Source organism: Pleurodeles waltl, chromosome 2_1, assembly GCF_031143425.1.
Source record: "Pleurodeles waltl isolate 20211129_DDA chromosome 2_1, aPleWal1.hap1.20221129, whole genome shotgun sequence".
NCBI classification, from domain to species: domain Eukaryota; kingdom Metazoa; phylum Chordata; class Amphibia; order Caudata; family Salamandridae; genus Pleurodeles; species Pleurodeles waltl.
In genome coordinates this window covers 796,812,967-796,885,055 of record NC_090438.1, presented here as the reverse complement: position 1 = coordinate 796,885,055, position 72,089 = coordinate 796,812,967, and positions in this window count along the sequence as shown.

The window sequence follows — 72,089 nt, the reverse complement described above, 5'->3', positions numbered from 1 at the left end:
AAGACGTCATCCGTGGCCTCATGTGGCTGTCACAGGAGCCATTAGTAAAGGTTCACTAGGCATGCATTCTGTAATGTTCAGAAAGGAGGAGGCAGTTACTTGACAGGTGGTAAAACTTGGTCAAACTGATTCCATTCTGTGGCATATGAATATGAATGTCCCTTTCATGGTGGCAGTATGTTAATGTGAGTGCACTGATCAGTTGGTATGTTGATGTGAGCATGATAAGTTTGTGAGAAAACAGGGCTGATTGCAGAGGCCCCATAACTTTTTGCCCCCATTTTCCACTTTTTGCTGGTGTTTTCCTGACTTTAAAGGTGCCCTGGGTACTGCTAACCAGTCCCAGGGCCTGTGCTCTGTGTAAAATGGATATGCAAATTAGGCTAATTATAAGTGACTAAGTTAACCTACCTATAAGTCCCTAGTATATGGTAGGGCATGTAGGTTTAGGGACCACAGCATAGGTGGTGCACACCTAGGTGCATTGCTGAGGTGCCCAGTGTCATTTTAAAAGCAAGCCTGCCTTGCTGGCTGCTTTTAAATTAAAGTTATATGCAAATTCCACTTTGGAATTAAAGGTACTTCCAAAGTCTTAAACTACCTTATTTTTACATATAAGTCACCCCTAAGGTGTGCCCTATGTGCCCCTAGGGCTGGGTGCCATGTAACTATAAGCAAGGACTTTATAAAAATAGATTTATAAGCCCTGGTGAGGTAAAAACAGCCAAATTCGTTTTTCCCTCATTGAAGTAAATGGCCTTCATAGGCTAGAATCCGCAGACTTTATTTTAAATTTTAAAGTCTCCTTAAATGTTACATACCAAGAATTTGGTATCAAATTGATTGTTATAATAAATCCCACAACTTCCAGTTGTTGGATTTAATATAACTAGTTCAGGTAAAAAGTTTAGACTTTACCTAAAAGGTTGCCAATTTCAGCTCTGCATTGTTTTTGCTGCTGTGCTCTGATTGGCCAGCCTGCAGCAGCTTCTGCCAGGCTACCTTGATGAGGTGTGAAGTGGCCTGACTTCACACAAAGGAATGTGCTTGGGGGAGAGAATCTCCCCTCAGCAGATGGTGAGGCAGGAAGGGGGAGGGCTGCCAAACTGGTCTTCAAAGGCAGAGAAGGACATTTGCAGCACCCAACAACACCCCCACATCCTGCAACCCCAGACAATTAGGTGCCCCCTTGATTAGATTAGGAGAGGGCAGGAGAGGGGTGTGTTTATGATTTTTAGCCACACCAGTGGGTGGGCTCAGCCAGATGTAACCTCCAAAAATCAGATTCATCCATGTTGGATTTTTGGAGACTGTTGCCTTCTGGGATGGATTTTTGCCACACTTCCCAGGAAGTGGTCATCACAGGGGGACGACCCTGTACCTGATTGGAGGATCAGGACCCCCCTGCTTTTCACCCAGGAGCAAGGATAAAACTGGCAGACCTGACCCCACACCGCAGATCCCCTCCAGAATTCAACAAGAAAGGAACTAAAGAAGAAGAAGGACTGCCCTGCTGGACCCCTGGCCTGCACCTGGAACCTGCACTCAGAAGGACTGCACCAGCTGCACACTTGGGCTTCACCACAAGAAGGACTTTGCCTGGCTTCAACTGGTTCAAGGAGGGACTCCCTGTTTGCTACAGGTGAAAAATTGCTAACCAGAGTCCCCTGCACCAACTCCTGAAGAAAGCGACCAGCTGACCACTGTCCAGTGGCCAAAAAGGAGTTTGCGCCAGGTGCATTCTGGGAGTTGAAGTCCGCACCCCCCCCAAGGACCATCACAGAACTTCTGGACCCTTGGGGTGAGCTGTGGACCCCAAAAGAACCTTAAAAGAACATCTGGGTGAAGCCCCAGAAGTTTGGAAAAGATTTGAGAATTTTTGGAAAAAAGCTCCAGAGAGGGACCGACCCGCCGCGGAAATTCTAGCCGGCTTGCCTCAACCGCGACCCGGCCTGACTTCGTGGTTCGTCCCGGTAAAGAAAAACATCCAAAAAAGAGACTAAGTCCGAACGTAAAAAGTTGACCGGGACCTCCCAGCCATCGTATCCGAGAAGGGCTCCATGGACGTCGGATCAAGATCCAGGTTTACCCCGGTCGAAGGATTTTCATCTCGAAAAAACGACTAAGTCCGAAGGTAAAAGTCTCCACCGAGGAAACCCACATCGCGTATCCGGATAAGGGCTCCAGGAGGTCGGATTCAACTGGCAGGTTCGTCCCGGTGAAGAAAAACTTCAAAATAAAGACTAAGTCAGAAGGTAACTTTTTAACCGAGGCCTCCCGCGACCTGTAGCCGAGCAGGGCTCCATCGCGGTCGGCCTGAAAGTTTGACTTTGCCCCGGTCGAGGTGCAACCAGATGACCCGATTGGCGCTTTTTGTTTCTAAGCGCTAGAAAAGTAATAATTCTTTAAAAATTCATATCTCCGGTTCCCCTGAACCGATTTTAATCGTTTTTGTGTCATTTTAAAGATAAAAATATAAACTATTTTTATAAATTGGTTTTGGATTTTTAAACTGTTTCCTGTGTTTTATTTAATTACTGTTTTGTGATATTTGAATGCTTTACACTTTGTCTCCTAAATTAAGCCTTGACGCTCGTTGCCAAGCTACCAAGGGTTGAGCTGGGATTAATTTACTGAGACCTAACTGTACCTATGTGGAGGTTAATGGCTTGTTGCTAGGTGTAGGTACCTACCTGCCCTACCAATAACCCATTTTCCAACAAAGTTGATGTGAGTGCACTGATCCGTTGGATTGGGCCCTTGGCCGGTGGTATAAAAATCTTGTATGTGGTGTGAATGGCGTGAGAATGGACTACAAGGTGGTTGGTGCCTTGATGTGACTTCATGGTTCAGCTTCAGAAGTCTGCGTTTTAGTATTCTGATACTTTGATAAGTATTTGTGATTTAAAGACAGTATTTCTGGCAGCACTAAAACCAACCAGTGTAAGTGGTGGATTAACTTAAAAAAAAGACCTCCACCTTTATATCTGTCGTAATAAGATGGCTCTTACCAAGAACTCCTTGTGTTTTTTCTCATTATAGGTAGCTGTGGATTTTGGACCCTTGCTCAGAAGGCACCTAGGCAAACCTGCATATTTTTTAAAATTAGACAACCAGGGGCATTAGGGGTGCATGACTTGCACGACTCTCACCAGGTATTAGAACCGAGAAGCCCTTCCAAACATCAAACTTTGCTAAGACACATTCATTTTCGGCACATTTCTGTAACAGAAAGATATGGGATCTGCGTGAAGCCACAGGTTTCCTACCATCCTGAGTTCCTACACATCTCCTGATAAGAACAATACTGCACTTGTGGGGATGGCCCAAGAGGAAATGACACAAAAAGCCCTAAATCACTATTTTGAGAGATAAGCAATAGGGAGTAGGTGAGGTGTTTGGGGAGGTGCTGTGGTACCACCTATGCAAACTTATGAACCATAGACTTTTTTTAAAACTAGACAGCCAAGGGAGTCTCACGAAGGACACCGCCAAGACTAACCTCCATGAAGGAATGAAGGCCATCGCCGAATAGATGAAGAACAGCTGCCTTGAACTGAATTCCGACGAGACTGAGGTCCTCATCTTCGGCTCCACCCCCTCCGCATGGAACATCTCCTGGTGGCCTGCCACACTGGGAACCGCACTGACACCCAACGACCACGCACGCAACCTGGGATATACTGGACTCTTCACTATCTATGACCCAGCAAGTCAACACCATCTCCTCCTCCTGCTTCAACACCGTCGGCATGCTTCGGAAGATCAACAAATGGACCCTCACTGAAACCAGAAGAACAGTTACCCAAGCCTTCTTAACCAGCAAACTGGACTACAGCAATGCCCTCTCTCCAGGAACCACAGGCAAACTCCAGAAAACTCTGTAACATATCCAGAACGCCTCTGCATGCCTCATCCTGGACATCCCCCACCACTGCCACATCACAGCCCACCCCATCAACAAGAGAATCACCTTCAAACTCTTCAGTCACGCTCACAAGGCACTGCACAATATCGGACTAGAATACCTCAACAGATGGCTCTCCTTCTACACCCGACCCGACAGCTTCGCTCCACCGACCTTGCCCTTGCCACCGTCCCATGCATCCTCAGAACAACCACCGGCGGCAGATCATTCTCGCACCTCGCCACTAAGATGTGGAACACTCTTCCCACCCACCTGCATCAGACCAAGGACCTCCTTACCTTCAGGAGACATCTCAAGACCAGGCTGTTCGAGCAGTAGCAGCCCCCGCCTCAGCGCCTTGAAATCACACATTTGCCATCCATTTCTGTGATGGAAAGTTCCACTCTACATTACCCCACTTGTGCTGATAAATATGCTGCCCCACTAATGTGGTTGGGCTTAGTGCCCACTACAGGAACGTCTCAAACCAATGTAAATGGGAGACTTACCAGGGGACTCACATTGACCTTGGTTTGATACGTTTCTGTCAAGGGCAATAGGCCTACCACACAAGTGAGGTACTATTTTTATCAGGGGAGGGGGAATGCCAGGCGAATGGAAGTTTGTGTCTCCCCACAGATTCCAGAACTTTCCTTTACAGAAATGTGAGGAAAATGTGTTTTTTAAGTCAAAGTTTGAGGTTTTTAAGGGAACCTGAGTAGAAAACAACTTGGTGAGACCCACACAATTCAGCCACCCTGGATTCCCCTAGGAGTCTAGTTTTCAAAAATGTGCCAGTTGGCTAAGTTTCTCTAGGTGTTGGCTGAGCTAAGGTCCAAAATCGAGAGCTACCCACGTTGGACCAAAGTGTCAATTTTTGGTGACAAAATGTAATGCATCCTTGTTGAATTTTGGGATGTTTTCTGTCGCAGGCACTAAGCCTACCCACAAAAGTGAGGTACCATTTTTATCTGAGAGTTGTAGAAATGCCAAGTGGCTGGAAGTATGTGGCTCTCCACAGATTCCAGAACTTTCCATCACAGAAATATGAGCAAAATGTGCTTTTAATCAAGGTTTGAGGTTTGCAAGGAGTTCTGGGTCAAAAAACCTGGTGAGACCCATGTCAGACAGCACATCCTGGATACCCCTAGGTGTCTAGTTTTTAAAAAAGTACAGGTTGGATATGTTTCTCTACATGCTGGCTGAGCTAGGTTCCAAAACCTACAGCTACCCACATTGGAAAAAAGAGTCAGTTTTCGGTGAAAACAATTGATGCATCCATGTTGCGTTTAAGTCGTTTCCTGTCACGGGCCCTAGACCTGCACACACAAGAGTGATACTTTTTTATCAGGATACTTGTGGGATTGTTGGGTGGGCAGAGGTTTGTGCCTCTCCGCAGATTCCAGAACTTTCCATCACAGAAATGTGAGGAAAATGTGCTTTTTGTAGTCAATGTTTCAGTTTTACAAGGGATTCTGGGTAAAAGAAACCTAGTGAGGCTCACACAGGTGAGGGTCCATAATCTAGAGCTACCCATATTGGAAAATAGGCTCTGATTTCAGTGGAAAAATGACATGCTCCAAATCACACACCAGTATGGTTACCCACAAAGTTTGAGATGTACAAATAACCACTGCTCCTAAACTCCATTTCAGAAATACATAGGTTTCCTTGATACCCAATTTCCACTCTGCCTATTTCACTATATGAATTTGTCTTTACTCATTACTCATTGAAAAACCATTGTACAGTGCAGCTGAGCAGTTGGCTTTGGGTACCTTGAGTTCTTGGAGAACCTACAAACCCTATTTATCACCGCAACCAGAAGGGACTAGTGGATATATTGGTATATTGTTTTTTTAAGTCGGCCATCATGACAAAATTTTACAGATGGAAATGTTGTCAGAAATGGCCATTTTTCCCACTCATTCCTACTCATTTTCAATATTTCTTTATTTCAACAGCTATTTTTCTTGGGAAAACCTTGCGAGATTTTGGAATTTTGTCTAGTTTGTAGAAATGTATAGTTTTTCTGAATCATCCATGGGTTTCATACTGGTTTCCACCACAAACTGGAACTAGGTTTGTAGACTGGGCAACCTTAGCAAGGTGTCCTCTGTCTTTTTGCCCCTGCTTTCTGTGTTTTTAACTGTTTGCTGGACTCTGATTTTTGCTAGTTTTGGTACTGCTGACCAGTGCTAAAGTGCAAGTGCTCTCTGTGTAAACTGTATGTGCAATTAGCTTTCCCGTGGTTGGTACATTTCATTTACTAGTAAGTCCCAAAAAAGTGCACTAGAGGTGAACAGGGCCTGTAAATCAAATGGTACTAGTGGATCTGCAGCACTGATTGTGCCACCCATCTCCCACTGAAGTGTCTGTGTGTGCAGTTTTAAACTGCCAATTCGACCTGGCACCCACTTGTCAGGCCAAAACCTTCCCTTTTGTATATGTAAGGCACGCCTAAGGTAGGCCCTAGGTAGCACCATGGGCAGGGTGCAGTGTATGTTATACGTAGGACATGTCCTGATGTGTTTTGCATGTCCTGACAGTGAAATCCTGCCAAATTTGGTTTTTCACTGTTGCAAGGCCTATCTCATTCATAGGTTAACATGGGGACTTCCTTAAAATATCTTATAAGTTTAGTTTCCCATTGGGAGCAGGTTGAGATTTTGAGTTTGGGGTCTCTGAAATCGCAATTTAAAAATACATCTTTTGGAGAAAAAAAAATTATATTGTCACTTTTAGAAAGTGGACATTTTCTGGCTTAACCATTCTATGCCTCTGTCTGCCTGTGGAATCCATGTCTGGGTCAGTCTTTCAGTTGGGGTGTTTGTGAATTCCCTCTACTGTAGACAGTGGCAGAAAGAGAGCTGGGTTGTAGCCTACATATCCTGATGAGTCTGCTGGACTAGAGTGGGGAGGGAGGAGCTGACACTTAGCCCTGAAAGGGCTGTGCCTGTCCTCACACAATGCAGTCTCCAATCCCCTGGTGTGTGTCTGAGGCTAGGCCTGGGCAAGGGAGATTCTTGTGACCAACAGAGACTTTCCTTTGAAGTTTTCCTACTACAAAGGCAAAAAGGAGTCTAAGTAGTTGACTCACTTCTAGATCAAGAGGAACCACTGCCAAGGAGAAGGGCTGCAGAGCGAGTGGAGTACTGTCCCTTTGCCTGAGAGTGTGCTTTCCTGGGTTGGCCCGCAGTTGCTGCTTCTCCCTTAAAGCAGACAAAGACTGGACTTTGCCATGTGTTCCTGCTTGTGAAGTGTCTCCAAGGGCTTGGACTGAGCTTACCCTCTGTTCTGAAGTCTCAGGGCCATCAAATACTTCCCCTGCCAGCACAGGAGCCATGTGGGAGAAAAATCTATGCAGCACCGGCTTTGCGGCTGAAAAATCGATGCACCACCTGCATCGTAACTGGGAAATTGAGGCAACACCGTGTGCAGCTGCTGAAATCAACACATCATCCATGCAGTGTGACTCTTCACCACTGTGCACCGGAATTTCGCACGCATCATCGCTGGGTGTAGAAATCATTGTGAATCTGCATGGACCCGAGGTTGCCCATCCGGAAATTGACACGTTGCTTCTCTGCAGGAGAGAAACATGATGCATTGCCTACCTGACCAGAGAAGAAACAACGCACAGCCTCAATTGTAAGTAAGGAATCGAATCATCATTGACTTTTCTAATGGTCTTGCCCCTGCAGCTTTATTTTTGATGCAAACCAGGTACTTTGTGTAAAAACAACGCATCCATTGGTTTCTATGGATTAAGACCTTTTTAACTATAAAAAATCATAACTTAGCTTGTGTATGTTATCATTATGGTCCTGTTTGATTTAGATAAATATTGGCTATTTTTCTAACCTGGTGTTGTGTCCATTTTGTGGTGTTTTCACTGTGTTACTGTGTGTGTTGGTACAAATACTTTACACATTGTCTCTGAGATAAGCCTAACTGCATTTGCCAAGCTACCCAGGGGGTGAGCAGGGGTTATCATAGGTGTGTATCTTCCTTGCCCTGATCAGAGTGATGGTCTGTGCTTGGACAGAGTGCAAACTGATTTCCAATCAGAGACCCCATTTCTATCAAGGTTGAAAGCACAAAAAATAGGGAACATAGGCTACCTCTTAGGAAAATGCTGAGTCTGTGGTACAAAATGCATGCATTGCGCCACTTTGTAAATCTAGCACAGTGATTTTGGCCTCGCTGGGCCACATTAGTGTCAGAAAATAATATTTTAATGTGGCGAAAGGTGGCGTTAGGCACTCATAAATCTTGGCCTTAGGATTTTGCTATATTTTGCCAACTTTCTTAGTCCCCTCCAAGAGAATCCGCAAACCCTGGAAACATTTACAATCGATGTTGGAAAAATAGGATGCAAGTTTGGCTTGGATACCTCATGTGAAAAAAAAGGTTATGGAGCCCTAAGCGCAAACTACCCCAAATATCCATAAAAGGGCTCAGCACAGGGAAGGGGCTAGGAGCTAAGGGGTTAGGTGTAGGAGTATACAAATACGTTTCATTATTAGAAGCTGTGCAGAAAATAGATTTGTTGCAGCAGAAAATAAGTCAAATAAATACAAAGGTAATTCATTTGCTTCTATGCTTTAGAGACTGTGCATGGGTGACCCAATTCTGTATTCTCTCTTATCAGAGGTGACTTGCAATGTGAATGTTTTCAGGTCCGTGATGCAACTGGATTAAAGATGCCTGGTTATTATGGTTTCCGATTAAGATTTCATTTCAATTCCCTTTAATTAGGCAACCACTATCTGGTATGACTTCAGTCTGCAAATTACCAAAACAGTCCATAAATTAAATTTGACTTCTAATCATAATTTTTTGTCCACTGCTGAGATCCGCCAAAGTGAAACGCACATGGTGAAAACTACAACAATTTAATATTTCAGGAGGTCTTCATGACTAATTCCACACAGTGAGGAATTTAGGCCCATATTTGAGAGATTGTGGTGAAGGGCAGTGCAGTAAGTCATCTTGCTGCAATGCCCTGCATCAAAGGGAACAGGCAGGAATGTGCTGTATGTAAGCAATACGATACATTTTTGCCCTTTTCCCTTGTGCTGGTGCCCTTTTGGCTGCTTAGCGCCAATGAAAGCACCCTTGCATCATGGTGCAAGGGTGTCTGCGCTGCAGGCAGTGTTGTTTTTGTGCAGGAAGGGACACCTTCCTGCTCAAAAACGAGGGAGACTTTGTCCTCTTTGTGTGTCTGTGGCAAACAAAGAAAGAGGAAAAAAGGAGAAATAAAGATATTTCTCCTTATTACGGGCTCCCTTCCCATGGGTACGTGTAAGGTTTTGGTGCATCCCCAAGTTTACAGGTTCTTGTAAATCTGGAGATGTGTCAAAACCCATGGGTGTTGCAAGGAAACACCCATCAAAATGCCCATGGAATGCCTATCTAGGGTAGAGTAGAGCAACGCAGTGAGTTGAGCTATGTTGTGCTACTCCAGATTTATGAGGCCACTCAAAACCACACATAGTGGCTTTTGTGACTTCATAAATCTTAGAGCCTCGCATCAGGCATGTACCACTTTGTGTGGTGCAAATGTGACAGAATGCTCTCATAAATATGCCCCTTAGGCCTTCATTCATAAGGAACTGGACCAGATCTGATGGACCAGTTTTGTTGCATCGGCCTGCGCCCCCCTTAACAAAATCATGGTTGTGCTGTATTTATAATACAGCAATCCATGACGCTTTTTAGCACAGCTCTGTCAACATTTTTGACACATTTGTGGCGCTTTAGTGGACTAGCATCAAAAATGTTTATGCTAGTCAAGGAAAGCTCGAGGTGGCCCATTGAAAAGAGCCTAGCATCAGTTTATCGCCTGCCCCGGGCAGTTATTAACAAATAGAGCTAGAAGGTGCAGTGAAATCTTGCAGATTTCACTGCACCCATTTTTTTGAGCTCCCTGCGGGGGAACGACTCCCTTGCATACATTATGCCTGGGGCAGGGTTCACCAACTGGCACAGTTGTGACATTGCTCCAGTCTGTAAATGAGGTGTGGGTGGGGGAAATGTTTTGCCCCACCGTAGTGTAAACAAATGGCGCTAGGGTGGCGCAAGGGGCTTGTAAATGAGCCCCTTAGTTTTTTTTATGTGGATGTGAGTTTCTTTTTGCCCTGAATAGTGCAGCAGACAAAATATTCATAAAATCCCATAGCCTAATTGACACAGATTTTCTCTTGAACAAATTAAGAAATGTTTGCACTATTACTCCTTTACCATATTCAAAGGAATGACACTGGAGCATAGCTGCAGATGCCTTTCAGCTCTTTAAGATGCACTTGAGTGAATCTGCTTTATCCAACCTCTGTGGGCTCCTTCGTGAACCCTGAGTTTCAGACTAAATCTGTCTACAGATCTTTTTTGCTTTTAATCTTTGCTAACTCTAACAGCTGTGTGGTTTTACATGTTATCTTTTACTGTTTTATACGATGCTGTAAGCTGGAGCATTCATTAAGGGTTGTTTGAAAAGAACTCTCAAAGGGAAGTAAATGGTGATCATTGGTCCAGTGATGAAGTTATGTAACTATTTGGAAATTTTTCTTCCACCAAGCACGTGAAATCTTTGAAACAAATTTAAGGACACTGCAAACAAAAAACACGATGAAGTGGGTTTGCGAGGGAAAAAACTGGTAAAAAGGTATCCCTTCTCTCACAAAGTTTGCAAATTTGTAGTAGAGGGAACGGTCACATCAAGCGAATTTTGCAACATGGACAATCATCATAGTGTTCGCAAGGCGCAAAATTGTCAACATCGCAAAACGTCTGTAGCAAGAGTTAAATTACGCACCACCTAATAATGTCATAGAGGTTTCAAGACTTGTGAAGTAATTTACGCTTCCCTTATATATATTTGTAAAATGCCATTACCTCTCTCATAAGCATAAGCAGTATTTTAAGTAACGGCCCAGCTCCTTAAATAGCGTATTTCCATTGCTTCCTTTTTAGTACACTAAGTCATAAACTGCCATTTCTTGCAGTTTTTGAATTAATCAAATGTAGCGGAGCTGACGGAATTGCATTTCTATAAGAAAAAAAAAACGGGGCTGTTGTCGCGCCAAATCCTGTGGTAATTCAATTTCTTGTGCTGACTGCAAGAGCCTGCTTTGCTAACAAATACGCATAGTACCATATGCTGCTCCACAGGATTTACAGAAAAATAATCGTCTGACTGTGCAATAGCGGTAAGAATTAATAAAAAGCTGGCAAATGCGTGGACCGGAGAAGCGTCGCTCTCAGAATGCATTAGAGAGTCCGGAAGAGCCCTGGCTTACCCGGCTCTACATTAGGTAAAGCGTATTAATTTCCAGAGCTGCACCGAATGTAATATAATTGCAAATATGACTTTGCGCAGCTAAGCCTCCATGTTTCGTGTGGTCCGGTAATTTCCCAGTATCACACCTCTAACACGAAACAGGTACATGTGATAATCCCAGTGGGATGCAAAATGTAATTATCTCAACTGAACAACAAAAAACAGAAGAAAACAGCAAGTGCTAGTCAAACTCTAACTTGGCATCTTGCCCTTCATTTCAAGAAAGCTGTCATTTTCAATGCTCAAAAATTACTCATTTAAAAGTCTCTCACTGCATACAAAACGTGTGTTTACTGTATCTACAATCCGCTTTTTACAGCCAATCATATTGCCTTGCTCGCCGACTCGCATTTGCATGCAATTATTGGTACATCGGCTGCAGTTTCTTTTGAGACCAGGGGCTCCATCATGGGACCAAAAAGGCACCTCTGTAGGTGGCAAATTACACTTTTAGGTCTTGCTGCAAGCAGCTGTATGTGTTTGCCAGATCTCATATTAACAGAAGAAACAACACAACCAGACCAAACAAATGTCAGCGCCTCTTCAATGATGGTGCAGAGGAGAATCAAATTATGTGGGAGGGTTGACTAAATTATGCTGGAGGACAATGCAAATTATGTGGCATTGTGTGGCGCATTTTTGATAGCATTAATTCATACGTTTACCTTTTTTACATAAAGTAACACTATTTGGGAAAGGATTTGAGCAGTTGCCATCAGTTTAATACCCAAATATAGCAATAAACAACCGAAAGATTACCAGTCATCCTTTGCAAAAAGCCTTCTGCTGCACAGGGGCACGTCGCCACGTTCTTAGTAACTTTTGATCTGTTTGAGCTAGAATTTTTTTTTTTGTTAAAACCTGCAGAATATGCAGCACATTGTGGCAACTGCACAATAGCCATATTTATGCTGAAAATGACAAAGAATCACATAAATCTTGTGGCTATGCCTAAGGTACAGAAAGGAGCTCTGAGTTTTCTTTTATTGTTCATCTGCTTGCATGACAGCCTCAGTTGGTGGCTTCCTGGCTCGTCTCTAACATTTTGGTAGGGGCCTGATGCATTTAACAAATATGTAGATATTCTTTTTTTGCTTTTCTGCAGGACCCATGAGATGAGACCCAGGGCCTTCCTGGGAATCAAAATCAGCCCTGGCAAAAGTGTTCAAACCAGTCCCTCTTTCATCCTCCTCACTCATTTCTCTCCTCTCTTTTTTCTCGCTTACCTTTCTCCACTCTCTCGGGAGATGAGGAAAGTGATAGAGGTGTTCTGACCTTTTAAAACAGTACTCCAATGGCTCCAGACTACAAGGGAAATGCTCAATGGAATACACCGGCAGTGGAGTCCTAATGGGATCTAGCTTAGAGCAGTGAGCCTTAGAGATGTGCACTCCTCACTTGTGACCAGAGCTCCTCTGTCTCCCACCTCCAGCTCAGCTAGTAGTACATGCTCTAAAACATCTCTGCAGGTCAATGTGTAGCACAGCATAGAGGCCACTCAAACTATACATATAAACAAAGAATTACCATTACTGGGCTGAAGATAGTGCAACTCTATCTTCTCTTTCAGCTCCTAGCCCTCAACACAGCTTCCCCTCTGCAATGGTTGCTCATGGAGCTCCTTCCTGGCTATAACACTGCGGACACACATCGCATGCATGTGGTGAGCAATAATGAGTGATGCTGTAAATCTCAACATGTACCAATCAATGCTTATAGAGTGAAGGGACTAAAGTAAACATGAACTAACGATTATTGAGTGATGGTGTAGATCTGAATATGTATCCATCCATTCAGCCATTCATACATCCCCCAACCCACCTGTCTGTGCATCCGTCCGTCAGTCAGTCTATCCATCCATCCATCCCACCATCCATCCACTAACCCAACCATCCATCCATCCATCCAACCACCGATCCATCTATGCACTCACCCACTCACTCAGCCATTCATTGACACAAACTTCCAGTCATGGAATCATACATACAGTCATCCGTCTATACACTCACCATTCATTTATCCTTTCAACTATTGATTGATTCTCACTCATTTAATAGCACTGTTGGTGATTAGAACTTTTATAAAAAAGTTTGTTGTACGTTTGTAACCAGTAATATTATTGTTGCATTTTTTGCATAGTAAAGACATTTGACACATTTTTCAAATGTTATTTGTTTCCAAAGTGTATTTATTTTTACATTTTTATTAATATATTCTTCAAACAAAAATATACATTTATATAAAATTCAGTAAATAAAAAGATTGTGATTAGTTTTTACAATAACAAACATGTAAATTATATTCCAGTACTTTTAAATGATTTTTCTGAGTTTTGAGGGTTTGGGGGTGTTTATTGGGAAGGTCGACAAGTTAGTTAAAGGGCTGTTTGTGGGTTTTTGTATATTTTATGTATTAGAGTTACTGTTTGTCACTAGTTTGTAATTTTGGATTTTCATACAGTATTTTAGTAATGCTTTATTATGCATGGTAAATTTTGTTAGATATATTTTGATGACTAACTGTTATGTATCTGTATTTTAGGAAATATAAAGTGTTTGTGGGTGGGTTTTTTAAATTGCGAGTAAACATTTCTTTAAAGGAAATCATTTTTGGTTTGTTATAAACTAATGTGGTTTACTTTGATTTTCTTCTTTTGTTGGGTTTACTTAAGTGGTTCATTTTTTTCATACACGTTTTCAGTTTTCTTTTTGGTTTCTAGATACTTTGAATGGCTTTGAGTGATTTCTATTCGATCTGTTTTCTTTTTGCATTTTATTTGGCTTGTTGGACAATATTTTTCAAATTTTTGGTGAATTTCTTTTTTTATTACGTGGATAAAGAAAAAGAACTACAACTACAAAACAGTAAGTTTTATTTATTTGTTTTTTTGGGTGAGAAATGTGATATCTTGTTTGTGTAAATGTTATCAGATTGTTATGTGGAATTGTTTGTTTTTTGTTAGTAATTTTATTATGTGATGGATTTAGATTGTCTTTAGCTTCCTTGGGTTGGTGATGGTTACATTATTTAAAAAATAACGTACATATCATTTTATTAGATCAGTCTTCATTGACATTGGAATTGCAATTAATCTTTTTGCTAATATAATGAAATAATATGTTTATTATTTTAAATAAAAAAGATTTAGGGCCTCATTACAAGTTTGGCCTTCGAACCGCCAGACCTTCAAGTTGGCAGTCCTGAAAAGGCCACCATGCTGGTGGTCTTTCAGACTTCCCTATTATAAGTTACACAGGCAGGACTGCAGACAGCCAAGCAGAAATGACTGACCACCAGCAGTGTGACAACGTGGAAATAGGCGGTCTGACCACAAGCGCCGCGGCCAACCATTGAAAATATTACCAGCACATAGCCGCCGTGCAGACCATTCATGGTGGTCAGTTAATTGCGGTTCGAACCATGATCATGGTCAGCAAAGTAATGGACAACTGCATATTGGATGAATTTGAAAAACCACAGCTGACACACATTGCCACAGTGGACACACCTGCAAAGGACACTATAAAACAAATCCCTTCACAGACCACAATCTTTGCATTTTCAACACAAAACACAGAAGCCAGAGCACCTTAATTCCCAATCACTTCATAGATTAGGTACCCTTTTTTCACCGTCCTATGAACACACTTTTGTCCATTCACTACTTTTTGCACTTCCCCTGTTTAGTAAGTCACTGTCACCCTATTTTTTCCCACCATGTCATGTTCACAAAATCCTCGTTTTTCAGAAGAAGAGTTAAGAGTCATAGTGGTTGAACTCATAAGAGTAGAGCCACAATCGTTTGTACCAGAAGTCCAGCACACTTCTCTCAGTAGGAAAATGGAAATGTGGGACAGGATAGTGAACAGAGTGAATGTTGTAGGCAGCACTGTGCGCGCAAAGGAGGACATCAGGAAGAGGTGAAAAGACCTCAGGGATAAGGTCCGTTCCCTGGTGTCCAGGCACCAGCTGCAGTCTAAGAAGACTGGCGGCAGCCCTACCAGTGCCCCATTACAACTCTTTCCCTGGGAGGGGAAGGTTTTAGCCATCCTGCATGCAGAAGCCTTGGCAGGATTACCTGGGGGAGTGGAGTCTGCTAAGTCACAACTATGACACCAAAATCCATGTCATGGATGCTCACAGCTCATCCTTACCCACTGTCCTGTTCACGTACCCCACCAACATTCAAAACCCAGAGTATCTTAGATTTAACACTGTCAATCTGTATTGTTGGACCTTGTGTCTCTAACTCCAAACATCAGACCAGCATTCACTTGTCCAAAGACTGCTGTTTGGCAACTCCCAGTTGACGTTCACTCACCTGGGAGGATACTATTTGTCAAGTGTGTGAAATTGAGGGAGTAACCTGATTTCAACTCCCAGGGAGCATTGTTTCTCTGACACCAAACACCAGGCCAGCGTTCACTTGTCAAAAGACCCTTGTTTGGCAACACTCAATTGAAGTGTACTCACCTGGGAGGATACCATTTGCTAAGTGGGAAGTAGAGGGAGTGACATGACTGCAAAGTCTAATAGGCCCTGTAACTCTCACTCCAACCATCAGCACAGTGACCCTTATTTGTCAACTCTCAAATGAAGTATACTCACCTGGGACTGATCAAGCACACATCATGCCCACATCACAGATGTATCTGTCAACATAGCTCCATCTTGACTTTTTAGCTCAAGATGAAATATTGGAGGACAGGAATGATACATTACCCAGTGTGTATAAGAAGTATTCACAAGGCCTCAAGATGCATCACCAGATTGGTATTGGCAGCAGACACATTCACACTGCACGAGACACATGATGACTCCAGTCACATATACAACAAAGAACTGGGTCTGCCTGCATCACATTCAACTAGGCCTCCTAATGGGTAAATTTGTATCTTGCCTAGCCACTGCTTTGCGTGGACTAGTGGTAAAATGTCCTTTTCAGACAATCCTCTCAAGTGCTAATGATCTGCACATTTTAGCAGCAGCTTGAGTCCAAAAGAATTGTCATGTTAATGCACCCAATACCATGGTTATGTGCCTCAATAGAATTAACTGCAGCTTAACTTAGTACTAGGCCTCTGCTTACTGTAACACCTAACTGTGGAGGTAGATGTCACAATACAACCAGTAACATTGTACGTTTTACATCAACATGTTGAGCTGTCATTGGGCACACAGAGACCACAAAAGAGACTGCCACTATCCCCCTAGATGAAGCTCTTAGTGAAGAAGATACTACTGGATGTCTGGACGTGGAGGACATTCCTGGCCCATCTGGGCAAACTGTAGGCACAACATCACCTTCCAGGCCCAAGGCTTTAACATCACAGGCAACTTTTTCACCCCCAACCTGTGTTCTCAGCACAATGTCTACAATCTCAGTCCTGGATCCTGAGTTGCAGTGCACTTATGAAAATGAGGGTCCAGGAACAATTTGGAGAGGGCACTTTGTGGCAAATACACAGGCCCGTGGGGGTAGGGTGCATGAGAGGAATGCTGTGGGCCAGCGGGATGATGCCACTGGGGCTGCTGTCAGTCAGGACACATCAGCAGCTTCTTGAGGGGTCTATTGTGTGTCCCAAGGCGTGATGGGCCAAGTGTTGACTGAACACTGGGAAATAAAGCAGCTACAGAGGGACATGCACAGAGACATGCACAAACAGATGGGGCCCACAATAGCAACATGGCCTCCAAAACAGTGGTGCTGAGGGACATACATACTACCCTGGCAGGGATTTTCAAGAACAGTCTACCCCTTCCTTAGGCTCATCAATACCAGACACATCAACATCGGTGTGAGCCACTAGAAGGGAGGCCCTGCCAGAGGAAGTAGCAGCCCCAGGCACCCCTTTGTCTGAAGAAGCAGATCCCCCGCAAGAGGGGATGTCCACCAAATAATCTAGGAGGTGCAGATGGCAAGACACCCACCACTGCCAGAAAACACCCTCTTCCTAAAGGACCTCCTTTGTGTGCCACACAGTCACTCTGTTGACTGATCCTCAACCACTTACCAGTTCTAATGGGAGGAGTACTCTGGACTTTGGACTCCCAATGTGTGGCATCTACTCCAATGATTTCATTCTTCAGGACTGACCACTTCACGTTACATGTTTTATTTCTTTCTCTCTAAAGTGTATTTTCTGCATTAGCATAGTAATAAATTCACACATCACAAACTCATTGTCTTCTTGCTTAATTTTCACATTTCGCTATGTAGAGATGTAAGACTATATGAACCACATGATGAAGACACAAGCTACTTGTGCAAGCAGGGATATGTTACCGGTACACAGTGTCCATCTGCTGGATTACTACTGTTACACACAAACACATTAGTACAAGTATCCGGTCACACCAAAAATGTTATTCCAGTGTACGGCACAAAGGCTGTCAATAAGTCTGGAGTTTTAGAAGCAAAAATGTGTGACTCATGCTGAAACAAGGAACATATTTCAAGGTACAGAACATGAGACCACGGAATGAAGGGATTTGTCAGATATTGTCCTGTAGAATAGACAAACATTAAAGTGGTTTATGTCAGCAGCTGGAGCCTTATCACATACCATAACAAAGAAATCCAACATCACATGATCCAAGATACAGACAGATGACAGTACAGTTGTCCCTGATCACACGCTCCTCAAAATCCAACGCTCACTGTGAGAAAACTGGGATGATTGCAGAAGCCCCCTAACTTTTTGCCCAATTTTATTTTACTTTTTGCTGGTGTTTTCCCGACTCTGATCTTGCCCAGGGGACTGCTAAGCAGTCCCAGGGCCTGTGCTCTGAGTAAAATGATTATGCAAATTAGGCTAATTATAATTGGCTGTGTCAACCTACCTATAATTCTCTTGTATATGGTAGGGCATGTAGGTTTAGGGACCCCAGCATAGGTGGGGCACCCAGTGGTGCACTGCTGAGGTGCCCAGTATCATTTAAACGTCAGGCCTGCCTTGCTGGCTGCTTTAAAAGTAAAGTTACATGCAAATTTGAGTTTGGAATCAAAAGTACTTCCAAAGTTTTAAACTACCTTATTTTTGCATGTAAGTCACCCATACGGTGTGCCCTAGGTGCCCCCAGGGTTGGGTGCAGTGTAACTATAAGCAGGGATCTTATAAAATATGTTTTATATGCCCTGGTGAGGACAAATAGCCAACTTCATGTTTCCCTCATTGTAGTGATTTGGATCCATAGGCAAAATGCAGAGAGTTTATTTTAAATTAATAAGGTCCGAAAAAGAGCTAAATATGTCAAGTGTGGTATCAAACGTCTTGGTATAATACATCCAACAACGTGCCATTGTTGAATTTAATATAACTAGCTCAAGGAAAGAGTTTTAGAACTCTACCTGAAAGTTGCCAACTTCAGCTCTATAGTGCCTTTCTCTGATTGTCCAGCCTCTGGCAGCCTGGACAGGCTGCCTTGATGAGGTGTGAAGTGGCCTGGGCTGAGGACAAAGGAAGTGCCTGGGGGAGGAGATCTGCCTCAGCAGATGGTGAAACAGGATTGGGGGAGAGCAGTCAAACTGGTCTTCAAAGGAGGGAAAGACATTTGGAGCAGCTCTGGACCTCCCCTATTTCCTGCAAACTCAGACAACCAGGTGCCCCCTTGAATAGATTAGGAGAAGGCAGAAAAGGGGTGTGTTAAGGAACATTAGCCACACCAGTGGTCACACCTAAATTCAGATTCTGCCATTTTGGATTTTTAAGGAATGTTGCTCCCTTTAAGGAATGTTGCCACACTAACCAGGAAGTGGTCATCCAAGAAGGTGGAGGCCTGCCTGTGATTGAATAGTTGCTCCCCCCTGTTTTCAATCCCGCAGAACTGCACCTACACCTCAGATCATGTCAGAAGAAAAAGGACTGCCCTGCTGGACCCCTGATCTGTACCTGGCCACTGCTCTCAAAAGGACTGCACCAGCTGCACACTTGGGATTCACCACAAAAAGGACTTTGCCAGCCTTCAATTATTTCAAGAAAGGACTCCCTGCTTGCTACAAGTGAAAAACAGCTAATCAGAGTCCCCTGCATCAAAACCTGAAGAAACTGACCAACTGACTACCGTCTAGTGGTAATTTTTTATTTGAACCAGGTGCATTCTGGGAGTCCTAACCCTCAAGGAGCGACTCAGAGCTTCTGGAACCTTGGGGTGAATTGTGGACTCCTAAAATACCTTCAAAGATGTTCTGGAAGAAGATCAAGAAGGTTGGAGAACTTTTGGAAAAATGCTCCATGAAGCCGAAAAGCCGCAGAGACACAGGCTTCCAGGATTTCATCAGGGGCTTCTGGAAAGGCAATCCAATGACGTCAACTCGAAATCGGTTTGCTGTGGAGGGTCCTCCAATGTCAGAGAGAAAAAGCTCCAAAAAGGTGACAAAGTCCGAACGTAACAAGTTGACCAGGACTATCTACGCAGCGTATCCGATGAGGGCTCCAGGGATGTCAGATCCAAATTCAACTTTGGCCTGGATGATTTCCGTCCTCAAAAATCGTCTAAGTATGAAGGTAGAATTCTTCACCAAAGTCTCCTGTCATGCCTTTTTGAAGAGGGCTCCAGGGACGTTGGGTCGGATTGGTGTCCCAGTGAGAAAAATCTTCATGAAAAAGGTTAAGGTGCAGATTTAAGAATAGTGGCACTGCACCTTTTCTTGCTCCTCTTAGCACCCTACTACCACCATGTGTGTGCCATATTTAAAATAAGGCGCACCATGGTGCAGGGTAAGGGGCAATAGTATATTTTTTTACGCTGTTGATGTACTCTGCAGGCATAGCCCCTACATTTTGGCACTACTCCAGCAAAATACATAGGGGTCCATTATAAATAATGGTAGGCCCCCTTTGAATGCCTGCTGTGAGCGGTGTTAAAAGTGCTGAAAAAAATGGCACAAGGAAATCTCTTAGATTTCTTTGCACCATTTTTTTGTCCCTCACTAACAAGGGAAAGCCCCAATGGATACATTGTGCCTGGCACAGGCATAAAGTCGCGCAAGGGTTTAAAAAGTGGTACAATGCTCGCATTGCACCACTTTATAAATATGGTGTGGGGAAAATGCCACTATCGCGCCACATTAGTATAAACAAAAATGACGCTGTTATGACGCTAAACTGGAGCCAGGGGCTCTTAAATATGTTTCTAAGTCCAAAGGTAAATTTTTGACTGAAGTCTCCTTACTATAGCCAACCAGGGCTCCATCGCGATGGGTCTCAAATGTTTACTTTGCTCCAGTTGAGTGCGACCGGATGTCCAGACTGGAGCTTTTAGTTTCTATAGGCTAGAAAACATTAATTCTTTAAAAACTCATATCTACAGTTACCCTTATTCGATTTTAATCATTTTGGTGTCATTTTAAAGGTAAAAATAACATCTATATTTATAAATTGGTGTTGTATTCTTATTGTGTCTTATGTGTTACTTAGTTGCTGTTTGGTGATTTGTAAAAGCTTTACACACCTGTCTCCCAAGTTAAGCCTTGTTGCTCATTGCCAAGCTACCAAGGGTTGAGCTAGGATTAATTTATTGAGACCTAACTGGATCTTGTGGGGGGTTAGTGACCTATTGCCAAGTGTAGGTACTTACCTGCCCTTACCAATACTCCACTTTCCAACACTCATGCATCTTATGGTATGACACACCATATGTCAGTGTTGTGGCACAGGCACTGTGGCCTGCAATGACAAAACACATCTACAGCTATGTCTAGGTCAGATAAAAAGAGTTTTAGCCAAAGTGAAGGAAAAATGATGTGGTCAAAAGCTAGGACCAGATAGTTTCTGACTACATGATGGCGCAAATGTTGTATCAGGTCCACCACAAGAAACAAAAAAATGCAATGTGCACTTCAATGCCTCCACCCATTATTGTTAGAGGTTACATGTCTCATTTATACAAACTCTGCGACCTACATTACCTGTAACAATCCATGCCAACTTTGTATGTCAGAACAACATCAGATACCTGCCAACGTCACAACTCTGAAAAGCCCACATGAAGATGTCATGGTGAAGGTACCTGTGCAAAGAACAAAACAAGGAGTATAGGCTCAAAATAACTCATACCTATGGCAGCCGTCATATAGCAAGCAACTGGAAAACAAGGCACATTTCTTGGAAACTGACACAAACAAAGCAACATCATCAAGGTGGGGATGTGTCAAAAGCTATCTTATCAAGGAGCCTTTGGCTGAATATTGCAGAGTATCAGCATCCTACCTGGTTCTAATGATGTCAACTCCACACATTCTCACAACTACAGTTCATTGTACAGTCACAGTCATGACATCACATGCCTAAAAAGTAGTTGTTGTTGAGATCTTCAAGCAAGTCATCTCCTTCCTCTTCACCACTGTCATCCTCACGTGGCATTTCAGGAGTTTTACCAGGTGTCACTGCAGGCTCCATCCCCTCTGAGGTGTCCGGGATATTCCTTCACTTGGCGATGCTGTGGAGCATGCAGCATGCCACAGTGATCTGGTACATTTTCCCGGGTGCATAGAGGAGGACTCCACCAGTCAAGACAGAAAAATCTGCCCTTCAGTAGCCCAAAAGTCCACTCCACTGGCCACTGTGTTCTTCCATGAGGCTCATTAAAGCAGACTTCTACTGGTGTAGTTAGATTCTTCAGCTGCATCAACAACCAAGGATGGTTTGGATATTCAGAGTCTCCTGTCAAGGAATGGGACATAAGTGCAATAATGAGTCACTCACTTCACGATTGTAGCACCTGACATTGCACACAGACAGTCAGGACAGACGTGACTTACCAACCAGCTGGATCCTCTCTGGGTGCAGTAGTGACATCAGCTGGGGTATAGTGCTGTTAGAATTATGAGGAAGTATGGACTGAACCCAGATAACGGGGCACAGACATATGAAATTAGAGATCCGCCAAACAGACATCTTGCACGTTGATGGAATAGAAGTTATTTCTGTTGCAATAGACTTGTTTAGGCAAAACGCGTGCCATCAATGGCCTTCACCACATGTGGGAGGTGGCCAAAATATCAGACGTCAGCCTTCACACTGGCTAAATCTTTACATCAGGAAACCTGATATAGCTATCAATGTGTTTCCCCATTGCTGAGAGGAAATTCTTCAACATCAGACTGAACATGGGTTGATCATAACAGCAGATAGGGCCATTGTATGTTGGAAGGACCCAGTGGCTAGGAGGGACAATACTGACATGACTTGTACAATGGGTGTTATGCTGGCTGGATAACTAATATCCAGCATCAGATCTGGCTACAACTGATGACATAAGTTCTAGTATTGTTTGCCTATTCAGATGGTACAGCTAGTGGCCATGCCATTCTTCTATGGTCTGAAGGTCTCGCATTGGACAGTAGACAGGAGGTTGTCGCATCCTCTCTCTTCCAGGGTACAGATGTGTGACAAGACATTATTTGTAACATTAGTCAGTATGTCTACAGCGTCATACATGATGCCTGCCAACAATATCATGTGACAAACCATTTCTGACTTGATAGACATGACACACAGTACACATCACAGCTGTCAACTATACAAGGGTCACATGTGACCCCCATGGTTTTCAACACATATCCACAACATAGATTTGGACGAAACTCAAAGATGTGCTACACAATTGCCTCTCAAAATCTGACTATATATTCCGACCACCAAAAAGATCGTCGGTGGCCCGTGCACTGTTGTTAAATCTCATCTGTACCCAGTACCAAACTACAATAGTGGTTGAGTAGAAGGACCTACATGAGAAGACAGAATAAGAATGTTTGTGATGCAACAAAAAATGTATTGTAGGTGTGATGCAGTTCATAAAGTCTAATACAGAATTTCAGGCTACAAAAATGGTGGATGCCTGACCTACTGATTAGGACATTAGGAACCGCCCGCGACCGTCGGCAGAAGTCATCAGGACGGAAGGTGTTTGCAACCATATATGGAGGACACAGCAGTAGGCTAACGTTGTTGCCTGTGGTGGTCACGGTCCAATGGCTGTGCCAGCCGGTGGTGACGACTGCAGACATTGCAGACTTGACTGTCATGTTGTACACATTCACTCACTTGACTCCTAACACTGCTGCCAATAACACCCCCATTACCTAAGCTGCTGTGTGCTGCCTCTGAGAGCAATTATGCCATGTCCAGCAGGTGAAAGGGCCCTGCCATCTCTCCAGAGGAGCTGGAGAGGCTTTTTGACGAATTCCTATCTCTGTATGGACAGCTCTATGGCTCACCAGTGAAGCAGGTAACAATCTCATAGGCACAATTGATGCTGTTCGATACCATCATTTCCCTCTTCACAGGTTACAATGTGCACCTGTGAATGAGTTAGAGTTCCTGTGTGCCTGTTGTTGCAATCTGTGTGGCACAAATGGGATGTACATGGTGCAGACATTGGTGGCCAGTACTATATGTTAAGTTCAGTCACATTGTGTTGTGCGAGTTTTTTTGGGTCCTAGATCCTCCTTGTGCTGGATGCACATAACAAGGTAAGAAGACTTTACTGCCATCCTCTGACATCTTTTTTTTTTTTTTTTACAATGTTTGTAAATGTTGGATAACATATATGTGCATGACAGCATGAACTGTGTGTGTATCTTGTATGAGTCATTTGAGGATCTTGTACCCAATATGTATAGTACCACAGATCTTTCAATCCACATCTTGCCTTGCCAAACTGTAGTCTGGAAAGCATATTCTGACACACTCTGCTTTTCAGGTTGCCACACACACCACATTCCAAATTGCTGATGGCCACATGATGGACTATCATGGAAGGGAGTGATGTAAATGGAGTGTCAAGTAGGTTCTATATGCTCAGCCTGCCGAAACCAGGGCCTGTCAAATGTATCTCCCAGTGTGGGACACAGTCCAGGCTGTGATAGAGTCACTATGGCTATGCAACTGTGGCACTGTAGCCACTCCCTGTACATCATATGGCCAATATGAGGCTCTTATGGCAAAACTTGCTCTGAATGCTTCAGTCCATTGATTAGATTAGGAATAGGTACTGAGGTAAATCCATGAACCAGTCCATATGTGTATTTAGCATCATTGTCAATGTTTGTTTTTGACTAAACACAGGTCCCCAACTCCCACACTCTGATGTCACCTGCACAGGAATAATTTTTGTCCTGTACAGGCTTATTGCACTGATGCAAGTGTGCTGATTCCTTGGAGGCCACGACAGGTGACTCAGTAGCTTGTCACATAGCGGAAATTGTACAATGCATACCTTTGTATGTTGGATGCTATCTCTGTGGGATAGACACCTATATCCAAAGGAGTGTTCTGTGGTACATGTACATACCACATTACCCACCCCATAAAGTGGCATGAGTCGGCATTTGGTAGACCACATGTCCCCACATGGACAAGGCATACACTTTCTGTACCCACCATGCTAGCCCCTTCATTATCACTGACTGTAAGGGTGCACTATGGCAGTTGTCTGTAGGGACTGTATAGCATGAGTCCATCTTACAGAGTGTGAATGTGTTGGTCCAGTCAGGCTCCAGGAGTTTACCCTTTAGAAGCCACATATGTGTGTGTAGTCTTTCATTGTGGCTCTCAACACAGAACATGCTGCTGTAGCATGGGCAACCTGATGCCAGTAGGCCTGCTTAATCATTGCAGACCTTGAGGAGGGTGGTTGGTTAGTCTGTCGATGGATATATATGTCTGTAGTCATGTCCCTATTCTTATGGGCTTGTGTGTTTTACACTTGTGGTGTGTTAAAACATTTAAAGTTTATAGCTTGGAGTTTCTGACGTGTGTGACTCAACCATTTGTGCTAAAATTTGGGATTGTAATCTCTTGATTTCTCTTTTGCATCCATGCAAAGAAGAAGGAGATAGGGAGAGCCATCGCCTGGAAGGACCCTGGGGGACCACAACTAGTGGAGCACCCACTGTCACAAGAGGTGGGAGGATGCTCACGGAGGTCCAGCTGGGGCTGTCCACCCAATATAGGTGCGGCATATGTCAGACCATGATCCCCCTAATGTCACACATCATGGCGGTGGCATACCCAGACCTTGATGGGTGTTTGAGGGGAGCAGAGCAGCCACAAGCTACAGGGCATAATCTTGCCTGTCACATTGCCATGTTAATGTGTTAGGTTCTGACATCTCCCCCTGACGATTAGGTATGTGCCATGTGTGACACAATAGATGAGTGACTGTTTATCTAGAAATGTGATGTGATGCATACTGATATGCCTTTCCTATTGGTACAGGAACCTAGGACACCACTTTGTACAATACACAAACAATTTGCTCTCCAGGGACAACATATGGCTGCGTACATTCATCAATCAGGTACTGTCTGGTGTTGTTGTGAGTGTAAATGCTATGTAACTGGCCACTACTCCTCAGTGTTACAGGCCAAATGAAAGAAAGTGATGGATCACTGTCCTCAGCCATGTGTCTGGTTAAGTAAGTATATTGGCATCTGCCACCCAGAGGCTGCTTGTCTTCAGTGTGTGATGGGTGCTGGTGCCTCACTATTGTCTGTAATGTGAAGATGGCTACTGTACATGTGACAGAGCATATATTGATTTTTGGGTGCAGCTATAAATCAATACTTTCCCTTGGTGAGTGAGGCATGTCCATGGATATGATGTCTGTGCCATCACTGTTGCCTACATGTTGACATGTGTGACTTTCTCTTATGACCAAATGTGTATGCTGCTGTTTCATGCATGGTCTACCTGTGTTCATGGGATTATTGCTATATTCCCTTACATATATGTGCATGCCAACCTTGTGTAGAGTGCCACCTTTGATTCTTGGCTCACACATACCCTCAGCCATCATTTCATGTCATTTGGCATAAACAACTGCAGTAGCATGAGGGACATGACATGTGTGACTAGATTGTTTGGCCACAATGTGCATTTCCAGACCATGTGGCATCATGTAGCAAAGTGCACTGCACATGTACAAGGGGGAAAGTTTTTACCTGAATATTAGCATGCATCATGGAATGACTTGCAATTATATTGAATTCACATATAGTTGATTACAACCATCCATCCACAGACATCTCGGATTGCAGGACTAAAATGGAGACAGTGATGTAGCTTCCCATTGGGCAACATGTAGAGGGACTTTTATAGGTACTTGCAAATCTCTGTGTCTCTCCAACATAGAAAGGACTAATGGCTTTTACTGATGCTATCAGAGTTTGTAATTGTAAGGGCTGCTAGACATTAGTTGTGATTTCCCTGGGGCTTGCTGATTCATTGTGTTCTGGATTTTAGGGACATATCTCCCTGACAATTTGCACATGATGTCTACAGTGTACATTTCCATGCCAAATGTGTGGCATATTGAAGTACCATTGGTACTACCTCCATGACCCCAGTAGGACAAATTTCACATGTTGAAGTGTGCATTGTGGATATGTCTCCAGTGTGACATGAGTATTTCCATGTAACCTTCTCTAGCCTACTCTGCCATTGTCAGCAACATAGCATGTTCTGTTAGCATCACTTTTAATTGTTGTGTTATTGTGTATGTGACAAATACATGTCTGCATGACCCTGTGTGGGATCTGCAGGAATGCAGTTGGCATTGGCCTAATATTATATGAAAATAGGTAACTGAGGTATGCTCCACGAGGCAAAGCATGGTGGTCTCCTACTTGTTCAATGACTACTGTGTTTGCACAACTTCAGCCATGTAATAGTAGTTGTTTGAGATCCTGATTTTCCTGTGACAGCTGTTAACAGTTCGGATGGCATACATGCATTTGGTATGGTACATGTAGGGGTCACTTAGATGGAGTTTATTGTTGGGCCTACTTGACATCATGGTAATGTTTGCTAATCAGAGCTGTTGTTCAAGTGTGATCAGGGACTTATAGTAACCCTATTTCTCTTTGAATTTGCAGCATCAGCCCAGGCAAGTGAAGTAGTCAGAGCAAAGCCAAGTGCGGAATCATCGGGCCACAGTACCTCTGGTCATGACACCACCAACATAGAGGAACTCAGTGGCCTGGAGGATGAGGGGAGGGCCATGGAGGAGACCCAATCTACATTATCATCATTGTATCCAACCTCCAGTGCCACTCCATAGTGGTGGCAGACCCATCAGAACATACTCCTGTATCATCTTTATCCAAGAACCCCAGTTTGATCTCCACCCTCCCTGTTTCTCTCCACCCAGTTGGCTGTGCCCACTCACCCAAGAGGGTGGGTGTCTACTTTGCCACAGGCACCTCCTGCCCAGCCCCTGCTACCCCTGCTGCCCTGAGTGAAGAGGCTATTGGCCTCCATAACATTTCTCTGTGGTTCAGGCTGCCATTGTAAATGCCATCCAGGAATTGCCCAGCCAACTTCAGCAGACAAATGTTTTCCTTGAAAACATTCATAGTGCCAGGTCCAGCCTACAGAGATCTTTTCTGTCTCTGGCCAGCTCACTGACGGCAGCAGTCACTTGCTACATTCTGTCCTCCCTCCAGCTCCACTCTTCCCAGTGCAAATCCCTAATTCCCCTACCTATCCCAAGCACACAGACACATCTGCATGCACCCACCTCAACACGCACAAGCAGCACACATAAACACAAACACCACAAGACAAAATGGCATGCAAACACTCAACATACACCCACATACACAACATCAGCCACCACTTCCACAGACACCCGCCCCACCCGCCCACACAAAACATCAAGCATACCCACAGGCACCACCACAACAGGCAGTGAGACACCCAACACACCTACCATACCCGCAGACACCAAACCAATAGACACACAGACATACCCACACCCACAATAGCAGCAGACACCACTGCAACAGACGCACAGACATTCATCACATCCATCATACCTGCAGATACCACCCCAACAGACACACAAATATCTACCACTACAAGCATACCTGAAGACACCTCCTCAACAAGCACAGACACATCTACCACTCCCACATTACCAAGCACCTGCACCTCCCACCCCCCCAAGATATGCAAATGCCCACACTCACACACGCACCAGGCACCAACCAGACATAAACATACCTCACACAGGCACACACCTAAGACATCAACACTGATACACCAGGAGACCACTCCCTTGTTCTGCAAACACCCAACCCCTTCTGATTCCATTCCTGTGGTCCAGAGGAAAGATGCCCTTTCCTCCACTCCATCGTAAACGCAAGATACCCCAAGCCACATCCCAACCCATCCCTTCCACATTCAAGTTCTCCCCTATCACACCTGCACCCCATGTGTCTGCCTTCCCACTTGATGCCCCTTCCAGTGGAGGTTCCCTGCAAGTAATGGGAGGCAAGTGTGGGCACAGTACTGTGCAATGACAACCTGCTGGACTGGCAAATGGTCATTGATAATTTGCATTTTGTTGTTAATAAACCAAAATAGTTGTTTGATTGGGTACACATTTGTATTTTGTAACCTTTATGATGCTCCTGAGTAACTTGTGTTGTATGCCTAATGTTGTGTGTGTTTCACCCTGATTGCTGATCCATTTGCTGTGGGTTGCAACATCTGACTTTGTGGGCAGTGCTGGTGTCACCCAAGACAAAGGTAGATGTTGACTGTATGGATATGTGTTTGTTAATCCAATTGGGGTGTCATTGCATTGTGTTTGGTTTGGTAAGTATTTAATCTTGTGTTGTCCAATGTCAACGTGTATAGTGTTAGACTTGTTCTACTGATATGGACTGTACAATCATCTGAGGTGTGGGAGCTAGAGTTTTGTTTGTCTACACATGGAGGGTGTTGAATTATGCTAGTTTCCTCTACATTTGACTGAGCATGTGTCCATTTTGATGTGTGTACCTTGCAGCTGCTTCATCTAGATGTATGACCCATACTGTTGCTGTTGTATGTACTTTCTTGACTTGCATTTACACATTCTGCATATAGGCATGTCCCTTGGTTATAGTATTGTTTGTTCCTGGGAAACATGAAGGGACAGTTCCTATGCAAATATTGTTTTAGGGGTGTGTGCAAAGTGTAATGTGTCCCAGTGCAGCATCCTTCTCTGAGTGCTACTTATGCCCACATCCCTACTGTGCAGGTATTGTTTGCAAAGTGAGCTTTGTATATTTGCCACTCTGAATATTGTGCATCTCATTGTCCTTCCATTGTGTTGCAATGTGGGTGATGTGAGGGTCCCTTGCAGTGCTGTTTAATGGGAGTGGTGTTTGTGTTCCATGACACATCCAGACATATGTGTGTTGAATCTGATAACAGTCCATGACATGTGAGCAATGCAAGGGTGTCAATTGAACTGGTAGATGTGGTGTTGCTGTGTTGTTTGTGTTGTGTGACACAGTGTTGTGTACAGTTCACTCTCCCTGTGCCTAATTTGTGCAGATGTGTTCTTGTGTAGTCTTGTGGTGTATTGTGAGTGGCCTGCCCAAAGGTGGTTGTTTTGTGGCTGTGAACATGCACTTCTTTTTGTGTGACCCTGACTATGTACACAATGACAAGTGCACTTGGTATCCGTAATGTGACCCCCATATCATGTGGATGATGGTGCTGATGATCTGTTGTTGAGCTTAATGAGAAAGGTAGGTGTGGGTACTTATGGTCGGTTGCATCCATAGCGGCGTGGATTTTGAGTATCCTCAATTAGCAATAGCAGGGCAGGACATGTGTGATGGGCTCCATGGCGACACAGGACGTGTAAAGCTGCCCACAGGTCAGTTGCTCCCTTCATACTCTCTGTTTCAGTCTGCTGGCATGTGGTGGTTGGACTGCCATGGTCACATTGGTGGTGTGCAACCCCTTAATATGTCTGTCGGAAACACTGTCTCCACTGGCCTGTTTGTGCTGCCATGTCACTGCTGTGGTCTGCGCTGCCTGGTGGTGCCGGCAGGACCAAAGCGGTCTTTGCTCCATAGGCCTGCATGACTCGTAATACTGTGGTCCACCTGCCAAGCCGATGGTGGTCGGACCGCCGCCATGGAGGTGTAAGAATCACCAAACTTGTAATGAGTCCCTTAGTCTGTTGGATTAGAAGTTGTCATAGTTTTAGAGGAATGTGGTAGGCTACTGTTTATTTTGTAATATGCTTTTGTCTATGATTTCTAAGTAATCAACTCCTTTGTTATTTATGAAGAATATGACTTGAATTGTAGCATCTTGTACATTCTTTTGGTTTACTTGCTAAGTTTAGGGTCAATTTGGCTAACAGATTGCTCCATTTGTAATTCTCACTAGCTGTGATTTTTTATTTATTTTTTGTAATGCTGCTATAAACTGTAGAGTGTAGATTGGGTACTGCCTAGTGTGGATTGGAAGGCATGATGTCATCTTTCCACTGCATTGCTTGTTTTAGCTTCATGTGCCAAGGTGCTGTCATGGACCTACCACCATTGTATTTGGAATTTGGATTGGTTTCTGTATCTGGAGCAGTGCAGTCTGCCAATCAAAGTGTCTTCAAAATAGTCTGCTAGAGGACTACATTTGTCTTCCTTTGATCGTAGAAAATGCTTTCTATTCATAAATTGGAGCGTATGGCTTCCTCTGTGACAGGGACATAGGCTGGTGCATTTTTTTTAATTTCAAGGGAAAATTGGCAGTTTGCAGAATATACTATACTTGGTGCAGATTGCTGGAGGTGTCGCCATAAACTTTGATTGAAATTACAGTGAAAGCATTGTATGGTTGTGTGGGGGTAATTTTTTAGAATGGTTTGAACCATGGCTTGCTGAAAGTCTAAGATGACCTTTTGGGTGTAGTAGCTATTTGTTGTATGTTTTGTATGGCTTAAGAGGTCGTAGTAAGTGCTGCTTTGTTCATTTAGTATTAGGGAATATATTTAAGGGATATCTGTGTTTTTATATTCACCACATGTGGTGTATATCTCAGTGAATGGTTTGGGACACAGTTTGAAAGTCCCAGCTGTCATCCATGTTTGACATTAGCTAAGCTTTACTAAGTTATCTGCTGTGGAGAATATTAGGATTTGTTACTTATTATGTAGGCTGTCATGCAAGAGGAAAGGTTCTTCATTATGTGTATTTGTTAAAGGTTCAGGTATGTGGATATCTTGTTATCTTCAAGGGGCAGGTGGGGTATCGCTAGTGGCTTTTTTAGTTCTTGCAATTCAACATTTTTAAGTGAGGATAGGTAGTAGTTGGCCTGTTCCGTTTTCAGGGGCATTAGGTAGTATATCTTTAAGCATTTTGGTGGTGGAGACCAATAGCCAGTGCTTACCTCTCTTCTATCCTGCAATATCTCCTTTACTTCTATTTCTGTCACATTTGGGGGTGGTTGTGCTCTTCTACGTGAATTACATCATCTTTTGTAGTTGCCCTCCCATAGCATGAATTAGAGTACTATGCAGTACATTTCCAGTTTATATTTTCAGATGATTCTATTTCTTGGCTTTAGGTGTAGCTCATGCAATTTAGTAACAATTTTATTTTCTGTAACGTGATGTATTTTGTAGCTTCTGTTGTATCTGAAAGTAGTGCAAAAGGTTACATACTTATTATTATAAAGTTTGCATGTTTGTTATTCACATGTTAAAATATGCAACTACTTCTAATTTGTATGCTTACTTTTATGTTCTGTTTGTATGTTTCACACAGTTTTGTAGATTTTCCGTTGAGGGTGTTCTAATGTGGAGCAAGTGCTTTCTTTTCTGTTGGTTGAAACAAAAAAAATAACTTTAATTTTAAATGTTAATTTGTTGGTAGTTTCTAATATTTGAGGTCATTAGGTGTATTTGTTATTGCTATTTAGTATGAGTTTATAGTTTGTTTAATTAATTTCTTCTTAGAACTAGGGTTTCTGGTTGTCAGAGTATGCACCCTCTACAAGCAGGAACCACCACTCTAGTCAGGGTAAGGTAGCTACAGACTTAGAGATAACCTGTGCTCACCTTCTTGTAGCTTGACACAGAGCACTCAGGCTTATCTGAAGAGGCAATGTGGAAAGTATTTGTTCAATACACACACATTAACACAATGAAAACACCACAAGAGCACATTGCGTTAGAAGGAGAGGTTAAATCTTTATGATGTGAGTAAAACAAGACAAACACGACAAAAATATAATAAGTAAAAGCGGAGTTATGAATTTTAGAAGGATAAATCAAAAGTAGTGCTCAGAAGTCAATAGCTTTTAAAGGTTACTTGAGGTTACGCTAGACAGGATATATCCAAAGTTCAGGCTGCGATGGAGGGCAGGGCTGCTACAGTACCCACTCAGGGCACAATGAGAAAGTATCTTGGGTGGAGGGTATCCTCGACATTGAGGAGCAATGGGAAGGTGATGCGTCAGTTCCGAAGTGCTCAGCCAGGTGATGTGTTGTTATTGAGCTGTGCAGTTGTTGATGCAATGTCCTGGAAGTGGGGCATCAAACCATTTGTGAGGAATCCAGCGATGCCACAGGACTGGTGGGGATGGGTTGAACCGCTCAGTTTTTAATGCAAAGTCCTTGTCCTCAGCAGCAGCGGCGATGCATCAACATCAAGGAAGGATGCAGCAGGTCCAATCAGCTCAATGGTGGTGATGTGTTGGTTTTTGGGGGTTGCAGCACAGATATTCACTTTCAAGGGCCTAGGACTGGATTAGCATCACTTGGCAGAACAGGGCTCACAGCAAACAGAGTCCAAGTGTTTGTTGGAGCTTGTAGACAGTCGAGAAGGGTGGCAAACCTTGTGGCACAGAGCCCTTACTCCTGGCAGAGTTCCTCACAGGTCCAGAAGTGAACAATCCTGGTAGGGCCAGAAGCCCAGTACTTATACCCAGTTGTGCCTTTGAAGTTGAGTGACTTCAAAGAAGGGTCTTTGAAGTAAACAGATGTCTGTTCTTTCTAGCCCTGGCTCCAGACTATCAATAGGGGTAATCAGCCCTTTGTGTGGGGATAGACACTCCATATTCAGTTGTAAGTGTCAGCTCCCCCTACCTATCCCAGAAGGGCTATCAGAATACAGATGAGTTCTCTGTCACACCCAACTTTCCTGTGTTTGTGGCTGTCTAGAGGGAATGCAGAAAGTGTAAATGTCACCCACCCCTGATGTGTATTGGAGACAGGCTGCAAGGCACACAGAACAGTATGAGCAGAGACATGTCCACATTCTAAAAGTGGCATTTCTAAATAGTAAAGTTAAATCAAACTTTACTGTCAAAGACGATTTATTATTGCCATTCTAAAGATATGAAACATGATGCAGCTACCCCTTTCTTTTTTTAATTAAGTTTGAGCTCATTTGAAAAAGAAGTAACAGCACTAGGAAAACAAAGAATAATGTTATATGATATATGTGATACCAAATGACAACAATATAAAATATGATAATAGTGAAATACAGGGAGGAATAAAATGTGCTGGGCGGAAGTACAAGTGAAATATAACAATACAATAATGATATAAGGGGAGGGAAAAAAAGGAAAGGGAGGGGAGAGAAAACAATGTAGAATATGCTATTTGGTGAACCTAGCAATTAACAATAAAATGCCTGTAGACTTTGCAAAATTATAATAGTATTTAATAAAATATGGAAATATAGACAGAGAGGCACAATGTAATGCACTTCAGGGAGGTTTCTGAACCTCATCAGGAGCCAGAATAGTTTTACTGGCAAGTAAGCTACAGTGGGATAGAAATGCAATTGGAAGCCATAGTAAGTCACTTTTTATAGACAATGTTGTTGGTGAAACATGGTTTGTGTTATGCTTATGATTGAAATAGACAGCGTACCACCAGGATTTGAAAGTGAAAGTATATGCATTTTTCCAATTAGATGTCATTAAAAGAAACACAACAGATAAGATTAAGGCCCTGATTTAAATGTTGGATGGGTTATTCCGTCACATCAGTGACAGATGTCTCATCTACCAAAACCTAAATCCCATTGAATATAATGGAATTTAGATTTCGGCAGATGGGACTTCCATCACCGTTATGACGGAGTAATTCTTCCGCCAAGTTTTGAATCAAGCCCTAAGTCCACCAATTTGTGCCCTAGAACAAAGCTTGACCAGTTCAGGGCAAGACTACATAGAAAGATCGCTATAAAAGAAAAAGTAATATTATCCTTAACAATTGAGTTAATCGGACACCAAACTTTGGCCCTCATTATGAACTCGGCGGGATAACCGGCTGAGTTCGCCGCTGGTGGTCTACCAAAGACCCGCAGTGCATTGAAGACCCCGCCGGCCACATTAAGAACATTCAGCTGGGCCGGAGGGCGGAAACAGTGTTTCCGCCAGCTGGCGCAGCTGAATGCAGCTACCCCTTTCTTTTTTTAATTAAGTTTGAGCTCATTTGAAAAAGAAGTAACAGCACTAGGAAAACAAAGAATAATGTTATATGATATATGTGATACCAAATGACAACAATATAAAATATGATAATAGTGAAATACAGGGAGGAATAAAATGTGCTGGGCGGAAGTACAAGTGAAATATAACAATACAATAATGATATAAGGGGAGGGAAAAAAAGGAAAGGGAGGGGAGAGAAAACAATGTAGAATATGCTATTTGGTGAACCTAGCAATTAACAATAAAATGCCTGTAGACTTTGCAAAATTATAATAGTATTTAATAAAATATGGAAATATAGACAGAGAGGCACAATGTAATGCACTTCAGGGAGGTTTCTGAACCTCATCAGGAGCCAGAATAGTTTTACTGGCAAGTAAGCTACAGTGGGATAGAAATGCAATTGGAAGCCATAGTAAGTCACTTTTTATAGACAATGTTGTTGGTGAAACATGGTTTGTGTTATGCTTATGATTGAAATAGACAGCGTACCACCAGGATTTGAAAGTGAAAGTATATGCATTTTTCCAATTAGATGTCATTAAAAGAAACACAACAGATAAGATTAAGGCCCTGATTTAAATGTTGGATGGGTTATTCCGTCACATCAGTGACAGATGTCTCATCTACCAAAACCTAAATCCCATTGAATATAATGGAATTTAGATTTCGGCAGACGGGACTTCCATCACCGTTATGACGGAGTAATTCTTCCGCCAAGTTTTGAATCAAGCCCTAAGTCCACCAATTTGTGCCCTAGAACAAAGCTTGACCAGTTCAGGGCAAGACTACATAGAAAGATCGCTATAAAAGAAAAAGTAATACTATCCTTAACAATTGAGTTAATCGGACACCAAACTTTGGCCCTCATTATGAACTCGGCGGGATAACCGGCTGAGTTCGCCGCTGGTGGTCTACCAAAGACCCGCAGTGCATTGAAGACCCCGCCGGCCACATTAAGAACATTCAGCTGGGCCGGAGGGCGGAAACAGTGTTTCCGCCAGCTGGCGCAGCTGAATGCAGGGCCTGTACATTGACGCCGGCTCCATATGGAGCCGGCAGCAATGTAGCAGTGCGGCGCGTCCAGCACAACCCGTCACACATATCACTACTTGTAAATCAGGCAGTGACATGCGCAACGGGGCTGTGCACGGGGGCCTCTGCACTGGCCATGCCAAGTGCATGGGCCGTGCAGGGTCCCCCAGGGGGACCCTGAGGCACCCATTCCACCAGCCTTTCCCTGGCAGGGTAAACCGCCAGGGAAAGGCTGGTGGAATCAGGTACATTATCCAGCGGGCAGCATTGCTTGCAGCGCTGCCCTGTCGGATATGTAACTCCACCATCGCCAGGCTGCCTGGCGGCAGAAGCCTGGTGGTGGCAGAGTTACACCAGTGTTGGCTCTGCCACGTATAATATATGGCAGTCTGGGCCGCCATGCCGGTGGCAGTAATTACCGCTGGCATGACGGCCCAGACAGCCATGTTCATAATGAGGGCCTTTGTTCCTGAACTTGTGAATAGGAGGGCACTCAATTAGCATATGTTTTAAAACAGTGTGAGCATAGCGATAGAACCAACAGGAGGGATTTGATTCAGAAGAGAATCAGTTAAAATTGACAGCAGTAAACAATAATCAATGGTAAATATAAAAAAGGGATTGTAAAGTATTGACTGCTCTAGTCGATTTGTGAAGTTTAAGCCAAATTCTATCCTATAAGCTTTCTTTTAAATCTGTTTCCCATGCCATTTCAGTTTTCTATTTAGTTCTGGCAATAGGAGAGTTTAATATTTTGTAGCAATTAGAGGTTTTGTAGTTAGTGGTTGACAGTAGGGGCACCTTAAGTGAAAAAGGGAGGGTGAAGCAGTCTGGGGCATACTTTATATAATATTTAGTAATGATTTGCAAAGAAGTTCCTATAGCTTACAGTTTGAGAAAGGAAAGAGAACTATGGTTTGAAGTTTTGGAAAAGTTAAGATGTGATTGATAGCCAAGAAATACCTTTCTCCCTGCAGGATGTTTTGGTATCACTCTCACCCATCTAAATCTCTTCCATCCTTCATGGAACATGTATAAGTTTTTTCTCACCCATTGGGCTATTAACTAAATATTGACAAATCTGAAATATTTCCTTTAAAAATTTATTGTAACAAATGATTCAAATCTGTTCATTGAACATGGCAGCTACTAATATAAAATATGTTGGATTATGGTTTACAAAAATATTTAAGGCACAATTCAAATCAATTTCAACTTTATCACTAAATCTTTAACAGATACAGTTACAAGATGGAATCCATTATTTCTCTCCTGGTGGGGTAGACTAGACTATATTAAACTAATGTCAACTGTGTTATCTTATAAGTCAACACAATTATTTCCATACATATATTTTAAAGAAATAGATTCTCTACTCTCCAAATTATTGTAGAAAGGCAAAAAATCTTGAATAGCTTTGGCTACCTTTAAAAAGGACAAATCTGAGCAAGGTCTCAATGTCCCTAATTTTAAACAGTACCATCATGGCTCTCTTTGGAGAAATCTGTGGTATCTCCTTTTGATTTTCTAGAAGTGATGACATTCACAACTCGCATTTCCCAACTGTGAACACCAGTTTTTGCCCATTTATATCATATTTTAGTTTATTTTCAATATTTTACTCGTATATATCCCCCTGCTCCTTTATCACAGTCTAGTTGGCACAACCACATCATACAAATTAACAATAGTTCAATTTATTGCCACTACTCATTTCTAATCAGGAATTACAACTTAAAGGTGTATTTAGGAATTCCCTATGCTAGCCTATGAGAGTCACTACCAGGATATGTGAAACGTAACAGTACATATACAGCACCCTGCTCTCTTAGGACTAACTAGGGCCTACCTCAGGGGTGATTTATGTGTAAAAAAGGTGAGGTTAAGGCTTGAAAAGTAATTTTAAAAGCCAATTTTAAGTGGCAATAAACAGCACCCACAGGCCCTACATTGGCAGGCCTGAGACAGATTTGAAAGGCTACTTGTGTGGGTGGCACAATTAGTGCATTTAATTTACAGGCCCTGGTTATATGGCATACCATTTTACAAGGCACTTACAAGTAAATTAAATATGCCATATTTGTATCCACCAATGTTACCATGTTTAGGGGAGAAATACATGCAATTTAATACTGGTCGGCAGTGGTAAAGTGCTCAGAGTCCTACGGCCAACAGAAAGATACAGCAAAGATATGAGACAAGCAGGCAAACTGTTTAGGGGGCATAGATTCTTTAGACACGCCGGCAGCCTGAACCATTGGTTGGAAATACATCAAATTTGGCAGAAAGGTGTCTTTTGGTTCACAGATGAGTCTTTTTCTTTATTTGCTGTAAATCTATTCCGTATTTTAGGGAAAATCAACGGAAATCCCAATTTGTATACCATAGGTAGCAACAAATTTGTGAATACTGTTGATCTCATGCAGAGATATGTTTGGCTGCCAACACTTCCATTTTGAGACTCGGCTTCAGCTGAGTTTCTGAAAAAAAGAAAGAAAAGAAAAGGGGCAGTGTACTATTACCCTACCTCCCTAGCCTTGGTGAAGGGGTTCCTGAGGGTCCCCCACAGGGCTAAAAAGCAATTTAAAAAAAAATCACAGAAAAAATTGTGATTCTTCATGAATTTTGCTGTGATTTAAAAAAGAAAAAATGCAATTGCTGTCTTCCACTCATGCTTTTTTTTCTTCCCCCTGGTGGACCAGATCCCGGGGGTATATTATTTTAAGGAGGGGTACACAGATCCCCCTTCCTAGGGCTTATGTAAGCTCTAGGTTCCACCACCTCCTTGAGGCTATGAATATAAAGTATGTGGATGCAACACGGACACCCCTGGGCCCCAGGGACCGCCACCTTCACGGGGCAACAAGATGTAATATGAGGGGGTCTGTCGCCAACCTGTGGGGACCACCATCTGTCTGGGGCCAAATTGAAATGAAGGAGGGGGCTATGCAGCCCCCCTCTTGGAGCCATTGTTGGTCCTGAGGACTTTCACCCTCCATGGCTGGCTACGGATACCTCCCGAGGTACTCACCCTCAGAAGGTAGCTTACATAACTCTTCTTTCAGCAAGTGGGAGTTATATCCTGAAGGATATCTAGGACTGCAGTGGGCTTTAGGATCCCCTGTGGACCTGTGCTGCCAGCAAGCATCTTGCTTGTGTGCCACTTTGAAGGCATTCCATGGTGAGACCATTATAATAACAATAGCAATGGACTCTCCATAAAATGACTTTAAAGCGCCATACAAGCAAGATTTTTGGTACAAATGTTATAGTAACATTTTGATGTACAGCAGAACAGAGTCAAGTCTGGCCTATTGATAAAGCTCCTGCACTGTCACTCAGCATTCTAAAGGTTCAAATCCTGGTATCTCATGGCAGTGTGTCTGTTTATTTATTTTTGTTTAGAATGTTAAACCTCCCTAGTGATGAAACATGTACCTCTTTTCCCCACCACTACATTTTGGTTGAATGTCATAGAGATGTCTTGACACTGCACAATAAGGAATCATCTGTGGCCTAGTACTTAAGGTCTTCGAATCTCACACAAAAGGTTGAGGGTTCCAAGCTAGGTGTGTCAGTTCTCAATTCTCAGCTCTAAGTTTTTTTTCAACTTCAAAAATGTCATCTACTTACAGAAAGGTGGTTTCACTCTTTCCTTGTCAAATACATTGATGCAGGGTTGGGTGGTTATAGGCTGTGTGCAGTGGTTGTTAGATTAAAATATAGTAATTCAAATTACTTTACATTTAAAACAAAAACCACACAAATTCACTGAACAAAACAAATGTTACAGGGACCTTATAGTTAGGGAATAGAATTTAAAAAAAAAGAAATGCACCTAAAAAAACAAGGGTTACAGGGACGTTATAGTTAGGCTCACATTTTAAATGTACAAAACCATGGAAATTCACCTATTTTAGTTAAAGTTATTTCAAGTAACCGTAACTCGTGCTCTAGGATAACTATAACATGGAGCCTCTTCATGCACTGCTAATTACCTATTACACTATAGTTATTGAAATCACTCTAACAGGTGAATTTGTATGGTTTTGTATGTAAAAAAAATAAAACAATAAAATATATATATATATATATATATATATATATATATATATATATATATATATATATATAGATCTATATCCGTTCGGTTGCCACTAGGCAGTTATAGTTATGACCTTTCCATAGATAGAGCGTTTTTTGTTTTGGCTATGACTTTGACCTCGCTTGCTAAATTTTTCCAAACTTATACTTTGCTCGGTTGAGCTGCTGTCCTGAAAGCTTCGGGGTGATTCGTCAAGCGGGGGTAAAGAAAAAGAGGGGGTCCCAAATGCATTTTCCGCATTCATTTTTCTATAGGATCTTTAGACACACCTACAGCCCAAACTGATGAACAGAATTACACCAAATTTGGCGCAAAGTCAGATCCTGTTCTAAAGATTATGCTTTTTCTGGTTTGCTGCAAAAGCTTTTAGTAGGTTTGGAGTAATTTTGGGCAAAAATACATATATAGGGATGAGGATTCTCCATGGATCCACCGCGGATCCACGCACCACAGGAAGAATCTGATTGACTGACCACAACCTGACAGGAATGCTGCGTCCGTCATTTTATTTTGTCTGGGGCTGAAATGTGAGGGATAATGGAGCTGATAAGGTCAGGTTAGAGATTCCCTGACCTCCATGGGAGTGTGATTGTTGTAATACACCAGTAAATATTGGGCTTGGAATGTCCAAAATCATTTTTTTTGTTTACATTTGGTGAGATCCGCGGATCCACTTGTGGGGCTCAGCGCGGCCCCTGGTGTGAATCTGTGGGGGGATCCATGTACTATGCGAAAAGTAAAAAAATGTATATATATATATTCATGCAGCTACTCAACCATACAGACAAACACCCTAATTTCCACTCTCACACCCAGATAGACACTTTCACACCCACTCTCCCATCCAGGCAGACACTGTCACACTCACTGTCACACCCACACAGGCACTTTCATGCTTACTCTCACACTCAGATAGACAGTTTCATAGCCACTCTGACACCCAGACAGATATTCTAACACTCACTGTCACACCCAGTATCAAATCCAGTCAGACACTGTCACACTCACTCTCACACCCAGAGAGAGACTCTCACACTCACAGCAAGATAGATACTGCCACACTTACTCTCACACCCAGAGACACACTCTCACAGTTATTCTCAAACCTAGACTGACACTCTCACAGCAAGATAGACACTGTCATAGCCACTCTCACACAGAGAGAGATGCTGTCACATCTACTCTCACACCCGCATAGACACTGTCACACTCACTCTTACACAGAGAGAAACTCTTACACCCACTTTCACACCAACAGACACTTTGACACCCATTCTTACACACAGACAGACACTCTCACACCCAAACCCAGACCCAGAGACACCGTCTCACACACACACTTACAGCCAGAGACACTCTCACACCCACTCTCACATTGAGACAGACAATCATGCATGCACTCCGACATCTAGGCACATGCTCACACACTGCACTCTCACACCTAGATAGACACTCTCATACTCACTCACACACTCAGAGAGACAGTGAGACACCCACTTTCATACCCAGACATACTCTCCTATCCACTCTTACACTCAGGGAGAGAGTCACACACCCACTTTCACACCCAGAGAGCCAATCACAAATCCAATCTTACACCATGATACACACAGTCAGATCCACTGTCATTTCCACATACATTCTCTCACATGTACTTTTACACACAAACCAAGACATATACACTCACACAAATATTCATATAGTCTTAATGTGTATGATCTGAGGGACAAACCTTTCACTTACATTTTGCCATATTGGGAAAGGGTCCCATGGCTAATATTTGGGCACTTATGCATATGAAGTGGTCAGAGTAGGAATTCCCTGGCCACATAAGTTTAATTAAATATGACATATTGATAAACATGTTTAGAGAATAATAGAAATAGCATTTTTTGTTTTCAAGATCTGTGGTTGGATCCACGGATCAGAATGACGTATAAAAACTTTAGTATTTAAGTATCAATACTTGTGTATGGTTAACTGATTGTCTCTGAAAAGAGCCTTTGTGTTTTTGATGTGTAGGTGATTACTACAGATGAAAGAGGATGCAGTCTCTCAAGTTAGGCAATACCTTGTTGCCTTTGTCTGTTAGGCGAAGTCCATAATTTCTGTATATACCATACATATAAAATCATAGATTGTTATGGTACATGAACCCCATGTTATGGTCTCTGAAGAATGTAGAAACATATTTATGAACATGTTTCCTGGATTTGTCTCTTTGTGGTCAGAACTGAGTTGATGACTTCCACTTCTGTCTTTGGCAAATATAAAAAAAAAACAATGGCAGTGTGAGGGAAAAGTGTAATTAATTTTCCAAAGGTATCCTTCTTTTGGATTTCCAAACCAACTTCAGTAACTGTACCTAGGTCATTGCCACCACAATGCACAATCATAAAGTCTGGAAGCTGGCAATCCTTAATAGATTCAACTAAAGGTAGCAATTGATGTCACTATAACCCTCTCTGGCCCACACAAGTAACAGCCACATTAGACAAACCTAGGTTCCTGTCAATACCACTTTTTTTCACTTTCTCTGCCCCAAAACACAAAGTGGTGTCCCACAATCCACACTCTGAGCATCTTGGAGGTAATCTGGAGTAGCACCCAGAGAAGGCTGCAACTGAATGAGCCAGGTTTGAAAAGAAATTCACTCAAAATGGAGGGTAGAGGGTAGAATCTGTAAAAAAGCATATTTGATTGGCTGTTGTAGATATGTTTCTTGGTAGAGGTAGTTAGTGAGCTTATGGGAATTGTAAGTAAATGCTGGATTGGCTTTAGGCAAATTGAAAAACAGTAATACTGCCTGTGATATGTTTATTGTGAAAGCTTCAGCCACACCTGCTAAAGATGGTTTAAAATAAGCATGCTCTACTTAGAAACTGTTATGACCTTGTGACCTGCTGCTGCACAATGTTGCAGACTGTGTTATCATGGTAACACAGCTACAGGAGCATGAGAGGGTAGGGAATAGAAGAGGACTAGACTGTGACTTCATTTTTGCAAACATAGACGCAATAATGAATTTAAATTTAAAAAAACAAAGGTTACAGAGGAATTGTAGTTAGGAAACAGAATTTAAAAAACATCACAGTACACTAAAAAAACAAAGACTACAGGGACGTTATAGTTAGGACATAGAATTAAGACAAACTTAAGAAATTCACTGAAAAAAACAAAGGGTACAGGGACGTTATAGTAAGGAAATAGAATTTAAAAAACCTGAGAAATTCTCTGAATAAAACCAAAGGTTACAGAGAAGATATAGTTAGGCTCAGATTTCACTCATACAAAACTATTGAAATTTGGCAGTTAAAGTTACCTGAGCTAACTATAACTTATGCCCCTGCTATGCACTACTTATGACCTCACATGTTACATCACTCATGACACCGTCAACAACATCACTCATGACATCACTGATGAAATCTCAAATGACATCACTGATGACATCATTGATGATGTCATCCAAACAAACTCTAACACACATACTTATACCCCTATACAACCTCTCATGCATTAAGTCACACACACACATACACAATGTCAGACCTATGCAAATACTTACTCAACCAGTAACTCATCCAGTCACTTACTATAGGAAAGCCCTCCTTTTTGCCCTGATCACGCTCCAACCTTTTGGACAGATACTGGTGGTTAGCTACTCTTGACTCTGCCATCGGTACTGCTAACCAGTCCCAGGGCCAGTGCTCTGTGTAAAATGGATTATGCAAACTAGACTAATTATAATTGGCTGTATCAACCTACCTAAAAGTCCCAGTATATGGCAGGGCATGTCGGCTTAGGGACCCCAGCATAGGTAGTGCACCCATTGGTGCACTGCTGAGGTGCCCAGTGTCATTTTAAAGGCAGGCCTGCCTTGCTGGCTGCTTTTAAGATACATTTCGCCCCATATTCGACATTGGAAATAAAAGCACTTCCAAAGTCTTAAGCTACATTATTTTCACATTTAAGTCACTCCTAAGGTGTGCCTTCGGTGACCCGAGGGTAGGGTGCAGTGTAACTGGAAGCAGGAGCCTTAGAAAAGATGTTTTATAAGCCCTGGTGGGGGAATAATAGCTACATTTGTTTTCCCCCATTGTAGTGAATGGCCCCCATAGGCTAACATGGGGAGACTTTATTTTAAAATAATAGCATCTTATTTTCCACAGGAAGGAGCAAAATATGGTATGTCTAGTATCAAATCAAAAGTTATAATAAATCCAACAACTTGCCACTGTTGAATTTAATATAATTTGCACATAGAAAGAGTTTTAGACCTCTTTCGAAAAGTTACCATTTTCAGCTCTGTAGTGCCCTTCTCTGGATGGCCAGTCTCTGGCAGCCTGGCCTGGATGCCTCAATAAGGTGTGAAGTGGCCTGGGCTGAACGCAAAGGAAGTGCTGGGGGGAGGAGAACTGCCTCAGCAGATGGCGAAACAGGATGGGAGAGAGCACCCAAACTGTACTTCAAAGGAGGGAAGGACATGTGGGCCAGCAAGTGGAACACCCCCATTTTCTGCAAAAGCAGACAGCAGGGTGTCCTCTGATAAGATTAGGAGAGGGGTGGAAAGGTGTGTGTTAAGGGAAACTTAGCCACACTAGTGAGTAGGCTAAGCCAGGCCTAATCTTTGAGACTGAATTTTTCCCATCACAGATTTTTAGAGAATGTTGCTTCCTGGGATTGATTTTTGCCACACTTCCCAAAAAATGGTCACTCAAGAGGGTGGTGCCCCTGCACGTAATTGGACAGACGCCCCCCCTGCTTTCCACCCCAGGAATGAGGATAAAACTGGCTGCGCTGCACTCCAGTTCAGATCCTTACAAGGAACAAGACAAAGAAGGATTGCCCTGCTGGACCTCTGATCTGCACCTGGACAATGCACTCTGAAGGACTGTGCCAGCTGCACACTTGGGCTTCACCACTAAAAGGACTTTGTCTGTCTTCAACTGCTTCAAGAAGGGACTCACTGTTTGCTGCAGGTAGAAAATAGCTGATCTGAGTCCCCTGCATGAAGCCCTGAAGAAAATGACCAGTGACTAGTGGTCATTTTTGGATTTGAGCCTGGTGTATTCTGTGAGTTGGAGTCCTACCCCTCAAGGACTTGTAATGAGGCCCTAAGTCTTTAGGTGAATAAAGAGTACGACAATGTGCCAAGCCTACAATGGTGCGATAGTCATTTTTGGGATTACTTTTCTTGGAGTCTGTACACATTCCTCTGGCAAAAGAGGAATCCCTTGCATGTTCCTACTTTTACCTTGAATAAACATTGTAATCAAAACCATTGGGGGGCTTTTATTGAAGATTTTCCAGACTTCAGACACCCAAGGTACATTAACCATTCCACAAGACTGAAGAAACTGAAGAAAGATGGTCTGAATGCATTCAAAGAACTCCCCACCAAGGAAATGTTTTTGTATTTGGGCACTGAGATTGTATATGGATGTGGCTAGGATGAATGATGTTGGTGCAATTGCAGGCAACAGAGTGGAGAAGGCAGATGACTTGACCAACAACATTCATTTTCAGGAGAACAAAGTTGTTGCCTAGACTAACCATTGGGAACGTGTAATAGGCATTCCTGCTGGGCTGGGCTCACCGGCAGGAGCAGTCCTACGATATTGGCCTCAGCTCCTTTAAGGGAGCTGAGGTTAATATTGTAGCACACAAAACCCTTGGAATGCTTCACTGTCTGCAAAGCAGACAGTGTGCATTGCAATGGTGCTAGGCATGGGGGCCCCTACACTTCCTGTGCCATGGGCATGGGCAGTGCAGGAGCTGCCCCCTGGCCCCAAGCACTGGCTTACCACCAGCCTTTCCATGGAGGTGCAAATGCAATGGAAAGGCTGGTGGTAAGTGGGGTTGTAATCAGCCAGGTGGTGCTGATTTCAGTGCCTTCCTGGCTGAGTACAATCCCGACCGCTGTCACCACATCAGGGTTGATGTTCCTGGCAAGGACGATGGTCTTCAAGAAGGTCTGGTTGGCAGAGTTGTTATGTGGCGGTAGGACCGCCACAGTTGCGCTGGTCTGATCATCACCCCGAGGCTGATGGTCCTTGGACTGCCAGCCTTGTAATGAGGCTCCTAATAAAGGTTCACTCTGCTATGCATGTCATTGGTGATATCAACATATGAGGATTTATTTGGCCCCAGTGTCCTTCAATTACTTAACAAATCATACCCCGACCCAACATGTTTTGTTCTGAGATTCTCTCTGTAGTGAGGTTCTTGTCTTTTCACCTGCAAACTATTGTTTATGTTTCCATTATTGCAAGGGAAGGCACCACTTAGTGTGTGTACAGTACTATCAATGTACAGTCTTATTGCTCTTGTGTTGTCTCGTACCATCCCTCCCAGTGCTTCCTTTTGTCGAGCATCAAAGTGTCCGAAAATAAAAGTGTGTTCTTACAGTGCAACTAGGATTCCCTACACAGCCTTGCTTTTTGCTCAGCCCAAACCATAAATATCTTTCATATTAAGGTATCATATTCAGTGTTGGATAAAGCTGACAAGGCAAAATAAATCAACTGGCTTTAATACAGTACCAACCAAAGTTTTAGATAAATATGTTAGTTCACGAAGTGGATTTACATTTGGATATGAGATCAGTAAATGGCCTCTATGTTTCCAGACATGCAATACTTTATCTAGAAACCATCCCACGGACACGAATATTCAGAAAGGTCCCAAATAGTCAAAGTGCCAGTTGGATTACCCCACTGAGTGATTAAATCCAAACTGCATATCCCTGGACCTTCTTTCTGGGAGCAACGTAGTTGTCTCATTTAGAATGTTTTCCGAAGGTTTATCAACACTATGAATTGCATTAAAATGAGTGTCTTATACATTTTGTTCCTGGAATATTCCATGTTGCCAGCAATTATTGATTATTCCAACTCAATTTACCTGGTTAGAACCACACTGAAAGGCAGACCATAAAATAATGTAAGGTTGCTAAACAATGACAAGGAAATCAACAGATCAGATATCTGATTAAATAAATGAAAGGGGCAGAAGAATGCCAAGATAAGGAGAAAGTGGAGGATACTACGGCCTAAAAGCGGCCCAAACTCACAAAATATAATTAGATTTTGCAAGTTTGCGCCGCTTTTGCATAAAAAAATTACGCAAATGCAGCACTAACTTTTCATAAATCAGGCCCTAAACGTCATATCATGCCTCACAGAAAAACCTCATAGCCTTCCTTACCAGAGATCTGATAATTGGTGTGATAGTTACCACACCTGATACAATTTGACCCTGCAGATAGAGAATTTAACAGGTGTGGTGTAAACAAACCACTCATGAGATTTTAGGGAACGATATGTGGTAAATACCAGGCATTTTGTTAAGCTTGACCTACTGATATTTAGAATAAAATTCATGATTGTGATATGCACGGAGAACCTCACTGCAATAAAACCCTGAATAAACATGGAGGGTGCATTCTTCCTTATTCCAGTAGAAAAAGAGAAAGCCACTTACTTCCTTCAATGACACAAACAAATGTATGTGCCTTGTAAAGTGATGAAATAAAGCATCCACCATCCTGCATTCCGGTCGTCCTAACATTTCCTATTCTGCAATTCAGGACGTGAGCATTGACTTTGCAAATTGAAAACTGACACACCTAGGCTTAGGCGCATGACAACTTTACTGAATCACACCAAAAACTTCTAACAGAAAAATAGAGTTCTTATTTTGGCAGAGGTTCAAAGAAACATTACTCCACTGTCCCTCTTCCACCTCTCAGTTTAAACTTATGGAGTTGTATTCACACCCTGTGATTGTCAAGCTTGTATCTACAAAAAGATCCCTAATCTTATGACTTTAAAAAAAATATATACGCACAATATACTTATTTAAAGAGGCTTTCTGCCAGCTTTCTTCATCCATATATTTGCTGATGTGTCTTTCAAATTTTGCTTCTGTCCACTTCAGCATACAGAAAGGGTCAGAGAGTCAGCCCACTTCAGCTGCTGAATAACTTACTTTAGAGTGACTGCATTTTGCTCTTTCACAAGGAGCACATCTGCTCACAAACTGGTTCCCTTCTGTGCCAATTTTTATTTTTTTATTTATTACTTTGACATTGCCATTGTGTTTAGAGCTTGATGTGACAGCAGGACGCTATACCAGATGTGAACACAGGCCTCATTCAGCGCTTTATCTTTTCCTAATTCCTGCCAATTCTGTTGTAAATTACTTTTGGATTGTCCTTTGTTTAGTTTTTAATTGTTGGTATGCCAAAGCATAACAGACCGAGTCCATTTAAAACTGTTCTGTATTAAGTTATGAAATACTTCAATATTATGCATATGAATTTATAAGTGATTAATTCTGCAGAACACATATATTTTGGCCTCAGTTTCACCAATGGTTCTTTAATACACTTTGTCCAGGAAAGTAACCAGCATCTTTTGTATTTAATATGAGCACTTGTATGACTTTTTTGTATTGCCTTCTATGTCTTCTTTGTTTTCTTTTTCTTTTCTTTCCTTCTTCTTTCTTTCTTTGTTTCATTCTTCCCTGCTGTCTTACTTTCTTTCTTTCATTTATTCATTTCTCTTCCCTTCTCTTTCCTCTTTTGATTCTTTAATTCCTTCTTTTTCATTTCATTCATTTGTTCCTTTTTCTTTTTTCTTTCAATTCCATTGTTTATGCTTTTCTTTTTCATTCATAATTTCTTGCTATTCTTTTGTATTTTCTGCCTTTCTTTCATTAATTCTTTCCTTCTTTCTTGCGTCTCCTTCTTTCTTAGTTTAATTCCCTCGATTTTTTCTTTCCTTTTCCCTTCTTTCCATCCTTTACTCGTGGCTTACTTTCTTCCTTCCTTCTTTCTTGTGCTCTTTCTCTTTCCTTTGCCTTTTATTTCTTTCTCTTTTGCTTGCATTCCTTTGTTTCTTTTTTCTCCTGCTTCCATTTCTTCTTTCCTTCTTGCTGTCTGTGTTTGTACCCTTCTTTCCTTCATTCTTTTTGTCTTTCTATTGTTCTATCTTTTTTGCCTTATTTACTTCCTTCCTTCCTGCTTCCTTCCTTCTCTCTTGCCTTCCTTCTTTCTTACCTTCGTCTTGCTTTCTTCACTTCATTCTTTCTTTCTACCCCTCCTTCCATCTATCTTTCTTTCCTTCTTTCTTGCTAGAGGCTGACAGCCAATGGCACAATGATTGATATTATAGGTCTGTGTCTTTGTGTTAGCCAGTACAGTTTACTAAAATTAAATGTATGACATAGGGTTTTCAGCCACACTACATTTGTTTGTCTGTGGTTATGTCATTCACATTTTTCTTCAACACCCTTGAAAATGCATTGGTAAAAAACATGCCACCCTATTTTAGCCACTAGCCGCTTTCACTATGAGCTATGGCAATGTTTAGTCAATTTTCTTTTTAGATTGACAAACACCTGGCAGATTCCCAAAAATAACATTTTTCAAAAGCCAGAAAAGGCTTGTGGATGACTCCAGACATATCTCTAAGCATCACTGTGTAAGTGTTCTTATCCTTCAGATCTGCTTTATCTGCCCCTTTCAGAGATAGGTTCCTTCTGATAATGCAGTATCCCTCCTATAGAAAATAATAGAGGTAGGAACTTAGGATACAACCACATAGGAAGTAAAGTTAAGTTAAATAAATCATTTAAAATAGTTAAACATATAACAAGTATATTTTAGCACACTTTTTTAGCCCATTTTAAATGTAAACAATATGGTACCATTTTAAAGGAAATAGATTTAAATTACTTGTAATGAATACTGTACATAATGTTTAATTTTTAATTTTACATAATAAAACATTTTATACTCTAGGTTGGAATTTGCTTATAATTTAAACTTCACCAAACATATTTTAAATGAGTTTAATTAATTTTACAATATTACATTTTATTTGAAGATTATATTAATAAATCTCAAATAACAATGTTTATTTTAATATATTTAATTTAAAAAATGAATAGTTTTGTAGTACATTTTAAAAATATTTAATTCTGAAACTTAATGTAAATTATTTGTATATTTTTATTTAGGCTGTAAAACAAAGGAAAAAATATACACTATCAATTATTTAGTTTGAATTTCAATGTAAATAATTCCAATATGCTAAATTACACAGAATAAATTCCCCACCAACATTAAACACACATATATATACACCAGTAGGTCATTATAGTTAGGACCATGTTTCCATGGAAAAATTTTTTTTTGACATGCCTATGTCTTTGGCATTGTTTGACGAATCTTCCCAACATTTTTTTTTAAAAAGTGTTCCACTGATTCTTGTTGCATGCAGAAAGCTTTGGGGTAATCCTTCTAGCGAGGGCAGAGAAAAAGGGGGCGGTAAAAAAAATGTGTTTTCCATGTTAATTCCCATAGGACCATTATACACGACTACAGCCTGAACCACTGGACGGAATTAAACCAAATTAGGCAGAAATCTAGCTTTCGGTACGCAGAATGCACTTTTGCTTATTTGGTGTAAATCTGTTATGTAGTTTTTGAGAAATTAAAGGGAAACCACATTTGCCCTGTGACTTTGCAATTATTTCACGAATATATCGCTAAAAACTTGTGAATTTTCATGAATACGCATGCAAAAAGAAGCAATGTAATGGCTGACCTCATACTGACTAGAAAGTTGCAGCTTCCATTTTATTTCACGGTGCAAGGTTCCCTGGGATGAAAATCTTCATTGAAAGTGGCATACCCTGACTCCAGGGATGTGAGATACATGTGTTTTAGGGCAAATTATGGGTTTCAAATAATTTTGCGCTACCATGCATGGAATTGGTGAAAATTAATGGATTTTTATGAATTTTCACAAATTATTCACAAAATATTGCAAATGTGAAAAAACCCACTGACTCATTCATACACTAAGCAATATCACAAAATGAAATGATGGACGCAGTGTTGAAACTTTTCAAACACTCACCTCCAGTCACAGATCTGGCTTTAATCTATTGTTATTTTGCTTGCCACATCACACCAGTTCAGACCCAGCTATGTGCAAATCAGCCTTAACCCTGCTCCCATTGGGAGCAATCCAGCCTGAAATACCAAGCCAGATCCTCCCTGGAGAGGATTCAAGCATCCTGGGACAGTTCAGAGTATCACCACCATCAGCCAAGTTAGCTTGAATCCAGTTGTGCAGCAAGCAAGGGAACCACATCTGGGCATACCCTAGCCACGTAGGGCACACAAGGCAATAGGAGTGTTGAAACGTTTCAAACTCTCACTCCCAGTCACAGATGTGGGTTTAATCCATTGTCATTTTGCTTGCCACATCACCCGAGTTCGGACCCAGATATATGCAAATCCGTCTTGTCCCTGCTCCTAATGGGAGCAATCCAGTCCCTTGCTCATTGTGCCACTGGATTCAAGCTAGCCTGGCTGATGAAGGGTGATACCCTGAAACTGGACTCAGGATGCTTGTTTCCGGTTCACGTGGGCCCTGGCCTGGCAGTTCGGCCTGGACTATTCCCATGGGGAACAGGGTCAGGACTGATTTGCATACGGCTGGGTCCATACTGGGGTGGCATGATGAGCAAAAGGGCTATGGATTAAACCCAGATCTGTGACTGGGGTGAATGTTTGCATTGTTCAGCATTCCATCCTTCATCCTTTTGTGTTGCTAAAATAGCCCTAATTGGGAAAGGTATGTACAGAAGTAAGTGGGTCCCTTGCTCACTGTGCCTCTAAATTCAAGCTAGCCTGGCTAATGAAGGGTGATAACTTAAAACTTGTTCTAGCATGCTTGTTTCCAGGCCAGGGAGGACCTGGCTTGGTAGTTTGGGCTGGACTGTTCCCATAAGGAACAGGGTCAACACTGATTTGCATATGGCTGGGTCAAAATGGGGGTGGCATGGTGAGCAAAAGAATGATGGCTCCAACCTAGAGCTGTGACGGAGGTGAATGTTTGCATTGTTAGGCATTCCGTCCATCATTCTTTTGTGTTGCTATCATTTACACACTAATTCATTTACTCAAACATGCACTCAGAGACTGACGGACCACTGCCTACTCTGAAAAAATGAAAAAGAAACTTGCATCACATTTTACTTTGCCATGTGAATGCCACCCCTGGGTGTTAGTTTGTGGTGCTGCCTCAGATTTACCCCTTCTTGTTAATCTGGGGCAGCGTCAAAAGCAACAGGTGTTGCGGTAGAACAACCACAGCAACACCCCTTGCATGCCCCTCTGATGCAGAAAACTGTTTCAAGTGGGCCATATTTACAAGGAGGCGTTGAGCCACAAAAAGTGGCTTAATGCCTCTTGTGTAAATATGGTGCAATGAAAACCGTTATGGGAGCTTCACTGAAAGTGACACTCAGGTGGCGCTAGGGCCTTGAAAGTCTGGCCCTAAAAGTCTCAGAATACACTGATTTGTTAACTGAAAAGCAAGAACCAATAAACCAATAAAACTTTGTACAATGTTAACAGAGCAAGGTTCCTAAAAACATAATTACTAATGCCACATTCTTTTGTCTTATTAGAACATGCTAAACATAAAATGATGTGAAAAATACACCCCTTAAGAGTGTATAGTTTAACAAGCTCCAGTAGTACTTAACAAGTCCTATCAGTATTGAAATCTCGTCAATTTGTCATACTATATGCCACAAATATTTAGCCACCTGTCAGTAACCTATGTGAACAAGTAACTGCATCTTCACTGATTTCATATAATGCAAGGAAATATAAAGGATATGCAGAACTGGAGATTTGGAAAATGGAAAACTCGTGATGAGGCCACTTGTGGCGTGAGCTATAGCGTATGTGCCCGTATGAAATGTTAACGCAATGTAATGGCCACAGGACATATACATTGGTGGGTTATGTCAGTGCTGTGTGCCACGCTCCCATCAATGTCTCCTGTGCCTTCTTTGCAGAAAGCGTCCAGCAAGTGATTTAGTCCCTTTGCGGAAAATTCCGAGAGTGATGTGCCAGGTGCTGGCAAGGATCATTTTTTTTCAAGCTTCCGTCGATTTTAGTGGTGCGTCTGTTAGGATGCAGAATGCTGCAAATCCATCTTTTGGAGTTTCATTCCTCTCTTAAATGCAATTGCTCATTTTCTATTCAAACTTTTCACAGCAGCAGAGAGCTGCGGCCAATGTGATATTGGGGCTCATTATGAGTTTGGCAGGTCCAACGTGGGACTGCCAAAGTTGTGGGAAGGGTGCCACCGCCATGGCGGTGGCATCCCCCCTGTCCTATTACAAGGTTTCCACCAGCCTGACCTGGCTGACCGGTAGAAACCGGCGGGAACACTGCTATGAGATAGCACTTAGCTCACTTAAAGGAGCAGAGTGTTATCTTGTAGCACAGAGGGGACCATCCAGCACCCTCACAAGGCGCACTCTCTGCAAAGCAGACAGTGCACATTCCAGTGATGATCAACAGGGGAGCCCTGCACTGCCTATGCCATGGACAGTGCAGTGGACCCCTGTTACCACCTGCACTTTTTCTCCACCTGCCTTTTCATGGTGGTGAAACAGCCATGAAAAGGCTGGCAGAGAACAAGGTTATAATCAGCAGGGTGGCACTGAGCTCAGCGCCGCCCTGGCTGATTGCAACCAAGACCACCTTCACCCTGTTTGGATCTAGGATCCCGTTAGAGATGGCGGTCCCTTGGTGGTACAACTGCCAAAGTCGTAATTTGGTGGTTGGACTGTCAAAGCTGTGGTGGTCCAACTGCCACAGCGAGGCTGGCAGTCTTGTGACGCCAGCCTCGTAATGAGGTCCATTGTCTGTATGAGATGATAGAGGTTATCATTTTAATTTATATGCTTTTGTTTTTACTCTAGCAGGATGTGCAGGGACTTTCTGTTTCCTGTGATATTTTGACATTCATGCAATCTTTCTGGTGATTTATTTTTTTATATTTCCGAAGCTTAGAGTTGCATCAAGTGTTTTTGTCAAAACTGTTTTTAGTTGACTACCTATGAAATTATTTGATTGGAGAACTAAACTAATTACAATCTTTCTCTTGGCTGCACCCTAAATAATTGGTAAAGTTCTTCAGTACAAAAAATAAATAACTACATTATTCAATGACTTAATTAGTTAAATCAATAATTAATCCACGCAGAATATATTTACCCTTTCCAATCATACGTTTTAAAATGAATGGAATGTAAAAAGGTATGTTTGTTTTAATGCAGGTCACACATCCATAATGCATAATGAGTACGAAAATAACACACATAGCAGCTCAATGTGTGACAGATGTACCAATTAATTTACTGTGAACTTGAAAATGCCAAAAGTTAATGAAATGCCTTGTTATAATATCTGTTCAATTGTTTGTTCATTAATAAAGATAGCACATGCACATTACATAACTTCAGGATTGCACAGTAGATGATTTGACATGCTACACTATGGGTGTAATGTAAGTTAAGCACACAATCTCAAGTAATTAATGGCTTATCCAAACACGTAGTTCACTTTCATTACAAGCAGAAAGCAGAAAGTGTTGGAAAAGACTGAACAAGACATTTTGGCCCAGATTTACAAAAATGTCATGGAACGCAAGGAAGCATCCAACACTGCCACGCTGCTTGACAGGGAGAGAGCGGGGAAATGCCATATCTACAGAGATATGGCACTATCATGCTCTCTCCCCAGTGCCTGTGCACAACCTGGCAGCCAAGCACCATGTACACATCTTTGCGCCATGATGCAAGGATGTCTGTGTGAAACTAGCTTAGGTTTTGAACTGGAAAAGTGCCCATTTAGTGGAAATTACTATGCGTAAACTTTAAGACTTTTCTATTTCAGATATGTGCTGTGCACACATCCATAGAACATTTAGGAGAAATAAAAGCATTTTAATGCCTGTTTTAAAGAGGTGTTATTTTTTGTTGCAAAACCCTGTCTGCTATTGTTTTGATTAAAAAACATTAATGTTTGCGTAAAAGCACCCAAGTATCACCCATTGAATGTCCCCTTGATACAGAGCAATGAACGGCAGCACTTGATATTGCTTACTTTCAGTCAACTTTCCAGCACAAAACAATTTTTAGCACTGGAAATATATACATATTTTTTAAATGAAGCCAGATGACTTCACTTTTGTGATGCAAACAGCGCAGAATATCTGTAGGTCTGTATTTTATTATGAAAAGCCCCTCCTAGAGAGTGTTAAGGCGCCAGGACTGAATCTCAAATGCCAGTTAATACATTCAGCAATATGTGTTGAGTAAGCAAACATGAATAAGCATAAAGCAGCTCATTCACAAAGGCACTTTGGAGTATGTTACTCTTTTTTAATGAACTCTTACATTACATTGTGAATCGACCTCAAAGCTATTAAAATTGGAACAATATGGGAATATACAGGGAATAGTTTAATGCAATTAGTGTAATTATAATGGACCATGGGCAGTCTTTGCAATGTTTACTAATAGGGAGTTTGATGTTGTGGGGCTGATTCAGGAAGGCATGTAAAGAATCAATCCTGCAGTACTACTTCTTGTGCTCATGAATGCTATTATGAAATTGTTCCCAGTGATCTACATCCCACTTGGATGTGCTTGGATGTAAAACCTGTACGTGCAAAAATAGTTAATTGCGTAACTTTGCACATTGTTATTGCAATGAAACAATTGTGTGAAACATGTATGCTAATTTGTAGCTTTGCCTAAACAAGTACCAGCAACGCTTAGTTTCCACGTTACATTTATAGTAAAAAAAATTATGTTTTTAGCTGTCAAACAGATTATATTTTATGCCCTGAAGAAGCTACTTCTTTCAAATTGTTTACGTTGTGAAATATCTATTGGAAGAAAGGCAGAAATCTTGTGTTAAGATTTAGAAAATAACTCTTTAGCTCAACAAATTCAATTGCATACATTTAAAAACTAATATTTGAAATTCTTGTGTGTCTCCACCTTTTGTTTCATAACTATTCCCTGGATGCACACAATTTGAGAAGAATCCCCAGGACCAAGATTGGAAGTGGGCCTTATCACATGGATAACCCAACCCCTATTGCTAGATCGTAGGCCAGCATTTTACTTGGAGGTAAATGGGCATCATTTTATGGATGCCCTGAAGCTTCCCAGAATTATTACCACTATGCAAAGTGCAATATTTTACAGGATTGAGAACTACCACACCCCACTCACACACTACATGAAGTCATTGTATTCATACTACCTTCTACTGCTTAGTGATGTCCTGATGCCTGGTCCTCCAAGCTCATGGCTGCTACTCCTCTCCCTCCCTCAGTAAGGCTGATGGTTTGTATTGGAGTCCCTAGATAAGGAAAGTGTAGAAGATAACACCTTGGGTAACGATATGATGTGGACAGTGTAGGGTTTATAAATGAAATACCTTCAACTAAGTGTCCGAGGGGTGCAGTGGAGGGTCAGAACAAGAAACGGTGCCTGCGGTGTCGCTACCTCCTCTTGTACCCCAGTCCCCTTTTGTGGCCTCTGTACTGTGGGTTTTGTGCACAGGGCTCATGTTGCCTTTGCCCAGTGCACATCATGGTCTTGTGCAACCCATGGCCCCCCGCCTAGAGCTCTTCACCTCCTTCAAACTCCTGTACTGTTGTTTCCTCTGTTTCCGCTCTTGTAGAGAATTGCATGTTTCCTGGTTAGTTAGCTCCATCCGCCATGACCCATTGCATGTAACCATTTGTGCTCTTTGGTTCCGCCTGATTGGTAATTTGATCTTAACCGTCACTTGCACCTGCCAAGAGCAAAGAGCACATCCTTTATTTTTACATGTGCTCACTCCCAGATTTTCCTTGGAACTTTCCAGCTTTCCATAAAATCCACATGCTCTTCTGGAACAGTCCCTTCCATAGAGAATAAATACCCTGTCTTGAAACTGAGTCAGTACTTGACCTTGTTCCAGTCCTGCACAAGCACCTTCCCTGAACTCTCCTTTTGAGTCACTTGGAACCCTCCAGGGCCGTAGTCTTTAAAGCCTTCCTGTTGATTATGTGATCTTGACTCAGTCATAGTTTCCAGTGTCTTCATATCCAGAGTTACAATTCCATCTCCTTTTAGGTTTCTTGCATCACAGCCTCCAGTCTTCCTCTGAATTCCGGTTGAAGAATTAAAGACTGGGCTAAGTACCTGATCCTCAAGTTAGTGGGTACTAGTTGAGATAGATAGTTGAGATTAAGTTAAGACTGAGTTCTTTGAAAGTGAAAATCCACTCTTGAAAATTAGACATTATTTGTTTCCATGTTTCTGAAACTCTTAGCGCTCTTGACACTTTAACTTGTGGTCGCTTCCTAAATTTTATTGCATCAGAACTGAAGGTCTTCACATCTGGATGTTTTGATCAAAGGCATGTAAAGATTTTGAGTGCACCATCCATACATTTGGGTTTCAACTGAACATTGTATGATAAGAAATTCTCAGGAGGGTCTGAAAACTCCAGCTTGTTTTTTAATTGTACCTGCTCTGAAGAATTATTTGTAATAAAGCCTGTAAGTGATATTATTGTAAATAACTGTTTAATTACTGTATGCTGAGATCTGTCGGTAAAGAACTCTTCTTGTTGTTTCTAGTGCACAACACCCACATCAACACTAAAAGATTCAGAGAGTGCAGAGCCTCCTGTGCAGTGTTGTAAGGTAGCAGGGCAATACCAGTGACACAGGTGTATCTTTTTTATTTTATCTCAGCCGGGTTCCTATCAGAGGCAGTGAAAGAATTAAGGTTGTTGTTACTTGTTTCATTCGCTTCCCCCAGGCTGAATTAGAGGTCCAGCATCATCTCCATGGTCATGAGCATGTGAGTGTGTAACATCAGGAAGACTCAACACAGTAGGGATGCCTTGTGGGGAAGAGGCAGAGGTTAGGGCTAGGCTTATCTATTTCTTCCCCTCCCTGCCTGTTCTATTATTTTTCTTCCTCTCTTCATCTCTTTTTATAAGCTGCCCAATTCTCCCCTTCTAAATCAGCTATGTTTTTCCTTTACTCTGTTTCTCTTCTTTCTCCCGTACCATGTCACTCCTACCCTTTCATATGCACCATTAGTGTGAACTCTTGGTGGCCCTCATTGATACAAAACATTGAACAATATGTTCAGCATTGCTCCAAGTGTGCTCAAGTGAAGATATTGTGGTGATAAACATTTGTTCTATTGATTCACCTATCTATGTTGTACAAACGCTGGGAAAAGATTTTATTGGACATTAGAACTGATTTACCACCATCAAAAAAGTGCATGATTGTTCTGGTTTTGCTAAATGTTTATCACATATTCTCTTTTTGTCCCATTAAATGAAATACTTACAGCTCCACAGTTAGGCATGACATTTCTGACATAGATTGTCAGATTATTTTTTTTATATTATGATATAATAAATGACAGATGTTTCTAATTCATTTTCAAATTCTGAAATACTCTAATCCAGCCTCAAAGCATCATCAATTTTCAATCAACCAGCCATCATCCCCAAACTTTTAGCCAGAATGAGAGGATCAACAATTCTTTAGAACAATACCTCCAGTGTTATAATATAAACCAAGAACAACAGTGGATCACTTGTTTGTCCTTGAGTGAAGAAGCATATAACAACTGATTGAATTTTTCTCTTGGACATTTATTATTCTGTTGTTCTTTTGGCTTTCTCCTACAATGTTTTCAAGGTATGTCTCCGCAAACCTCTGTTCCTTCAATCACAGATTTACTATAGTGTTAAAAATCTCTACTAGACGTACAAGCACTCGTTTTCACTTACAGCAGGTTAAAGCAGATTTCTCAGATTCCCACAGATCCTTTTCCTCTTTTTAAGAGAGCTGCTCCCTTTTTTCCTGTATTGTGACATAGGGAATGGGAACACCAATAAGCAGAGAAGGCAGGGTTAATCTTCCTATCCTTTGCTCCTTGTTACAAGGGTCATGATACCGTACTATTTTTCCTGCGTATAGCCAGATTCAAGGATCCTCCAGTTCATGGAGGATCCTTATATCCACACAAGTGGGCCCTGCTGGGATTTGTGGATAGCTCAGGGTCCAAAGATCCTGTGAAAAAATCTTTTTTTTAAACTTTAAACATGGGTGTAGGGGTCAGGGTGTGCTCACCCTGACTCCTTCTGGCTCCATTTAAATTCTGTTTTGGGAATCAGAGACTGAGTCCCTGAGTATGTAACGGCTGCCACAACGTTTTATTTTAATTGTTATGAAAGCCAATCAGATTGTTTGGATGATCAGTATACCAATATATCTTTAACATGTTCTGATCTTTAACCCCTTCCTACTCAGTCCTTATTTAAATGCTAATTTCTAAAAAAGTGTTCACAGATATACACCAAACCAAGTAAAGGTCATTCCGTGAGCAACCTTCTATCTGTATGCCAAATGTGGTGGACCTTCATTGAGTGATTTTTTTCTGCATCGAAAAACAAAGAATCTCAAAGGAATTTAAATGGGAACTGGCACTTTTGGGAGCCCCATATTTTCTTGACCATCATTTGATGGACCTATAGAAAATGTATGATGAAGTATTTAAATTATGTGAACTTTTTTTGGAACATTTCATGCCAATTTGTCAGACAGTTATTGAGAAAACAAAAATGGCTTTCCTGTGGATACCGTTAAAAAAAAAAAAATATATATATATATATATATATATATATATATATAAGCAGGTAATAAAATGTTTTTTATAGAGAAACTAGGTCCTAACTATAACTACCTAGTGGCAACTGCCGCTAGGTAATATATATATATATATATATATATATATATATATATATATATATTGATACGTAGTTATAGTTAGGAACTAGTTTCTATAGATAAAATGTTTTTTTACTTGCCTATATCTTTGGTGCCGGTTGACAAATCTTCACAAAATTTTCCCAAAAAAGTTGACGCTGATGTGAGCTGCTGACTATAAAGTTTCAGGGGTGATCTGTTAAGCGGGGATGAGAGATAGGAGGGGGTCCCAAAACTCTTTTTTACCCATTCTTTTTTCCACAGAGATTATAAACAGCGATAGTGCCCAAACCACTTGATATTATTAGAGCAAATTTGCCAGAACTGTAGCTTTTGGTCCAGAAAGGGACCTTTTTGTTATTTGGAAGAAATCTGTTCAGTAGTTTATTAGTAATTAAATGTTGGTACTTGGCTTCAGCCGAGTCCCTGAAGAAAGAGTAAAAAAGGTAGGTACACCCTGACCCCTAAGCTTTGGTGCTGGGGTCCCAGAGGAACCCCTTCAGGGCTTACAAAGCATGTGCTTGTATTTTGGGCATCGATCTGTGGATATGTCAAAAATGAAAAAAACTAGTGTGGGCTCCTGTGCTTGTTTTGTAAACAGCCCCCAGATGGGCCAGCTCCCAGGATCAATTATATTTTGCATAAGAGGGCTGCCCCCAGCAGCCCATGGTGAATGGATGCAGGGGGCTCACGCCTCCCCCTGAAACCTTGGGTTCTACCACCACTCTGGTCTTTGAACTAATGTGATGCAGGGGACGTTCAACCACCCCACAGGCCCAGTGACCACCACCGCCGGAGGTGTTAAACAAATATAAGGTGAGGAGCTCGGACCCCTGCAGTCCCAGGTACAACCACCTCCCTGGGGCTTTGAAGTAATTTGATGTAGAGGGGACCGCCACCTCCTGAGAACTTTGAAATATTATGATTCGGGGGGAACCTTGGCCCCCCTGCAACCCTGGGGACCGCCAACTCTTTCAAGTAACTTGATGTAGGCAGCCACCTCCTCCCTGGGGCTTCAATAAAAGAGTAATGGGAGTCTGTTTCAGACCCCTGAGTCCCATGGACCACCACCTCCCTGGGCAGTGCTCATTGGAGGGAGGCCATGCAGCTCCCTTCAAGGAGCCAGTGATGGCCCTGGGGGCCGCCACTGCCCAGGGCCTGTTCCTGCTATGTCCTGGGGTGCCTATACCCGGGACATAGCTGGTTGCTTTTGCTTGGTGGGACAGCTTGGTGTCTAACAGATCCCACTGGCAGAAAGCTGAGTTTTCATCTTTTTCTCTGCACACAAATATGCATAAAGGGAAACAGATAAAAACATTGCCTCCACAAGCAGGGAGCTGCTACTTAAAGCAGGTCCCTGATTGTTGGAGAAATGCTGGCTCCCGCATGACACAGGGAGGCGGCTAGGCCCATGGGGGCTTAAGGCTCCTTCCCCGGGGCCCGTCACTCACTCACTCTCTCTTGCTCTCTCTCATTCATCCCATAATGGGATGGAAGAGAGAGAGCGAGAGAGATCATTAGAGTAAGGAGTGACCTTTGGCCTAAACCCACACACATACTCATACACTCACTCTCATACCCAGACACTCTCGCAGCCACTCCCACCCCAGAGAGACAGGCCATGGTCACTTCCCCCACCTACAGACAAAGGGCCACACGCAAAATATGGTTAAGTGGTTAGGGTGGTCAGCTCCATGGTTTGGTCACAGGACAGGCCCTGTGGCCAAACCCCGCTGTGCATGGCCGAAGGTCATGCTTAGTGATGGTCGGAATGAAATAGTAATGAAATTGACTTTATGTTAAAAAACATATAAATCCTCTGAAAAAAACAAAGGTAACGGCATTATATTTACAAATTATAATTAAAATAAACCTTAGAAATTCACTTAAAAAACATAGGTTGCAGGGAAGTTATAGTTAGGTTCTCAATTTACTTGCACAAAACCATAGAAATTCAGCAGTTAAAGTGTTTTCAAGAAACTATAACTCGCGGCCTAAGGTATCTATAACTCACCCCCTCGCAATGCACTGCTAATGATCCCAGATATTACAGCACTCATGACAATGTTTATAACATCAACAAAAGATATCAAAGAAACATCAGAATTCATAATATTGAAGTAGACACCATGCATGGAGATAGGCGAGTTATAGTTAGCTCAGGCTTTACAGTTCCCACTGTCAAAACCAGAAGTGTTTGCTGTGGCTTGGTTTGGCTGCAGAGCTGGAGCCAAGCCACAGCAAACAGCTATGTCTTGGGGGTAGGCATCCCAGGACATAGCAGGAGCTGGCCCTGGGGGGAGGCGGTCTCCAGGGAAATAAGTGGCTCCAGGGGGGGCACATGATCCACTTCCAAAGAGAATAGCCCCAAATTCCCGAATATCACAAGTTTGTGCCACAAAAATAATTTTAAAATGTTTTTTTGCTCTGAGCAACAATGGTAAGGGGTCGGGTTGTTCTTACCCTGGCCCCTTTTCTTTTTTTAAAACTTTTTCTGGGGCTCAAGTTAAATCCCAATATGGCTGCCAACACTTCCTGGATTTAAGTGTTGGCAGCCAATCAGAGAAGTGCGTTTCCCTGCACAAGGTTGGTATGTTCACAAACACTTTGTGGCCATAAACATACAAATTAGAATTTCCCTAAATTTCTAAAAAAGAATTGAACTGATTTACACCAGCACAATCTGCGTTTCGACAGCTGGCTTTCCAAATCTGGTGTAATTTCATCTAGTGGTTCGGGTTGGAGACATGTTGAAAAATCATATGGGAATTGACATGGCAAAAGCAAAGTTTTTTGAGCCCCCTTTTTCTTGACCCCCCCACTTAATGGATCATGCCGAAACTTTCCATGCGCACTAAGAATCCCCGGGCTACTTTTGTTGGAAACGTTTGTGAAGGTTTGTCAAACTGTGCCAAATATATAGGCAAGTCAAAAAGTGCTTTCCCTATAGAAACATGGTCCTAACTATAACTATACTAGGTAAAATATATTTATTTATATTCCTCCAATGATTGTCAGTTGCCAGGGGACGCCTGAATGGCAATGGTGCTCAGTTTTTGATGAAACAGCTGTCACTCCCTAAATGTTGGATTGCCCTCATGTGACTCCAACAGGAAGAATCGGCACACATTTCACAATGGGCGTAAGTCAGTATTTCTGAATTGGAGTCATAGTTGATGTGAAAGTCTTCTGGAAGCCGAAACACTTAAATGTGTTCACCTTTCAGTGCAGATTAAATCAATTTCATATTGCTTATTGTGTGCTGCTTCTTTTTGTTGGAGTAGCAAGAGGGCAAGTTTACATGTAGCTTCTCACTAATATCCACCCTACCCCACCCCACTAGTTTCACATGTATCCAGTTCCATTATATAATGTCTACATGACAGTAGATTGTTACCATGTTTGATCACCTTGGGACCATAATCCACAGCAAATATTGCTTAAAGATTTTTTTGCTTTTGTGAACATCATTAACCCCTTCTGTGCCCAGGACGTAATGGTTACGTCCTGAGGCACAGTGCTGCTGTGCCCAGGACGTAACCATTACGTCCTGTGCACAGAGCCCAGAGGGAGCACTAGCGCTCCCTCTGAGGGGTTCCCCCCCACCCCCCCAAGTCAGGGATGGAAGGGGAAGCCCTTCTCCTTCCACCCCGACCCCCCCAACTCCCCCTGTGACGTCAGCGCGCGAGCGCGCGCTGATTAGTCACAGGGTCTCACCCAGCACGATTGAAAGAGAAATGCAAAGCATTTCTCTTTCAATCCCATGGGGGAGGCCCGGAGGGGCTTCAAAGGGAAGAAAATGTATTTCCTTCCCTTTGAAGTCTCTCACAGGGTTTCAAAAGCCGGATTGCTTGCAATCCGGCTTTGGAAACTCCACTAGACACCAGGGATTTATTTTATTTTATCTGAAACTGACAAAAGGGAGCGACCCCTTGGGTAAGGGTCGCTCCCAGGGGGGGCATTTTTTTGGGAAGGCCTTTTCTGCCCCCCCTGGGGGGGCAGAAACCTCTAAGCACCAGGGATCATTTTTTTATTTTTTTATTTTAGTTATGTTTTCTTTCCTTTTTAGGTGGGAAGCGAGGGTCGCTCCCCTAGGGGGCAAATTATATTTAGGCCATTTCTGCCCCCTTGGGGGCAGATTGGCCTATTTTGATGAGGCTAATCTGCCCCCAAGGGGGGCAGAAACCATTAGACACCAGGGAGTTTTTTTTTTTTTGCGTGAATTTCACGCAAGGGTGAGCGACCCCTTGGGCAAGGGTCGCTCCCAGGGGGGGCACTTTTTTGGGAAGGCCTTTTCTGCCCCCAGGGTGGGCAGAAACCTCTAGGCACCAGGGATCATTTTTTTATTTTTTTTGTTTGTTATGTTTTCTTCTTTTTTTAGGTGGGGAGCGACCCCTTAGGCAAGGGACGCTCCCCTAGGGGGCAAATTATATTTAGGCCATTTCTGCCCACCTTGGGGGCAGATTGGCCTATTTTAGGTCCACTAGGCACCGGGGATTTGTTTTTTGGCGCCAATGTCACGCAGGGGGAGCGACCCAGTAGGCAAGGGTCGCTCCCGGAGGGTGGGGGGGTGGGGGTTGGGGGCAAATTTATTTTAGGCCATTTCTGCTCCCAGGGGGGGGGCAGAAACCTCTAGGCGCCAAGACACATTTTTCTTTTGTGTTTTTGTTTTGTTTGTTTGTTTTTTTAGAGATGGGGAGCGACCCATCAGGTAAGGGTTGCTCCCCTGGGGGGCAAATTGTATTTAGACCATTTCTGCCCCCCTTGGGGGCAGATTGGCCGATTTTAGGTCAATCTGCCCCCAAGGGGGCAGAAACCACTAGGCACCGGGGATTTGTTTTTTGGCGCCAATGTCTCACAGGGGGAGCGACCCCGTAGGCAAGGGTCGCTCCCGGGGGGGGAGGGTTGGGGGGGCAAATTTATTTTAGGCCATTTCTGCCCCCCCCTGGGGGCAGATCGGCCTATTATTAGGCCGATCTGCCCCCAGGGGGGGCAGAAACCTCTAGGCGCCAGGGCAAATTTTTCTTTTATGTTTTTTTTTTGTTTGTTTGTTTTTTTAGAGAAGGGGAGCGACCCATCAGGCAAGGGTCGCTCCCCTGGGGGCAAATTGTATTTAGACCATTTCTGCCCCCCTTGGGGGCAGATTGGCCGATTTTAGGTCAATCTGCCCCCAAGGGGGCAGAAACCACTAGGCACCGGGGATTCGTTTTTTGGCGCCAATGTCACGCAGGGGGAGCGACCCCGTAGGCAAGGGTCGCTCCCGGGGGGGTGGGGGTTGGGTGGGCAAATTTATTTTAGGCCATTTCTGCCCCCCCTGGTGGCAGATCAGCCTATTATTAGGCCGATCTGCCCCCAGGGGGGGCAGAAACCTCTAGGCGCCAGGGCAATTTTTTTTTTTTTTTTTTTTTTGTTTTTTTAGAGATGGGGAGCGACCCATCAGGCAAGGGTCACTCCCCTGAGGGGCAAATTGTATTTAGACCATTTCTGCCCCCCTTGCGGGCAGATTGGTCGATTTAGGGGCAGAAACCACTAGGCACCGGGGATTTGTTTTTTGGCGCCAATGTCACGCAGGGGGAGCGACCCCGTAGGCAAGGGTCGCTCCCGGGAGGGGGGTGCGGGTTGGGGGGGCAAATTTATTTTAGGCCATTTCTGCCCCCGTTGAGCCTATTAGGCCGATCTGCCCCCAGGGGGGGGCACAAACCTTTAGGAGCCAGGGCAAATTATTTTTTTGTGTTTTTTTTTTTTTTTTTTTGTTTTTTTAGAGATGAGGAGCGACCCATCAGGCAAGGGTCGCTCCCCTGGGGGGCAAATTGTATTTAGACCATTTCTGCCCCCTTTGGGGGCAGATTGGCCGATTTTAGGTCAATCTGCCCCCAAGGGGGCAGGAACCACTAGGCACCGGGGATTTGTTTTTTGGCGCCAATGTCACGCAGGGGGAGCGACCCCGTAGGTAAGGGTCGCTCCCGGGTCGGGGGGGTTGGGGGGCAAATTTATTTTAGGCCATTTCTGTCCCCCTGGGGGCAGATCGGCCTATTATTAGGCCGATCTGTCCCCAGGGGGGGCAGAAACCTCTAGGCGCCAGGGCAAGTTTTTTTTTTTTGTTTTTTTTTTGTTTGTTTGTTTTTGTAGAGATGGGGAGCGACCCATGAGGCAAAGGTCGCTCCGGGGCAGGGGGGGTTTGGGGTGGGCAAATTTGTTTTAGGGCATTTCTGCCCCCCCGGGGCCGGCTGAGCTAGAGGCCAAAATCTACAGGTAGGCACTTTGCAAAAAACACCTCTGTTTTCTGTGAAAAAATATGTTGTGTCCACGTTGTGTTTTGGGCCATTTCCTTTCGTGGGCGCTAGGCCTACCCACACAAGTGAGGTACCATTTTTATCGAGAGACTTAGGGGAACGCTGAGTGGAAGGAAATTTGTGGCTCCTCTCAGATTCCAGAACTTTCTGTCACCGAAATGAGAGGAAAAAGTGTTTTTTGGCCAAATTTTGATGTTTGCAAAGGATTCTGGGTAACATAACCTGGTCAGAGCCACACAAGTCACCCCATCTTGGATTCCCCTGGGTTTCTAGTTTTCAAAAATGCGCTGGTTTGCTAGGTTTCCCCAGGTGCCGGCTTAGCTACAGGCCAAAATCCACAGGTAGGCACTGTTTTCTTTAAAATAATGTGATGTGTCCACGTTGTGTTTTGGGCCATTTCCTGTCGCGGGCGCTAGGCCTACCCACACAAGTGAGGTATCATTTTTATCGGGAGACTTGGGGGAACGCTGGGTGGAAGGAAATTTGTGGCTCCTCTCAGATTCCAGAACTTTCTGCCACAGAAATGTGAGGAGAATGTGTTTTTTTAGCCAAATTTTGAGGTTTGCAAAGGATTCTGGGTAACAGAGCTTAGTCCGAGCCACACAAGTCACCCCATCTTGGATTCCCCTAGGTCTCTAGTTTTCAGAAATGCACATGTTTGGTAGGTTTCCCTAGGTGCCGGCTGAGCTAAAGGCCAAAATCTACAGGTAGGCACTTTGCAAAAAACACCTCAGTTTTCTTTCAAAAATTTGGATGTGTCCACGTTGCGCTTTGGGGCGTTTCCTGTCGGGGGCGCTAGGCCTACCCACACAAGTGAGGTATCATTTTTATCGGGAGACTTGGGGGAACACTGGGTGGAAGGAAATTTGTGGCTCCTCTCAGATTCCAGAACTTTCTGCCACAGAAATGTGAGGAACATGTGTTTTTTTAGCCAAATTTTGAAGTTTGCAAAGGATTCTGGGTAACAGAACCTGGTCCGAGCCACACAAGTCACCACATCTTGGATTCCCCTACGTCTGTAGTTTTCAGAAATGCACAGGTTTGGTAGGTTTCCCTAGGTGCCGGCTGAGCTAGAGGCCAAAATCTACAGGTAGGCACTTTGCAAAAAACACCTCTGTTTTCTTTAAAAAAATTTGGATGTGTCCACGTTGCGCTTTGGGGCGTTTCCTGTCGCGGACGCTAGGCCTACCCACACAAGTGAGGTATAATTTTTATCGGGAGACTTGGGGGAACGCTGGGTGGAAAGAAAATTCGTGGCTCCTCTCAGATTCCAGAACTTTCTGCCACAGAAATGTGAGGAACATGTGTTTATTTAGCCAAATTTTGAGGTTTGCAAAGGATTCTGGGTAACAGAACCTGGTCCAAGCCACACAAGTCACCCCATCTTGGATTCCCCTAGGTCTCTAGTTTTCAGAAATGCACAGGTTTGGTAGGTTCCCTAGGTGCCGGCTGAGCTAGAGGCCAAAATCTACAGGTGGGCACTTTGCAAAAAACACCTCTGTTTTCTTTCAAAAATTTGGATGTGTCCACATTGCGCTTTGGGGCGTTTCCTGTCGCGGGCGCTAGGCCTACCCACACAAGTGAGGTATCATTTATATCGGGAGACTTGGGGGAACGCTGGGTGGAAGGAAATTTGTGGCTCCTCTCAGATTCCAGAACTTTCTGCCACAGAAATGTGAGGAACATGTGTTTTTTTAGCCAAATTTTGAGGTTTGCAAAGGATTCTGGGTAACAGAACCTGGTCCGAGCCACACAAGTCACCCCATCTTGGATTCCCCTAGGTCTCTAGTTTTCAGAAATGCACAGGTTTGGTAGGTTTACCTAGGTGCAGGCTGAGCTAGAGGCCAAAATCTACAGGTAGGCACTTTGCAAAAAACTCCTCTGTTTTGTTTCAAAAATTTGGATGTGTCCACATTGCGCTTTGGGGCGTTTCCTGTCGCGGGCGCTAGGCCTACCCACACAAGTGAGGTATCCTTTTTATCGGGAGACTTGGGGGAACGCTGGGTGGAAGGAAATTTGTGGCTCCTCTCAGATTCCAGAACTTTCTGCCACAGAAATGTGAGGAACATGTGATTTTTTAGCCAAATTTTGAGGTTTGCAAAGGATTCTGGGTAACAGAACCTGGTCCTAGCCACACAAGTCACCCCATCTTGGATTCCCCTAGGTCTCTAAATTTCAGAAATGCACAGGTTTGGTAGGTTTCCCTAGGTGCCGGCTGAGCTAGAGGCCAAAATCTACAGGTAGGCACTTTGCAAAAAACACCTCTGTTTTGTTTCAAAAATGTGGATGTGTCCACATTGCGCTTTGGGGCGTTTCCTGTCGCGGGCGCTAGGCCTACCCACACAAGTGAGGTATCATTTTTATCGGGAGACTTGGGGGAACGCTGGGTTGAAGGAAATTTGTGGCTCCTCTCAGATTCCAGAACTTTCTGCCACAGAAATGTGAGGAACATGTGATTTTTTAGCCAAATTTTGAGGTTTGCAAAGGATTCTGGGTAACAGAACCTGGTCCGAGCCACACTAGTCACCCCATATTGGATTCCCCTAGGTCTCTAGTTTTCAGAAATGCACATGTTTGGTAGGTTTCCCTAGGTGCCGGCTGAGCTAGAGGCCAAAATCTACAGGTAGGCACTTTGCAAAAAACACCTCTGTTTTCTTTCAAAAATTTGGATGTGTCCACGTTGCGCTTTGGGGCATTTCCTGTCGCGGGCGCTAGGCCTACCCACACAAGTGAGGTATCATTTTTATCGGGAGACTTGGGGGAACGCTGGGTGGAAGGAAATTTGTGGCTCCTCTCAGATTCCAGAATGTTCTGCCACAGAATTTTGAGGAACATGTGTTTATTTAGCCAAATTTTGAGGTTTGCAAAGGATTCTGGGTAACAGAACCTGGTCCGAGCCTCACAAGTCACCCCATCTTGGATTCCCCTAGGTCTCTAGTTTTCAGAAATGCACAGGTTTGGTAGGTTCCCTAGGTGCCGGCTGAGCTAGAGGCCAAAAACTACAGGTGGGCACTTTGCAAAAAACACCTCTGTTTTCTTTAAAAAATTTGGATGTGTCCACGTTGCGCTTTGGGGCGTATCCTGTCGCGGGCGCTAGGCCTACCCACACAAGTGAGGTATCATTTATATCGGGAGACTTGGGGGAACGCTGGGTGGAAGGAAATTTGTGGCTCCTCTCAGATTCCAGAACTTTCTGCCACAGAAATGTGAGGAACATGTGTTTTTTTAGCCAAATTTTGAGGATTGCAAAGGATTCTGGGTAACAGAACCTGGTCCAAGCCACACAAGTCACCCCATCTTGGATTCCCCTAGGTCTCTAGTTTTCAGAAATGCACAGGTTTGGTAGGTTTCCCTAGGTGCCGGCTGAGCTAGAGGCCAAAATCTACAGGTAGGCACTTTGCAAAAAACACCTCTGTTTTGTTTCAAAAATGTGGATGTGTCCACATTGCGCTTTGGGGCGTTTCCTGTCGCGGGCGCTAGGCCTACCCACACAAGTGGGGTATCATTTTTATTGGGAGACTTGGGGGAACGCTGGGTTGAAGGAAATTTGTGGCTCCTCTCAGATTCCAGAACATTCTGCCACAGAAATGTGAGGAACATGTGATTTTTTAGCCAAATTTTGAGGTTTGCAAAGGATTCTGGGTAACAGAACCTGGTCCGAGCCACACTAGTCACCCCATATTGGATTCCCCTAGGTCTCTAGTTTTCAGAAATGCACATGTTTGGTAGGTTTCCCTAGGTGCCGGCTGAGCTAGAGGCCAAAATCTACAGGTAGGCACTTTGCAAAAAACACCTCTGTTTTCTTTCAAAAATGTGGATGTGTCCACGTTGCGCTTTGGGGCGTTTCCTGTCGCGGGCGCTAGGCCTACCCACACAAGTGAGGTATCATTTTTATCGGGAGACTTGGGGGAACGCTGGGTGGAAGGAAATTTGTGGCTCCTCTCAGATTCCAGAACTTTCTGCCACAGAATTTTGAGGAACATGTGTTTTTTTAGCCAAATTTTGAGGTTTGCAAAGGATTCTGGGTAACAGAACCTGGTCCGAGCCACACAAGTCACCCCATCTTGGATTCCCCTAGGTCTCTAGTTTTCAGAAATGCACAGGTTTGGTAGGTTTCCCTAGGTGCCGGCTGAGCTAGAGGCCAAAATCTACAGGTAGGCACTTTGCAAAAAACACCTCTGTTTTGTTTCAAAAATTTGGATGTGTCCACATTGCGCTTTGGGGCGTTTCCTGTCGCGGGCGCTAGGCCTACCCACACAAGTGAGGTATAATTTTTATCGGGAGACTTGGGGGAACGCTGGGTGGAAGGAAATTTGTGGCTCCTCTCAGATTCCATAACTTTCTGCCACAGAAATGTGAGGAACATGTGATTTTTTAGCCAAATTTTGAGGTTTGCAAAGGATTCTGGGTAACAGAACCTGGTCCGAGCCACACAAGTCACCCCATCTTGGATTCCCCTAGGTCTCTAGTTTTCAGAAATGCACAGGTTTGGTAGGTTTCCCTAGGTGCCGGCTGAGCTAGAGGCCAAAATCTACAGGTAGGCACTTTGCAAAAAACACCTCTGTTTTGTTTCAAAAATGTGGATGTGTCCACATTGCGCTTTGGGGCGTTTCCTGTCGCGGGCGCTAGACCTACCCACACAAGTGAGGTATCATTTTTATCGGGAGACTTGGGGGAACGCTGGGTGGAAGGAAATTTGTGGCTCCTCTCAGATTCCAGAACTTTCTGCCACAGAAATGTGAGGAACATGTGATTTTTTAGCCAAATTTTGAGGTTTGCAAAGGATTCTGGGTAACAGAACCTGGTCCGAGCCACACTAGTCACCCCATATTGGATTCCCCTAGGTCTCTAGTTTTCAGAAATGCACATGTTTGGTAGGTTTCCCTAGGTGCCGGCTGAGCTAGAGGCCAAAATCTACAGGTAGGCACTTTGCAAAAAACACCTCTGTTTTCTTTCAAAAATTTGGATGTGTCCACGTTGCGCTTTGGGGCGTTTCCTGTCGCGGGCGCTAGGCCTACCCACACAAGTGAGGTATCATTTTTATCGGGAGACTTGGGGGAACGCTGGGTGGAAGGAAATTTGTGGCTCCTCTCAGATTCCAGAACTTTCTGCCACAGAATTTTGAGGAACATGTGTTTTTTTAGCCAAATTTTGAGGTTTGCAAAGTATTCTGGATAACAGAACCTGGTCCGAGCCACACAAGTCACCCCATCTTGGATTCCCCTAGGTCTCTAGTTTTCAGAAATGCACAGGTTTGGTAGGTTTCCCTAGGTGCCGGCTGAGCTAGAGGCCAAAATCTACAGGTAGGCACTTTGCAAAATACACCTCTGTTTTGTTTCAAAAATTTGGATGTGTCCACATTGCGCTTTGGGGCGTTTCCTGTCGCGGGCGCTAGGCCTACCCACACAAGTAAGGTATCATTTTTATCGGGAGACTTGGGGGAACGCTGGGTGGAAGGAAATTTGTGGCTCCTCTCAGATTCCAGAATGTTCTGCCACAGAATTTTGAGGAACATGTGTTTATTTAGCCAAATTTTGAGGTTTGCAAAGGATTCTGGGTAACAGAACGTGGTCCGAGCCATACAAGTCACCCCATCTTGGATTCCCCTAGGTCTCTAGTTTTTAGAAATGCACAGGTTTGGTAGGGTTCCCTAGGTGCCGGCTGATCTAGAGGCCAAAATCTACAGGTAGGCACTTTGCAAAAAACACCTCTGTTTTGTTTAAAAAATTTGGATGTGTCCACGTTGCGCTTTGGGGCATTTCCTGTCGCGGGCGCTAGGCCTACCCACACAAGTGAGGTATCATTTTTATCGGGAGACTTGGGGGAACGCTGGGTGGAAGGAAATTTGTGGCTCCTCTCAGATTCCAGAATGTTCTGCCACAGAATTTTGAGGAACATGTGTTTATTTAGCCACATTTTGAGGTTTGCAAAGGATTCTGGGTAACAGAACCTGGTCCGAGCCTCACAAGTCACCCCATCTTGGATTCCCCTAGGTCTCTAGTTTTCAGAAATGCACAGGTTTGGTAGGTTCCCTAGGTGCCGGCTGAGCTAGAGGCCAAAAACTACAGGTGGGCACTTTGCAAAAAACACCTCTGTTTTCTTTCAAAAATTTGGATGTGTCCACGTTGCTCTTTGGGGCGTTTCCTGTCGCGGGCGCTAGGCCTACCCACACAAGTGAGGTATCATTTATATCGGGAGACTTGGGGGAACGCTGGGTGGAAGGAAATTTGTGGCTCCTCTCAGATTCCAGAACTTTCTGCCACAGAAATGTGAGGAACATGTGTTTTTTTAGCCAAATTTTGAGGATTGCAAAGGATTCTGGGTAACAGAACCTGGTCCAAGCCACACAAGTCACCCCATCTTGGATTCCCCTAGGTCTCTAGTTTTCAGAAATGCACAGGTTTGGTAGGTTTCCCTAGGTGCCGGCTGAGCTAGAGGCCAAAATCTACAGGTAGGCACTTTGCAAAAAACACCTCTGTTTT